This window comes from Pinus tabuliformis, chromosome 2_2, assembly GCF_031772625.1.
Source record: "Pinus tabuliformis cultivar Carrire ecotype Pingquan chromosome 2_2, CPIR1, whole genome shotgun sequence".
Taxonomy (NCBI): domain Eukaryota; kingdom Viridiplantae; phylum Streptophyta; class Pinopsida; order Pinales; family Pinaceae; genus Pinus; species Pinus tabuliformis.
In genome coordinates this window covers 365,364,728-365,436,816 of record NC_142300.1, presented here as the reverse complement: position 1 = coordinate 365,436,816, position 72,089 = coordinate 365,364,728, and the positions used below count along the sequence as shown (strand labels likewise).

The 72,089-nt window shown below is 36.4% G+C and overlaps 1 protein-coding gene across 1 annotated transcript; it reads left to right on the top strand.

Annotated features, from left to right (window-relative positions):
- Positions 1-14,583: 14,583 nt before the first annotated feature.
- On the top strand, positions 14,584-69,829 carry LOC149192746 (calcium-dependent protein kinase 13-like). Its single transcript, XM_089404697.1, has 8 exons — positions 14,584-15,845; positions 16,690-16,813; positions 17,142-17,285; positions 17,553-17,705; positions 51,549-51,664; positions 51,787-51,954; positions 68,357-68,587; positions 68,750-69,829. The coding sequence occupies exons 1-8, from the start codon at positions 15,351-15,353 to the stop codon at positions 68,906-68,908; spliced, it is 1,590 nt and encodes a 529-aa protein (XP_089260823.1). The 5' UTR covers positions 14,584-15,350; the 3' UTR covers positions 68,909-69,829.
- Positions 69,830-72,089: the final 2,260 nt, after the last annotated feature.

Genomic DNA, 72,089 nt, shown 5'->3' with positions numbered 1-72,089 from the left:
GGCCAGGAACTTCCATCTTGCCGACAGGGAGTTTAGGGAGTGAGTTATGGACTCAGCAGGGCCAAGAGTTTCTTGTAGTAGAATGATATCAGGTAATTCGACCTCAAAAAGTCGTTTGAGCGCTAGTTTCTTAGGGGAACTAGCCAGGCCCCGGCAATTAAAGGAGAGGCACTTCATGGGGGACCATTCTTCGGGGGTTTTGATGCTCTAAGGACCCCGTCAATGGTGGATTGGCGCCCAGATGCGACCTCCGCTCCTGCACGCCTAATGGCTTTGTTGAGATTGGATTTACGGCCCCGGGTAGATAGGGACCCAGGACCCAGAGGGACAATACCCAACCCGATTTGTGTATCAGGGACCTCCAAATGAGAAGACCGAGGGCGAAGGGAGTATGGGTGGGAGGGTGTCGATCTGGATGATGAATTCGTGGAAGGCGAAGATGTGAGAGACAATGAGGGCGGTGCAGTAGATGGGATCAGAGGGGGCGGAGGGATAGTGCACTGCGCCATGGTACATGCAATTGTATTCACACATACAGATGAGAGATCTAAAGAGATAGAGGGAGGGATAAGTGAAGTACCCGAAGCCTGCGCTGCCGCTGCTGCTGCCCGAGCCCTTGTCAGTGGAGGCGAGGGCGAGGCTGTCTTGTGCATATCTGCTTTCTCTGGGGAGCCTTGGGGAGCCGCGCTGCCTTGGGGAGGACGGGGGATGATTGGGGAGACACCTCTGGATGCTGAGGGCGAGATTTTTGGAGAACCTTCCGGACTTTTGTTCAATGGACAGTCCTTGAAGAGGTGTCCCACTTGGTGACATCGATTACAGCGGAAAGGGACGCCTTCGTAATCAAGTATCTGTGTTCTGCTGTATTTTCCCCATTGCAGTGTGATTTTTTCTTCCAAGCCATCCCGCGTGTCCAGGTGCACCAGAACCCTCGCTAGGGTTCTTTTCTTTGTTTCCACATACGAACGATCATGGTCCAAATACGTGCCCAATGCGTTCCTGATTCTGATAAGTGCTTCCTCACTCCAATATTGTAACGGCAGCCCTGGCAGGCGCACCCACAGTGGCCCTGCTCCTATCTGTTCGCGCTCAGGATCGAAAAGGGGACTCCACCGCTTCAATAGCACAGGTGCCATTTCTATATGCCAGTACTGTGCAAGTACTGTATCCGTGTGGCCCTCGTTCGCAAAGTGGAGTGAGAACCATCCCCTTGGGAGTACATGTACCTCTGGCAGTTCTGTGAAGAGGGCACCCCATATTTCTTTGACCCATTGCGTCAATCTGCCCGCCGAGAAGGTACGCCCCCGCACATGTCCAACCAGGACCGTCCGAGCCATTGCCATAGTTTCCCCAAAGTTTGTAGGGTCACCGAAGGCTATGGTGATGTCTTTTGCCGTCGCTCTGATGCACTTTGATTTCCGCTTCTTTGTGCGGGGCGCCGACGGGTGATCTACAAGGGGGTTTGTAACCCCAACCGGAGGAGAGGGTTTTGTGGGCTTTACATTGATGGCCGGAGTACCAAAACAACCAGATGGCCTCGTCCCAGCTTCCTGGTGGGGTTTTGCTACTGTCTCCCGAAGCTCTTCTTGTGCAGATGTGGGTTCGAATCGCGTCGATGGGATCGGGTCGAAAGCCAAGGAGTCAGGTGAGAGAGTGGAGAGGAGGAAAGCTGTCCCAGGCGAGAGAGGCGGTGCTTCCAGTCCGATCGGCGAGGAGAGAGGATCTGGCAGGGTAACCACAGGTGTGGTATCCTGTGTGGGGGCCTCTTCTGCAGTTGGTGAAATGGAACTTGGGGTCGCCGCATTAGGGTTTCCGAATATTATATACCCGTCCAGTGGATCCTCGGAATAATCCACGAGATCCGAAGCGCTGTAACCCTCCATACCGGTCAAAACCGCAGATAACCGTCTTCGAAAACTGAACTGTCGATAAACCCAAACCCCGTTGTCCGGTTCCTGAGCAGGCCGGTCTGTATGCGGCGGCCTGTGGTCCTGCGGTTCTGCTGTCCTAATTAACCTAATCCTTCGCGGTCGCGACGCGCAATCTCCATCTGAGCCTCCATATATATATATATATATATATAAAATAAAAAATAAAAAAAAAATTAAAAAAAAATTGGAAGAAGAAAAAGTGCTTTTGAGAGAAGAATTAGAGAAGACTATATATTAGCTTAATTGAAATTTGAATCTCCTTAAAGGTTTTGAATCATTAGATCATATCCTATACTGACAAAGATTTCCCCTCACGAAAAAATGGTCTTGATTATAAGGAAGAATGTGATACATCCATAAATGAAGCACCCTTAAGGACATCGTGTGGAGAATCATCTAAGAATACCTTCATAAGAGCCAATAGCAATAAAAGTGAAGCTTTCATACAAGTAAATGATCACCTTAAGAATGTTTGCTTCTTAGATGACATTAAAAAAGAAATCAGGGATCAACAAGTTACAACTAGCTTAAGCAAAGGAAGAAACCTAGATATAAGGACCAGTATGACAAAATATCTTCTCAAGGGATCTACAAGTAGCAGTCGAATTGAAGTCAAATATAAGCATAGAGATGAATCTCTTCCAATAAACAACATCAGAAGAAATGTCTCATCCAGACAACTCCATTTAGCTAGGTATCAAAGTATGTTCTTTGGTCATTGTTTCTCATGCACAAGATTTGGACATAAAACAAGGAATTGTAGAACCTATGATTATATCCGAAATAGAAGATATTATCAAGCTTACAGGAACAAATATATAAAATGAAATCAAATCAGAAGTTATAACAACAAGTCATATGGGATATTCCCTCCAATATTCAAGCCCAATATAGAATGTTACAAGTGTCACAATGAAGTATATATAGTACATGATTTATGGATAAATTTGAGATGGCTCAAGGGAGAAGGTCTCTTTGTTGACCCAATAATAAACACCAAGGCATGGAGAATGAATCAGGAAGAACCAGGGATAGATTTGACTACTCAGATATAATCCATTGGTGAAATCTTCTTAAAGGGTATGGATGGTTGAAATGAAACTTGAAGAAGCAAGAAGATGCAGAGTGGATGCATAAAGGAGGCCACGTAAAGGAGGAGAATGTATCTAAAGGAGAAATTGAGTGGTCCTGGAAATTTGTGCAACATATTAGATATTGAGACACCTATTTTTTTATCAAATTTATTGATCTTAGATAAAGAGGATAAGGTTTCCCTCCATCCTTTGACAGAAGGAGTAATTTCATAGCAAGAAGAGAGTTTATTCATTGGAGGATAATTCATTCACAAGAATACCAAGTCCAAGATAAATAAATAATTATGTAGCATTGATAAGTAGTCACCAGATAAGAAACCATCTTTAGTAGGTCCATTTCCCATTGATGTCAAAGGGGGGGAGAAAGAACACATTGAAAGAGAGATCAGATTTTGGACTGGCATCTTGGTAGGGGAGTTTAGTTCATTAGAAGGAAATAATCATACTTTGGACTAGTAGCTTGATAGGGGGAGATACTAGTAGCTTGAAAAGTGGAGTTCAGTCTATGGCCATCAACAACCAACAATGTTGCCATTGATGTCAAATGGTATGTCAAAGGAAGGAGACAGTTGAGTATAATGTTACCATGATCACATCAATGGTGACAAAGTAGCTTAAATATTATTGATTTTTTGTTGAAGTTATGATGTTCAAATGAATCTATAGATGGTATGGTTGGATAGTCCTCTCTGATACCTTTCCAATGGTATATCACGCTTGGCCAAACTCCTCTGAAACGAGAAGATATGTCAGTTTGAAAGTCCACATGGGAGAAAAAGGGTAAAAAGGGGACAAACCCCAAAATCATTAAAGTTAAAGAAATTTCTAGAGAGAATCTTTATTTTCCTAGGAAATCGATGGTGGATGGTGCCCAACTTACATGAAGTTTTATAGGTTAACATCCTCACAATTTTGGGCAGATTTGACGGTTAAGAATGAACTATGGCTTGACAAGCGGTGGATTGTGTGTAGACTTGCATGAACTTTATCAGAGGTCAATCCCTTCCTACCACGTGGGCGTGACACATACACATACAAGTGGACTAATCATGAAGTGATATGTGGTAAGTATAAGTGGACCCCCTTAGCATAGGTAATCAATGATGTGGCACTCTGACGTGGAATCACAAGTGTTGGGATCAGATTGGCCAAGTGTAAGCATAGCGACAAGTGGTAGCACAAGATTGGCTCAAGGATGATGATGTGGCAACATGACGAGGTGCTATGTTGCCTGTTGATTTAACAATTTTGTTTCGCTAATAGGGGAAAATTTGGTTGATATGTGACACCATTCAGAGGTGCCACTATTGAGATGTTTTCATTGATGTCAAAGTAAGGGCTAGACATGGTTAAAGCTAAACATGAAGAATTTAAGGTAAAAAAGAAAGAAAATCCCTAAGGAAGAAAGGCTTGCAAGTGAGAGATCAACATAATTGGATTGGCCCTTCGGTGGAAAACAAGTGGTATAGAGGATTAAAGTGTCTGTAGCCAAGACTCCTAAATTGTGCTTGAAAAAGTTAAGGCTAAGAATGAGCATGGTATTACTATTGACTTTTCTTTTTGCAAGTGTTATTGTATTATATTTGATGCACCCGTTGAAATATGTTGTCATTGATGGTAGCATGATGTTAATAGGGTGTCCATTGATGCAACAAGTGGCACATGTGTCAAAGAAGGTATTAGGAAGCAGCCTTAAGGAGCATTATGGATCAACATGGTAGTAGTATGTGTTAAGTTTTGGATCCATTTTTGGTGTGGAATATCACCTCAAACATAGGTCAAACCCATTTAGATGGAAAGAGCTATGAAAGAGATTTCTAGTGATATGTGGAAGTCTGAAAATGGCCTCCTGGTTCAAAATATAGAGCCAATCAAAGTTTGGTAACCTTAAGTCAAAGATAACAGAGTTAAAAGGTGGTTGGATGAGTTTTTGGCACATAGCCAAAGATGACACAAGTGCCAAACCCAATATAAAGGCATAGCGGAGCTGATAAACAAAGGATAGAGTTGACAACACAACAACGAGAGGAATTTATATTGGTGTTGGTGGATCCCACCCGACAAACATGCCCCGACGATATGGTTATGGTGCACAAGTCTTAGCGTTGGGATGAATGCAACATAATGATGCCATCCTAGTGGAGGTAGCCCGAAAATATAGCCCCGATGAAGCCTTAAGGATTACAAAGCGAAAAGCGTAGGGAGCTAGGGTCTCAGGCCACGACAAGAGAGCATTGACTGATGAGGATTCCAGGAGGGCCCCACTACAACAACTCAACCAACTGAGGGCGAGCCCAAAAAGGTATGAGCCCAAAAGATTGTTTGGGGAGCATAAGGTTAAGCGTCAGGAGATAGGCACTAGGCCACGTGGCGACATTATGATGGGCCTTTAGACGATAGTCTTATCAAGCTTGGAGGCCACGGGAGGTGGTTTCCCATACTGCCAATTGCGTAGATCAACGGTGGAGAACCACCTCGAGACCACTCCTCCTAACACTAAAAACCGTAATGGAGTGGTGTCGAGTTCTTGAACCTAATGGTTTTTGATAAAAGACTAACAAAGAAATTACTCGCAAAACCAAGGTCTTGAGGACCCTTTCTCTCTCCTCTCTGATAGCACACTTGGTAGTATATCATTAGACCTCAGGAGATGACATGGGATGATGACATTAGCATGACATGGTGGACACATGGCATACATTTTTTGCATTTTCGAGCACCCAAAAGGCCCATTTTTGGGTGACATGTGTCACCAATCATTGGTCAACACATGGCACATATGACATCAGAGTGAAGTCATCCCACTGGTTGGATCCTGACAGGTTATAAAGAGGGTCCAAGGGAACGTTTCAGGATGCAATGCACCAAGATAGAAAGGGCTATAGGCTAAGCCCTAACCCTTGGTATTTTCACATAAAAATAGACTAGGGGCACAATAGATTAACAAAGGGAATTTGGCTCGCAAAGGGCTTAAATAGGCTAAGCGCCTAAAATCCTTGGCCAACGGTAGCGGAGACCTGGTCCTATGGAAGAAAATAGGTAAAGGAGTACAAAAAAAAGGGGATTCAGCTGAAAAAGGAGGAACTGTTAGTTTTGGCAGTTAATTTAGCAATAAAGCCAAAGTTACCTACAAATAAAAACAGAAGAGGCACTGCTAAAACTTGTAAAAGGTTAGAATGCTAAAATAGGAAAATAAACTCAGTTCAACCTGCAGAAAAGGGTGGTTAAGGTCAGAGAACTTGTAGAGGACATCCAAAAGACTGAGATGAGCAAGTCAAAGGAAAAAATAAGGATGCATGCAACAATCAAAGAAAAGAAAGAGAAGCAAAAAATATCAAGCCAAATTCTTTATATGGAGGCTTGAGCAAGCAGGATAAACAAGTTTTTCAGAGAAGAGATATGAGATATGGTGTGATAGAGTTGGATTGTTGCTGGTATTTCTCAGTGATCAGAGATTGCTCAAGGTGTTGGTGATTAAGGAATTTAATTGTTTTTTAAAGCAGAGAAGGCATTCATGCCTCTAGTATGAAAATGGATGAAAGATGAAATAGTGAGTGTCGAGTAGGTGGTAGCTTGCAAAATCAGGGGTTGTTGCTTGAATTTGCTTTAACCTTCTCCAAAAATCCATAGAGATACCACATCCCTAAACTTCACATCCATATAAGATAATAGGAGTGATGAGAGCATAAAAAAGGAGTTTTTTCTTATCTCACAACCGAAGGTCTACTATTTTACACTTATTATCAAGCCTCAATAAGCTTTCCACCCTTAATTCACCCTTTTTCAACATTATAGTTCTAATTGAGCTTATGATGAATATCATTTCCAAGATATTTGTATGAAGCATCTCATCCAAACTATAATTTCATATACAAAAGTGTCATAAGTAATTTTATGGGATTTGATTATCATACTAGAGCATAAGTCATTTAGGGTTCTTAGATGGTTATTGAGATTATAGAAAATTTGTGTCATAAAGAACAATATCATCAGTATAAGGAAGAAGGATGATGAGTATACCAACAATATTTGGGTCAACATAACCAACTTCTTCTAAGATATTAAACTATGTTAAATATTGTCTAACTATTCTACATTTAGGAGTTTTTGGTTAGAATTTGTCAAAACAATTTATGGCCAGATCCTGTTTTTTGTTTATTGTATAAAATCCATTTTTGAATGCATAAATGGATTCAAAGCCCTAAAAAACCCCTAGAACACTCATATTGTGCAGAATTCACAAAACGCACTAATGATTCCAACAAGTTCCTGTCAGATCGTGGGCAAATTTCACCCAAAAATATACTTGGAGAACTTTCAAAACATATAACAATTACACTATCACATACATAATGAGTTGCATATTGAACTCAATTTCTTTTGATGTAATTATATGTGTGTGCATGAGCATGTACATGTGCATAATGATTATGAACATACATTTCCTCCTTCAAAGCCAAAAGTTTGAATACTAGCAAATGAAGAAATTTTTCACTTCAATAAGTAATTAAATAACTTTCCTTTTATCAATCTTATAATGCACCTAACTTCTTTTGATGCAATTATATTTATATGTGTGCATATAATATTTAAAAACATGGGTGACTAAGTTAAACGGAGGGGGATGATCACTGCATTAAAGATAAGGTTGACTTTAAAAAAATACCACGTGGAAGATCTCTACAACATCAACCTACAAATTTCTACAGAGTTACCTCATAAAACTTCACAATAAAAACGCCTTCAACATAATTATACCCATTAAAAATATATTTATAATTTTTAAAACTCAATGGTTGAAAACGCGTCAGCAATATAAATATTTAGATGTGATTTTCGCTAAAAACTCTTCTCATAAAACTGATATTTATGTTTTATTATAAAATAGAAATCACTTCTCTTTATTTAATAATTACCCCCAAAATTCAAATATTAAAATGTATCATCATACATTAATTGGGAGTTGGTCTCACGTATTTCAAAAATCATCGAAAAGAAAGATTCTCCACCCGAGTGCTTGAGAGGAGACTGAAATTATTATATAACCTTCTCCTATGTCCACATATCACGGAGAATATTTGTTGACCCACTTTATGTTTCTCTTTATTTTAAAACTTTCTCACACTCCTAAACAAGTGTGACTAAAGCAGTGCCATCACTGCTCTGGTACTCATGAGCATGTCCTACTTAATTATCAAGCATAGAAGCACTCAAATGTGATTAATTAAATTGGAATTACATATTATTTTATTTAATATAATGTTAAAAATACAAAATTTATTAAATATTTTAATAGTCAAATATCCAAATCCATTCATATCTATCAATGTTAATATAATTATTTATACATATAAGAAAAAGAAAAAGACATTCAACCAGACAATGATACATACCAACTATTTATTAATGAAATACCTAATTTTAACTAAACTTGTGCACAAAGATATTTATATTCCATACCAAACTGTGCACATAATTAAATGTACATGCAATGTTGTATAATGTAAAGAGGTTCTGGAACCAAAGTGCCAACTGTGTGAAAGGTGTGGATGTCAAATTCAAAGAAGGTGGACCATGGTGCCACACAGGGCATGGCATAACATTCCATAACGTAGATGGTATGCAAGAGTTGAAAAACTTGCACATTCTAGAACATCTTATACCTAGTAATGGATTAGGATTCTAGAAGTTTACCAACTCACCAAAGGCTTCTAGAACAATTGGACATATAAGTCTTATGTAAAAAAAAAAATAATATAATAAATATCTTATCATAATTTATGGGGATATTTTTTAAATATAAGTATGTTAAAAAGTCAATTTGTATGGCAATTAATGATAATTATTTTAATTGTCGCTTAACGATTAAATTTTGAATATTTTTATCATCTTCGAATTAAGAAAGAACTAATATAAATTCATTAAAATAATTTAAAATAAAACATCATTACTCGAAGGGGCGTAGAAACAAACTCGAGGATAGACGCAAATCTTTAAAAAAAAGTCAATTTAGAAATTGACTAAACTACTAGAGTCAATTTATATCTGACGTCATTGGATCACAAATTTACCGTACGTAAAACATTTTATTACGCTACTTATTTCTAGCTCGTTGTAATTAATTTTTTATTTTTACATTCAAAGGAACCTATTTTTCTCTCACTTGAGTTTATGTAATTTAATTTTATCTCTTTGTGTTAATAATTTTTTTGGAGTGATAATATTATTGAAAATTAGGTAGTTAGTTAGTTAGTTTGTAATTTTTTTGGAGTGATAATATTATTGACAATTAGGTAGTTAGTTAGTTTTTTTTTTGGTAAATGAGGAGATTAATTTAATGGTTAGTTTTGTTGGTTGAGTTTTTTATTGTTAAATCATTTCTGTTATTGAGAGGTTACAAGTTCAATTCTCTATATCTTTGAGTTGGCAGAACATGATCATTTTGGGTAGATTTGTCTGGTACAATTATTCCGTGGATGTAGTAGTCATCGATTTATCCTAGTTATGCTCTTTTAATTAAATTACATCAAATTAATTAATTGAAGAAAATGTCATATCAACCCATATCATATTTGGCATGTGGTATTGATAAGCATGACACTGTAAAAAAAAATATTCTCAGTGACAATGTGGATGAATCTCTATAGTTGGAATATTTTCACATGTTATATATATATATATAGACGATAATAATTTAAAATAAAATAATCATTTAGTTAATTTTTATGATTTTTATTTTTATTTGGTCATTGTGAGATGTATTATAGGGTAAGTTTTTGATGATTATCATAGATTGATGCCTATCAACATTTACAACCATTTATTTTATATAGTTGAGCTAGTTGATTAGTAATGATGACAATAATTGCTACTTCTCATAAACTTATCATAATTATTCTAGAAAAAACAAGCCACCTAAAATAACTACTTAATAACCAATAAAAAATAAAATTTCATTTATCCATAAATCTATAGTACATTCTCTCTCATATATATATATATATAAATAACTTAATAAAATAAGTTTTTTTTACTAATTAAATAAAATATTTATTTTACTAAATATATCTAAAATGAATTATTTTTTAATATAAATTTTATGTTCAAAATTTATATCAATCACATTACATTATAACTTCTATTTTTTTTTTATTAAATTTTAAATTTATATTTATTTATTTATTAGAGAAAGGTTAAATTTCTCTAAAACTTTTTATAGAGAGCTTTCACAATTATGTTTTGTTGGTCCTTAATGATGGGCGAAATGTCCACCCAAAAATTAGACAAATTATAAATCATTTACATTTTTTTAAAAAGTTCTCTACAATACAAACAACTAAAAAAACCTATACTCACAAATTCTTATCTATATAAATAAGGGTTTCATCAAAATATAATATGAAATTTTAATAATTTTATTTTTAAAACCATTTCTAAAAATTTTAAGTTATAAATAAATCAAATTATATCTTTGTTTATTAAAATAAAATAAATTTATAGAAAAATTGAATTTGTTTTATTAATATAAAATTTCAAAATCATTTATAAAATATTTAAATTAAACAAAATATAAATTTAACACAATCTCAAATAAAAAGAAATCAATCATACTATGAAATAAAAAATATAACAAATATATGAATCAGCCCACAAACAATTATACCAACTTACAATTCAATTCTATAATAATATTTAAAAATGCATTTATTTTCATTGACAATTTATATATTTATAGAGAGATTAAATATTGTCACACACTGCAAAATGTAGATAGCAAAAACAAACCTAAATTTATGAACAATGAATAATATTTAAAAACACATTTATTTTTATTCACAATTTATATATTTATAGGGAGATTAAATATTGTCACACATTGCAAAAAGTTGAGAGCAATATAACCCTAAATTTCCTATGGCAATGACAAATACAACATGATCAATATTGGATTATAATAAAATATTGTCATACATTACAATATGTTGAGAGCAAGATACCCTAAATTCATGAGTGATTATGACAAATACAACATGATCAATATTGTGATATAACAAAATATCGTCATGCACTGCAAAATGTTGAGAACAATATAACCTTAACTATATGAGTAATAAAGAAAAACACAACATGATCAATATTGCAACATAGCAAAATATGATCACACATTACAAAATGCCAATGACAAATACAACATGATCAATAGGATATAGTAAAATATTGTATCACATGGCAAAATGCTAAGAGCAAGATAAACCTAAATATATGATTCACAATGAAAAATACAATGCCATTAATACTACAATAATATCAAGACTTTATATGAATGACCTCCGTATATCATTTTGATGTTATGGCACATGGTGATTAATACTGCAATAATATAAGACTTTATATGAATGAACTTTGTATGTCATTTTGATGTTATGGCACATGGTACACACAACATAGTTTTACCTATCAACGTCTGTAGCGCTCTTAATCATCATCAAATATAATGAAAAATTGTGGAGAGTTTTAAGAGTGCTATATACCTTGATAGGTAAAACTATGTTTTGTGTACCATGTGCCATAACATCAAAATGATATACTAAATTCATTCATAAAAAGTCTTAATATTTTGCAATATTAATCACATAATATGTCCATACATACCATAATCTAAATCTAACATCATCAAACTATTATGCACATGCTTAAGTTAAAATAAAACTCAAAATAACTCATAACTTCCAAATACTTAAATTTTAAAATAAACACTCCATCTATAATAATTTTTTTTTTAAAATAATAAAATAATTTACTTTAAAATTTACCTTATATAAAACATAAATTAAATAAGTAATATAAAATATTATTATTTCAACATATTTAATCAAATATATTAAAACTATTACAAAAATATGACTAATAAAACTTATTACTAATAAAATTATAATATCTATTCACTTATACCAAATCAAACATGAATATGACTAATAAAACTTATTACTAATAAAATTATAATGTCTATTCACTTATACCAAATCAAACATGCCATACTTTCACCATTGAAACAATCCAATAATAAAGAAAATAATCATTTAGTTAATTTTTATTTTTATTTGGTCATTGTGAGATGTATTATAGGGTAAGTTTTTGATGATTATCATAGATTGATGCCTATCAACATTTACAACCATTTATTTTATATAGTTGAGCTAGTTAATTAGTAATGATGACAACAATTGCTATTGCTCATAAACTTATCATAATTATTGGAGAAAAAGCAACCCACCTAAACCAACTACTTAATAACCAATAAAAAAATAAAATTTCATTTATCCATAAATCTATAGTACATTCTCATTCATATATATATATAACTTAATAAAATATTTTTTTTTGCTAATTAAATAAAATATTTATTTTACTAAATATATTTAAAATGAATTATTGTTTAATATAAATTTTATGTTCAAAATTTATATCAATCACATTACATTATAACTTCTAAGAATTTTTTATTAAATTTTGAATTTTTATTTATTTATTTATTAGAGAAAGGTTAAATTTCTCTAAAACATTTTATAGAGAGCTTTCACAGTTATGTTTTGTTGGGCCTTAATGATGAGTGAAATGTCCACCCAAAAATTAGACAGATTATAAATCATTTACACTTTTTTTTAGAAAGTTCTCTACAACTCAAACAACTAAAAAAACTAAAAAAACTTATACTCACAAATTCTTATCTATATTAATAAGGGCTTTATCAAAATATAATATGAAATTTTAATAATTTTATTTTTAAAACCATTTCTAAAAATTTCAAGCTATAAATAAATCAAATTATATCTTTGTTTAATAAAATAAAATAAATTTATAGAAAAATTAAATTTGCCTTATTAATATAAAATTTCAAAACCATTTATAAAATATTTAAATTAAACAAAATATAAATTTAACACAATCTCAAATAAAAAGAAATCAATCATACTATGAAATAAAAAATATAAGAAATATATGAATCACCCACAAACAATTATACCAACTTACAATTCAATTCTATAATAATATTTAAAAATACATTTATTTTCATTGACAATTTATATATTTATAGGGAGATTAAATATTGTCACACATTGTAAAAAGTTGAAAGTAATATAACTCTAAATTTCCTATGGCAATGACAAATACAACATGATCAATATTGGGTTATAGTAAAATACTGTCATACATTACAATATAAATATGTTGAGAGAAAGATAACCCTAAATGCATGAGTGATTATGACAAATACAACATGATCAATATTGTGATATAACAAAATATTGTCGTGCACTGCAAAATGTTGAGAACAATATAACCCTAACTATATGAGTAATAAAGAAAAACACAACATGATCAATAGGATATAGTAAAATATTGTATCACATGGCAAAATACTAAGAGCAAGATAAACCTAAATATATGATTCACAATGAAAAATACTATGCCATTAATACTGTAATAATATCAAGACTTTATAGGAATGAACTCCCTATATCATTTTGATGTTATGGCACATGGTGATGCCATTAATACTGCAATAATATCAAGACTTTATAGGAATGAACTTCATATATCATTTTGATGTTATGGCACATGGTGATTAATACTGCAATAATATAAGACTTTATATGAATGAACTTTGTATATCATTTTGATGTTATGGCACATGGTACACACAACATAGTTTTACCTATCAACGTCTGTAGCACTCTTAATCATCATCAAATATAATGAAAAGTTGTGAAGAGTTTTAAGAGTGCTACAGACATTAATAGATAAAACTATGTTTTGTGTACCATGTGCCATAACATCAAAATGATATACTAAGTTCATTCATAAAAAGTCTTAATATTTTTCAATATTAATCACATAATATGTCCATACATACCATAATCTAAATCTAACATTATCAAACTATTATGCACATGCTTAAATGGAATAAAACTCAAAATAACTCATAATTTCCAAATACTTAACTTTTAAAATAAACACTCCATTTATAATAATAAAAAAATTTAAAAAATAATAAAACAAATTAATTTAAAATTAACATTATATAAAACATAAAATAAATAAATAAATAAAATAAGTAATATAGAATATTATTATTTCAATTTTATATTGGATAAATAAAATATTTAGTCAAATATATTAAAACTATTAAAAAAATATGACTAATAAAACTTATTGCTAATAAAATTATAATGTCTATTCACTTATACCAAATCAAACATGCCATACTTTGATCATTGAGACAATCTAGTAATATTTTTACCATACTTTGACCGTTGACACAATCCTGAGTTTTTTTCCCAAATTCGTTATAAAATGTCTTTTCAAAATTATAATAATTAAATATGTAATTTTTTTAACCAATTTACCTTTTGTATATGTTAACCATCTACCTATCAAATTCGACAATATATACAACACACGAGCTACCAATCATATCCATAAACCTATTGCACTATCACAATAAATTTAAAATAATTAGGTGGGTGCCTGCCACTTCAGACATAATGCACCTCGGGGATGGAAATAAAGCTCTAGGGACTGACTTTTGTAATTGGGAAAACACTAAGGCAAGGTCACATGCAGCCGCCCTAAGCACAGAAGTCATGGCCACACAGGCCAGCGCGTTGAATTCGAGGCCCGCCCTTCAAATTTTTGTACTGTTCAACTAATTAATACATACAGACTTGTTCCTTCTATCGCCTTTGCATCAATAGTATATGTTCGCTTTGTCTTTGGCAGCGACGAAGAAATTTTCAGCTCTGTTGTCTTGATGTTGATGACAGCTTCTGCCACGCCGTTGGCTCTGGCCCTAGTTGTGTGCTCGGCGAGTTTCGATTTTGCATCTGCCATGCCCACCCGCGACCTCCTCTCTCTCTTTTTCTCACGCCAACTGGAACTTCCGGGGCACTGAAATTGTAATGCTTGCCAACGCCCGAGGTTCGAACCCTTGACCTGAGAGACATTCATAGGCTCTAGGGTTTACAGGCGAATTCTCGAAATCCGCAACAGGCTGCTGTTGGCCGTGTGAAATTTTTGATTTCTGCTGTGTGCGCATTTATTTCATACTGACTGCGAGGGGCGGCACGCACGATCTCACCGAAAATCTTCTGAACAAATCTCGTGGCAGGTTTCGATCCCATGGCGTGTGCGTGGAGAGTGAAAACTAAAACTGGAACAGACCGCCGTGATCGGGCCTCGTGAATGACACAGACGTGAACTTGTGAACTTCGACCTTCGTGACCTGCATCGGGCGAAAGAAGAGCAGAATCGCGTCTCTGCATCTATGGGGAACTGCTGTGGATCTGCTGGGGGGCCAAAGAAAAGGGTTAAAGCGCCCCCCGCACGTCCCAATGGCCGCAAGAGGGATAATGTAGGAGGAGATGTCGCCAAGGTTCCTGTCCTCAAGGGGTGCCTTGAGCAGAGCGTCGAGGAGAGGTATTTGTTGGATAGAGAACTCGGAAGAGGGGAGTTTGGAATCACTTATTTGTGTACTGATAGAGAATCTCGGGAGATGCTGGCTTGTAAGTCTATTTCCAAAAGAAAGCTCAAGACTGCGATCGACATCGAAGATGTGCGGCGGGAAGTAGCTATTATGAAACATTTGCCCAAGAATAATAACATCGTGAGCCTGAAGGCTACCTGTGAAGACGACAATGCTGTTCATTTGTTGATGGAACTGTGCGAGGGTGGGGAGCTTTTCGATCGAATCGTTGCCCGGGGCCATTATACGGAACGCGCGGCCGCTGCTGTTACACGGACAATCGTGGAAGTCGTTCAGGTGAGTACGCTCCACCTGTAATCACGTACAAGATTTTATAGCTGTAGAAGCGTGTGTCAACACACCACGTCTCACAAAGGGAAAGCCCTATTGCTCATCTGACAGCGGATTATTCAATTATCCATTATGTTGGTGTACCCTGCAACCAATCACCCAACCATTATGTTAATACATTATCTTTATTCATGAACTCTCTATTTTATTTATCTCTCGACGTCTCATTAGTAAAGATGAAGGCCAAGATCTGTGTTTGTCCAATTCACCACATTGCAAAGATAGTGCGCAAGCTCATGTCCAAGAAGTAATCCTGTGAAGATCCGTCCGTCATTTTTAATAGCCGTGAGCATTTTTTAAGTTTCTACTGTGATGAAATGCAGTGTCATTCACGCTTCTCACCAAAAGTGTTTATCAAATTGGTTGAATTTATGTTTTCTCAAGGTGCACGATAAAGCAAATATAACAGTTTCTAACACGAGTGAAATTACAGAGATCCACATGTCTCTGCAGATTAGAATAATGCAGTGTTGCAAATATCTCCTATTTCTCCCAATATTTCATTTATTTTTATTTTTATAGGTTCAAATAAAAGTTTATTCTTGCAAATATTTACTTTGATATTTCTGATAAGTTTCTTTTTCTACCCTTGCTGATATATTCCTCGAAACAATATTTGCAACATTGATAAAGAGTTCTCATATGCGTCCTCAAGTTCTGGGACAGTAATGGCAATTTGATTATGTTTATTGCCTGTCCTTGTTGATATTGCTTCAGAAGTCATTTACAGAGATCATGTCTGTGTATGTTATTGTTATCATATGGTGGTAATTCTGTTCCTCTGGTGCAGCTCTGCCACAAACATGGGGTGATCCATAGGGACCTTAAGCCAGAGAATTTCCTCTTTGCGAACAAAAAGGAGAATTCACCTCTTAAGGCCATTGATTTTGGATTATCTGTATTCTTCAAACCTGGTTAGTCGATACTCCATTATTGTATACGGCATTTCTGGTAAATTTTTTTAGCAGATACCTACTGTAGCTCGCTCCGGCTGCGGGGCATAACTTTGCAGAGACTTTTATAAATTCTTCCTGCTGAAGGTTCTGGTTTTAAATGATTTTTTATTTAGTTAAATTGTAAAAGCTTCTGGTCCATCAATTTTTCATGTTTTATTTTGGACATTGACAATATTTACCGTTTCTGCTAATACAAGGAAAGAAATCAATCATTTTCTATCTTTAAACTATCGGTGCTTCTCAGTTCTAATAATATAATTTGATACTCTTTTTCTCTCTATTGTAGGGGATCGCTTTTCTGAAATAGTTGGTAGTCCATACTATATGGCACCAGAGGTTCTGAAGCGTAATTATGGACCTGAGATCGACGTGTGGAGTGCTGGTGTTATCCTGTATATTTTATTGTGTGGCGTGCCACCATTTTGGGCTGGTAAGTACCCGTAGACACGATGTCACAGGTAGCTTGTGGTGGAATGCTCTGGATTCCGTTTGCGGAAGCATGAGGATTCTTTCCTTTCCACATTCTATCATTTCAATTTAGGCATATGCGAAGGATCAAAATATGCCTCTATTCTTGATTGTACTGCCTAAGCATGTATACAGCTCAATAGTACACAATTTGTTTACGTTTTGTCTTTCAAAGATTTATTGGTAGTGGGAAATTGAAGTGGAGGGTTTCTGTAATGGTCATATGCAGAATCAGAGCAAGGAGTTGCTCAGGCGATTCTTCGTGGTTTTGTAGACTTCAAAAGAGAGCCATGGCCAAAAATTTCTGAAGCTGCAAAAAGTCTTGTCCGCCAGATGCTGGAGCCTGATCCCAAGCTACGATTAACAGCTCAGCAAGTACTTGGTATGTTGTATTTCACTGTATGAAAATTTTAAGCAGGTTTTGTACATGACCTAAATGTACTGCAAAGGCTTCCAAACTTACTTTATGCCAGGATTTTTGTTCCCGTTGAGGGCAGTTTTTGATTCTATAGAAGCATTGATTAGGACTGAATATTAAAATAGGAAAACAAGAGGAAGAACAAAAGAAGGAAAAGTGAAAATGTTCCACTTTTATACTGATTCTTAGAGTAAGGAACAGCAACGTGCTTGACTTTGTTTAGGCAAGATTGAATGTATGATCTCAAGTTGATTTTAATTAGTATTTTCAAGACTTCGTCTTATAATGAGGACACCAACGTGGACTAATGGAAATATAGTAGCATGACAGGCTCAGCCATTATGGAGTGACAAAGTGGAATACAAGCAAGTTTTCTTTGCAAGAGATATTATCAAATATTTGAAAACTCTTCAGTATATTTCAAGTTTTTACATTTTCTGGTTTTTCTGATACCATGGCATACCGAGTCTTCTATTTTCATTTTCTATTTTGAACAATGTAGGACATGATACATAGAAACATTAAGGTTGCAATAAGTGATAAAAAAGGTTGTATTTTGGCTGTTAAAGCTAATATGAGGTTTTATTTTTATGTTTTTCCCTTCTTCAGGTCTTAGTCTGAAATTTCCCTCAATTAATCGGAGTCTAAAGTAACCAAGATATCCCTACCAGTTGCCCTTTACCTGGAAGGAAATGACCCATATCACCATCAAAGTTGGAGGGATTTAGGCTCTGGTTGTTGAGGTCTGGATTTAGACTTCTGTATCGAGCTGACTGATAGAAAGATTATAACCTGAAGTTTCAAACTGATATTTCGAAGGATTTGAAAGGCAGAGATGTCTCCATCCAACCTTTTTCCCAACATCCAATTTTACTTCCAATGGTCTCAACTTCCCCAAACATTTTGTTTTAGAATTACTGACCATTTAGATTTCTGTCAGTCTCTTTTTATTTTTTGTTTTGTTTGACAAAACATCATTAATGTGAACAAAATTACAAATAGTTCATAGCTATGAAATAGGGTCCCGCATATTCAAATCTGAGGAACAATTTTAACAAAACTAAGGTGAAAGTCTTACTAAAGTCGATGAAGATAGTAGATACAATCTTCTGAGTGTAAAAGTTAACCTAGAAAGATACGAGAATGGAAGCTCATCATTCTTCCTTGATATTTTCCTTGTTTTTGTCATTTGAGTCTTCATCTTCATTTATGGTTATGGGGAAAGAAGTAACCAAGGGGGGCGTCTGTCTAAAAATTGCTTTCCCATGTTCTTCCTCATGCAGTTGTGCATGTTCACCCTTTCTACTACAAAACCCATCATAAAAAACCCAATTTTTGGGCTGCAACTTGTACAGGTTCAGTATATTATGAAAACCGAGATGGGAAAAATATTCATATTGTCCAATCATCAATATCTATAGTTAAAACTGAAGATACATGCCCAAAATATCCTCGAAATCTGTCCAGAATGTTCCTGAATTCTGTTGGAATATCTTGGGATAGAAAGCAAGTCCTTCAGTCCCTTATGAAGTCCTTGACAATTTGGGGACATTTTCTAGGGCCCTACAAGTCCCTGAAACGATGAAATGGTGGGTATGGTTTTTTTTGTTTTTTTTGTCATCTCAGTTGTCATTGGGTGGATTGAGGGAGGATGGGTACCTGTGCAACACAGACAACGCAGAATTGCCTAGAGCAGAATGTAATTATACGCAAACAATGACGAGCAAAGAGGAGTGCCATTATTATTATGAGTTGGATATGTGTGGACAGGATGGGCTTTTGATCAATTAACAGTAAGTTGTTGATGTGGGGCATCCACAACATCTGGTTTTGACAGAGTCAAGCAAGAGAGCAGACAAAGTCAAAGGTGGATCACCAATTAGAGTGCACCAATCTGAAAAAGTTACCTACAACTGCGCTAATTACAACTTTGGGAGCCTTAAATTTTAGAGTAAGCATTTGAGTAAGCTCTAGGCTATAAACTAATTTTAAGCGTAGATCCATACAGTTTCTTTTGGAGGCTTTGAGCTGTACCTTTATTTTTCCATTCTTTCATATGTACTTGTATTGCAGTTTTTGGAGCAAATAGAAACTAATATTTTTGTACAATATTTCGAGCAAAACAATTGTAGGAATGTACAATCTGAGTGTCTTGGGTTGGTCTCATTTATATTATGTGTGGAATAAACTTACATAATTTCAATGTCAATTTATTTTCCATAAAACATTGATTGAAGTTGCTGAACATTTGTGATAAGGGTGTTTCTCTAGTGAAGTGTAAATCGGTTCTCTCCAGCGCAGTATGGTAGAGATGTTGTAATGTAATGTCTTGTTTAACATTTTGACTCGGTCAAAATGGATTAAAGTAAACTAAAGTAACATAAAATTAATATTAATATTAATATTAATATTTATAATTATAATTAATAATTAATAATTAAACCAACCTAGATCCATCTTAATTACGGATCTACCAGTTAAAGAGGTTGAGATGCAAACCTCTTTTAGAGTGAAAAGAGATTTGATCCCTTTCAGTGCTTGGTAGATCTAGAGTTAAAATGGATCTAGGATGGTTGTCGGTAACACAAGTTGCAATGAAGTGGTGGATTTTTTAATTTTATTTTTAAATACCACATTAAGAGACCGAAGTCAAAACAAGTTTGTTAATTTTAAGCAAGAAGGTTAAATTTTTGTGTAATATTGTTGCGTACTTGACTCCTATTCCTTTGGAGACGCTCAACAAATTCACTCTTGCGAGTTTGTTTGAGCTCAGATTCCTAGCACATCATGGAAATGTATATCAAATGTTTTATTTTGAAAGGAATGATTACTGATTTATATTAAGGAAAAAATGGGCTTTGGGCCAGTTCCCTTACATATTCATAGCTTATCTGCTGTGCAATAGATTCCAGAGTCCAAAATTGACATATTCTTGCTCTATCGCTATATCTATCGATTATACTGAAAACATGCTGGCTAAAGTCATGACAGAACGTACCTAATAACTTTATATATTTACAAAACATTTAAAAACAATAAAATTTGCAGCAGTAACAGGATTCATATGATCCAAGTGCACCTGATTCTTTCTTTGACTGAAACTCTGCATGTCCAAAGGTTGCATATGTTCAGAGGTTCCAACTTCTTGAAAGCCTTTAAATTTCTTCGTCGATGGCTCCTCGCTGAAGATCAGTGCACCCTCACATTGCAGAAATTCATTGTCCTCTTTGTCTTCAAGTCCTTTGACCTCTAGAGTAGCCAGACCTGCACATATCTCTGCCTGAAAATATTCCATGAGAGCCTTCTGAATCAACAGTTTGGAGTTGGCCAATAATTGATAGGTGGTTCACTCACTCTCCTCTGCTGAAGCTCGCCTCTGCCAGGCAACCAGAAGGCCTTCAAAGGACTCTGTCAACTTTGCCAACAACCAAACGATCTGTGCCCTTTCTTCAGCTGTTGATGGATCTTTCATACTCACAGTTGAGCTTGGAGTATGATTGATGATTTTGCGAAGGAGGTAGCACTTTAAATCATAGGAACGAGAGCTCAGCGACAATAGGAAGTTGAGCTTCTCGGCGCCAAAGACCAATATATAACCATAACTCCATTCTTGCTTCTTTGCAGCTTTGAAATGCGAGGATTTGACATCCATGCTGAGACCTTCCATTGATCCATGGAGTGTCAGGTAATAATTGCGAAGGTGTGATAAGTTATCTAGAGCTGAGTGCAGGAAGAGAGTTGAACCAATTCTCACATGTTTAACCATCTCGTCTCATACTAAAATGCCACCTATGATCCTTGCTTATCTCCGAGTCACGCCAGATGTTAATGTCGACAAGACGCTTGAGGGGAATGTAAATGAAGATAATGCTATGAGCATAGTCCTTCTTGAAAGACGAGGGCTGCGAGGATTTAATGGTGTAGGCGCTCGACTGGATCCCACTTCTGTTCATTAAAATGCCACTTTCGTTTGTCCCCTATTTTTGGCTTTAAGTTAAAAACCTTAAATTTTGTATTCATGGAATTGGGGAGAAGATAGGTCTTCCATGATCTAATTCCAATTGCCCTTGCTCCAATAGAGCTCCTTTATTTTTCTTTGAGTCTGCCATTGCATTTTGAGATTGAAGCACGTGGAAGAATTCTATTTGCTCAAAGTTCATCATTTGGAGAGTAATCCTTTGCAAAAGAGGGGGATAGTCTTTTTGTTGCAATCCTTTCCTTTTCCTCATCTGATGAATTACCAGAAGAGAGTCTCCATATACTGACAATTTAGATATCTTCTTTGCAATTGCAATTTCCAGTCCTTGCCATAGTGCAAGGTCCTCTGCTTGGTTATTTGATGCCTTAACCAATCCTCAAGCGTATTTAGACTCTATTTGTTCTGTAGGGTCGAAGATGACCCCCCCCGGAATTGTTTATCAAATGTTACAAATCCTCTTATTTGGCATTTATCCTATAAATTTCAAGTTAACAAGGTCCACATGAAATTTGTTCACCGAACAATGGGACATTCATATTTAATGATGGAGTAGGCGCTAATTGGAGCATCTTTCAATAATTGGGATACATTCGTTGGTCGCCCATTCCATTTAACAACAATATGAAAATCCATAATGCATAAAGCATATGCATTATCTCTAGTATAACAAACTATGGAAATGGTTTTCGTTGGATAAAACCCCCAAACCCCCATTGTGGACGAGTTTTGGGTAAGTTGGGCGAAAAAGCCCAAATCTGGGGCTTTGAGTAAGACACACAACCACTTGAGAAAGTGAAACCCCTCAAGGAAGTCTATAAATAAAGGAGACTTGGATTCATTTTGGAGCATCAAGTGTGGATCATTTTATTGTTTCTTTGAGCATTAGCTCTCCTTGTCAATTTCGGTGGTGAAAGATTCAACCCTAGTTGACATCCTCCAATTTCTTCTCTTTGTTTTGGGCACAGGAAAAATATCTTTGAAGAAGCATGTTTCTATTGATTCGGTTCTGTTCTAGGCACAAGAAATATTTCTTTATTTTTGAAGACGGAGGGGTCTCTACTTGTTTTTTTATATTGGTTCTGGCACAAGTTTTTGTGAGGGCAATGTTGGGCAAGATCCTCTAGAAAATAGTATCTAACACATTATTCCTGAAGTAGTGGAGTTTGTTGAAGACAAAGAAGGAGCAAAGGCTGTGGTACAACCCTAGTGTGAGGGCCTCCAAATTATTTAGACAGGCATGTTCTAATCTCCGATTTCTGAAGCCGAATCTAACATGGACGATCACGAATAAGGAATCTTAAAACGTAATAATAAAAAAAAAACGCAGTGGTATTGCGATTGCTTTCTGGGTGACACGAGGTCCTTGTGACTAAATTTGTCCCTGATTGTAGCCCTGAAGAGTCAAGTGTTGAAGTTGACGTTGCCTTTGTGTGGTGAACAAGAGAGTTAAGTAGAATCGGAGCTCCGAAAGACCGATTGTAACACAACATCCCGGTCAATTTACCTATTCAATGAAGAACGCGTAATCTTGTTGCAGAACAAATTGTGTTGCAGTGATATTTCTGACAGGTTTTTGTGTACGCAAAGGTCTTTGCCTTGTAAGCGAGTAGAAATAGTGGTTTAATTCGAAGTCTAGAACAGGACAATCGTAACTGTGGCACGGAGTCTGCAATCCTGTGGAGGACTGAAGCTGCATGCAACTGGGATCAATTCTGTCCCACAATCGTGTCCCATAACTAACGTGTCGCAAGATAGGAAGAAAGCGGACAAGTCGAATTAGATGATTTTCGTAGTTGGTGCAAGGATAAATTTAAATTTGTGAATTTTATATGGTTTTGGTGAAAATCAGATTCGTATGGTTAGAAGTGCTTGAAGTGTATATATATATATTAAAGCATTCAAGATCCTCAGTTGTTTTTTAATTTGGTTGAATTTTTTATTGATTGAACCATTGTATACGGGAATTGAATGATTGAGAAATTTAAATTTAGTTGTTGTAAATTAAAGGAAAGAACTAATTACTACAAGAAACCCCAAGGTAAAATTACCCTAGAAGATTACAGGAACATTTTGCCATTCAAGCGTAAACATTCATGTTGGAATATTATCCCATGGTTGGGATTGTTACCTATCCAATGAGCAAAGTTTCTAAGGTCCTCGCAACCTATTGGGGTTGGCACACACAAGGCAAGGACCGATTGTCACCTCCGCTCAAGTCCCTGCTATTTAGGCCCAACTTCCTCCTAAAAGGTCAAGGGAGGAGGCCCGCTTGATACAATTAACTCCAAATAAGACTAATGCCTTAAATGGGGTTAAGGAGAGGTGGAGGAGTTAATTCTTGGGGTTGTCCCATTGTTTATGTGTATGATTATGTAGCAGAAAACTAAAACAACAAATAAAATTACACCAAATGATTTTAATATAACATGTAACCACTTAAATTTGATGCAGAGGAAAAATCCTAACCAAATTTGGTCTTATCTCTATTTTGGCTATTGTTTAAGGATTTATGGATCGAATTAGACAAGTGTCCTGTTCTATTAGACTGCAAAGTCTACATAAAATACAGGGACAACTTAATTTATCTAATATGGTCACCCAATGAGTACCATGGTTGGATGGTGGATGTTAAATGAGTCCTTTAAAGTTTAAACCCACTTGTCAACCTATAACAACAGGAAGAGGTAATTTCTAGCATGCTGGAAATTGCTTTTTTTGATAAATGAGATTGAATCCTTACAGAAAAAGTGTGCAAAAATTTCGAAGAAAAGTGGTGGGGGAGCTTGAGGTCGTTGTAGCAGTTTTGTGCTCCAGCAGCTAGCATCAAAGTGTCAACTTGGCTTATAGCAAGTGGCCCTAGGTAACCTGCTCCTCCACTTTTGTATGTACTATGTACTAGGTTCTTCATCCATTGTGGTGGTCAAGTTGTTATTTTTGCATTCATTTCCCATTATTCTCTATTTTTTGTCTTGGTGTGGTGCTATCCCTCGTGTTGTGGTCATTAAGTTTGCCTCGCCTCCCTATCTTATGTCACAACCACCCTCTCAGGCCACCCTGCTCTACTGTCATTTTGCCTCGCTTTAAGGTCAAGTGACTCCATCTCCCCCCTTCTCTCCTTGTCCTTACGTTTGTGCTCAACTCTTCTAGGTGACACTCATTAGTTTATTTCACTCACATTTTTCCTCTTGCCTTGGACACCATGCCTCGTCAACGAGCTAGAAGTCACAGAGGCTCTTCTAGTTGGGTTGAGGGCATTTCTCGTGGATGCCAGTGTGCCCACTCTATGTTCTGTTGCCATCGACTTCACATGTAGGCTCATGGCCTCATTCAATTGGAATTAGACTATGCAACAACAAAAGCCATTACTCACAGAGACAAATTCTCAGATGTTGAAATTTTGGCCTACATTGTTGAGTGGATTCCTGATGTTGGTCATACTTGCTGCTGATAGAACCAATATCTTTGTACTATCAGATATTGGCATATTAAGGCTCTCCTCGGCAAAGTATTACTAGAAAGAAATGAAGCTAAGAGAGAGATTTCTCTCCAACTTGATGCTATACAGGCTAAACATCAAGATATGTCTCTTGAGCACTGGGACATGGCTCTTCCGCTAGCCTGAATTGAGGCCATGCTTTCTTTTCGAAAGGGCCACACCAACGGCTCTAATTGGCGTCCACTTCCTATTAATTTATTGTATGTTCTATGCTTAGTGCAATTTACTTCAATTTCTTCCTATTAGCCACTGTTTAGCAATCACATTAACATAAAGTAAAATGCTGATAGAACATTAATAGATCGACAGAAAACAAGGCAAGACAAGAGACACTAGATGTGGCGGCTAGCCAGGGACAAACCCTAATGTGGGGAAACCCTTTGATCAATTCTTCTATAATGTTCAATAGTTCAACAGAGAGAGAAATAGTACAAATAGTACAAATCTGTAATTTTATGACAGCAACAACGAACCCTAACCAACAAAGTCGAAGCTGGTCAAACAAGATAGAATTGACCTCTAATCAGCTTGGTCAATATCCCAGTTAACTCGGCCTGCAACAACAAGAAGAGGTAGCCCAAAAACAGTCCGAAAAACCTAGTCAAATGAAGTTAACCTGCTGCCAGCAATTAGGGCAGTCAACGATGGTCAAACCTGAGGTCAAAATGCCTTGGTTTGCATGCCAAAATCTACGGCCTGCTTAGGAGAGACAACCACACCAAAACTGCACTTCAAGAAAGACCACGTTGGTCAACGCTGGTCAAAGATACCATCTTCAGCCCTGGTCAACGCTGGTCAAAGATACCATATTCAGCCCTGGTCAACGCTGGTCAAAGATACCATCTTCAGCCCTGGTCAACGCAGTCAAATAGTTCTACATACTCAAATTTGTGTCCTCCTACTTTGTCCTTTTGCATCCTCCTACTTCGTCCTCTTTCTTCCCACGTGAGAGCTGCTCCTTTGTGTGTAAACCCAATCAACTAAGGAGAGAGAGAATGTGAGAGATGAGAGAGTGAATAATGCCTCAACATCACTTGTATTTATATGAAACGTTGAGGATGCGTGCCACACATTTAGCTGCTGGCCGACCTTGATAATTTATCAAGTAAATACAAATAAATTCATATCTCCATAAATATTTGTCGGATTCAGATGATCGTTAGATCAATCCTACACTTCTTGACAAGAGGAATCCAAGAAAAATATCAACTGCCATAAATAAGATGATCCACATGGAGTTTGGCCCTAGTTGCCAATTTTAACACTTCCCCATGATCAACTCCATGGCTCACAGTTTTGTTAGTGACAATTCTCTTTTGGACACTTCTACATTTCTTGTCTACATGGTTTACAAGCATCATTGCTACAATTTTGATTAGATTAGATATTTGTATTATGTTAGTAAATTTGATGCTAGCAACATGCTTAGGGTTTGGCTTGACCATTGTTGTTTATATGTTAATTTTTGGACAAAACCCATACTTCTCTAGTGCTAGTTTGGTTTCCCAAGTGGCAGACCGTGACGAATTAAAGCTAGCTATGGTTGTATGTGATGTATCTTTTTCATTGACCAATAGAATTATGAAATTTACATAAAAAATGCCCACAATTTTTTCAAATCTAAGTTATACTTTATTTATGACTAGAAATGCAATATTTTGACTCAAAACAGAAATTCAACAAGCAAAAAGATGATATAGCCACTAAACAAAACTTCGGAAAGTTTCTAGGATTTTGATGGTATAGCCAACAAAAAGGTTATATTTGCATTCAACTCATTAGATACAGTGTAAGATATGCCCAATAAAATAATGTATCTGTTCTTGGTTTAGATATAGCATTATTTTTAATTTCTCAAAGACAAAACTTGCTATTAAAATGCAATAAATAAAAGCCAACAAGTATTTATTCCTAATTTAATGTTGAAAATTTAAAATTTTGAGTTTTTTTGTTTAAGTGGTTCTTGGAATTATATCTTGTACCAAACATTGCCTACCTCACTTTGGATGAATGTGTGAAACGTGTGCCTTCTTTAATCGGTCTTGCAATTGGTTAGGGAAGAGAGTCTTGTTCACTCAGAGAAGTGGGCGCCTCCTTGTGACTTAATAAGCTATCTAACTTTCAGATCCAACTATAAGCATCCCCTCGATGTGGTGTTTTTTGGCCTTCAAATTGAGTGAGAGATGGAATACAAACATGCTCCTGGATGAAGCTCCCATTAAGAATGGTCCAAGTGTCTGAAGCAACTCACCTGCAAAATGAAAAGAACAAAGTCTGGTTTGTTAGTTTTTGTACCATCGAATGTGTTCTAGCCACGAAATTTGGTGGAGAGGCTGGAATATATGAGATATTTAAAACCTTAGAACCATTTTATCATTTTGTAACTTCTTAATTGGTGCAATCAAATTTTGATTATGGTTTTGTGAAGAATAATTTTCTTCATCTCCTTGAGGTCACAATCTTCTCATATTTTTTTTCTTTCAAATCTTGATTTTTTCGTTGAAATTTTTAACTTAATTATTTCTCATTTTTTAATTACTCAATTTAAGTAAGCAATTCTTAATGATTTGTATGTTGTTGTGGATATTCCACTAGAATAATTCATCACAACATATATAATAAAACACTAAAATCTTTACCACAAAGGTTAATTTCCTTTAGATCTCATATTGTGAAGACCCTAGGGGCTCTAGAAAGTTACTAGGTGCTTTTGGCTCACTGTGACCTCTTGGGTGTGCGACACCAACATGTTTCACAATTTCTTGGTGTAGCACAATTTTATTCTGCCTAGACTACACCTCACAATATATTACTCATTAATTATATTCTATATCAACTATTTAGGGAAATCATAACTTTATGAATATAGAACTAGCAGCATTATTGTTATAATCTCCATACAACAATATAAATGTAGTATGAACAATAATACACAAATTATCCAATCACATGTACACAAGAAATGAAGAGAATGGATCTCTATTTTAGGTCAAAGTCCCCATTGAGGATTTCTAGGATTTATTCTGAGTTAATGATTTGCTAATCACCCTATGAGTGACCTCAGTTGAAGATTTATTAAACAAAAGGTATTACAGAGTCCAGACCCATGTGCTGGTGTGTGTGTTCTGTGTTATTGAAACAATGGATCGATCATATTGCCAATACACAGAAAATAAATGGAAAGACAGCAGAGAAATGCAGTAAGCAACACAAAGACACAAGCAATTTTTAACAAGGAGTTCACCCTATTCTCCAGGGCTACGTCTCCGGTCCAGCTTCAGTGGTGGCCTTGCTTTATTCTATCTTTCAGCAGAGAAATCACAATGCAGGGACTTAATATGAGTTCTCTTGAAGCAGATTTTGCTTGGCAGGGTGGTTCTTGGACTCCCCAAGCCACTCAGAGTTCACAGACTCTTGTTCTTCCTACCAGCTATGTGACCCTCGGTCTACAGTGGAAAGAGCCAACTGTGGTGCTCAATCCGGACAGATTCCTCTATGGGAAGGCTTGAATCTTCAAGCTCTCTGGTGCTCGATGCTGCCTGTGGTCAGCTTGGCCCTCTGTCTCCTCTGCTTGGCTTTACTGCTCTTTGTGCTCAGTCCTCCTCTCAGGGTTCACTGTTCACTGTCTCTCTTGGTCGCTCGGACTCTTCTCTTCTGAATCTCTCTCTGTCTCTATTCAACTGTCTCTGTTCATGGCTTTAGCCATTTGATCTCCATGCCTGTTCGGTTCCTCTCTTGCCTGCGTCGATTCGCCTATTGCCTGCTTGCTTGGAGTTCCTTGTTCGGCGTCAGCATGAACGCTCGGGAAGTAGCCACGCGTCCCCATCGGAACAGCGCCAGCCTGCTCGTCGATTCGTTTCTTTTCTTTCTCCACCGTGGCGGTCAACGGATTCCAAATCCCTTTAAATCGCAGCTTAATTCCCTGTCGATTCCGCTTCTATCTATCGAGTGCAATCTCAGCCGTCTGATCTGGGCTCCTCCAGATCCAACGTCATACGCACGTTGAGTGCGGTTGACTTGCTCGACCGATAACGCGCGATCACGACGGTTTTTCTCTCACCTCCACTACCACGCGTCGATCGTTGAGTGGGATCGCTCCGCTCTCCTCCAAAACCTCTTACCGTTCAAGGGTGCCCCGATCAAACCGCCGGTTTCCAGGTCGTGGGTCCCACCGTCGTACGTTGGTGCTTTTCGTTTCTCTGCCCACGGTCCTCTGGCTCCCAACGTGACAGAGTGCTAAGGCTCTTCCATTTCGGCCCTGTTTGTCCAGCTAATCGTGCATCGAAAATTAGCTCCTTTTCCCATTTCGGGGTTCCCAGGGGCTACATCGACCTCCTGCGCAGTCTCCATGGGCCTCGGTCAACGCGCTTTGACCAAGGTCCTCGTCGTTCCGCACCGGCTGCCATGGCCACTGGTTCAGGGTGTTTCCGATTGCTGTTTTGGATTCTTCAAGGATTTGTTTCGTCCCGATACAGTCAGGGTTCTTTGACAGTCGTTTATGGATCCGATTTGGATTAGTTAATAGAGTCATTGTACTTCTAAAGAGACCCTTTTTGGGCTTTTGAATCATGTAAAAAGGTTAAGTATTGAGCCAAATATGATTTATGTTGTCTCCACACCAAGTCGACCTTAAAATGATCAAGTTGGCCTCAAGAGGGCTATTCGACCTCACCAAAGAACTATAAATGAAGCAGTTCGAACTCCATTTGAAGCACTCACTCTTAACAAGCAAAAGGTTCGATATTTCTTGAAGTTGGAAAAAGTGCGAAATAGGACGAGGAAAAGCAAGTGCGAGTTTGGTCTAAGAGAAGGAAAAGAGGTAAATCGAAATTTTGGTGCTTCTATCTCTCTCTCTCGTGCTCGGGTTTGGAAGATCGAAGTTCTCTTGTTGATTCTGTAGCCAGTTGTCATGTGTTGCTGCTGCCAGATCAAAGTATAGGTCGAAGGCGCTGGTGCTGGGTGCTGTTGTCTCAGGAAGTTGTATTGGGCCAAGATCGAAGTTCCTATGTGAAGATCGAAGTCTCCAAAGCAAGGTTAGAGTTGCTGGGTTGAAGAAAGTTCTGCTACTGCTGTTAGGTCAAGTGGGATCATTTGCAAGAGAAGAGAAACACTGACTTGGTGTGGAGGAAAGTTTCTGTCAAGTTCAAGAGTCTTGGAATATATTCGGAAAACTATTGAAGGAAAAATCTCTGATTGGGATTTCCCCTAGAGAGGGGTTTTGCCCTTGTTGTGAGCCTACATTTGGTATCCATTGTTTTATATGCTATTTCTTTGGTAATTGCTTGATGAACTAAAAGAAAAAAGATATAAAAAAACCTAATAAGAAATCAAGAACATCACAAGTAATTATCAAGTATAAGAAAATCTTTCTTCCTTTCTGATTTTCTAACAAATAAGGAAAACGAGAAGGGCGAGTAAACCTTGCATCAATTAGCATTGTCATTTGATGTGTCAACACATCCAAATCTTTACCTGATAACTTGTAAGGAGCTCATGTTGGTGGTGGGGGGCCAAGCTCAAGCTCAATGCGATCATCAATTGCCTGCCTTGATGGGAGTACTTTCAACAACCAATTCGACATCCTATTTGCATATATCCTTAACAACTCAGAAAGCTTTGGTGGAATAGGCGTCCCCAACCCATCATCTCCTACTTCCTGGATGATTGCTGCATGTTGACCACTCTGTGTCAACTACCCTATAACAATACACTTTTTCGCAAAGCGATTCCATCATGTTCGAGGACTCAGACCATCCAGGATTCATCATCATTAGTGGTTAGTTTGTCAAAGTTGTAAACCCATTCTGCAAGTTTGTAATGTAAATGATCTTAGTAAGACCGTAAGTTTATGTAACAACCTTGGTAAGTCTATTATTTTGATGACGAATTTCACCCTAGGAGGTTTTTTGTCTCACTGATACATTTGTGTTTCTAAACATAGATGATCGACATAGTTTTTCTCTCCAACTTCACCCTAAAGCTAGGGTGGATTTTGTTGTCAAGATCTTAGGTGAGTCCTAGTGTTCTAGTCGAGTATTTTGTAAAAGTGATTTGGGAATAATTTTAGCTAATTGACTAAATTATTTTATTACAAATCACTTGGTCTACTAGATCATATTGAGTCGCAGAATTGGGTAAAATAATTGAGGGTATATAGCGAATGGTTTTCCCCCTTTGATAGTTAAAATGTAATTATCTTATGTAGATAATATTTTAGCACCATGGCTAAATTATTAGAGGGTTGGAAAAAATTATTAATTCCCTCATGTGTCAATTAATTAAAATTTCTGGCAAAAATAAATTAAAATCCTAAGTCATAAATTTAATTAATTGGAGTCAAAATTAAAATCTTAGGGAAAATAAATTCTTCAAAAGGAAAAATTCATGGGCCTTAGAGAAATTAATTTTTGGAGGTCCCCTACCAAAGGAATATTGAAAATTTCAAGAAATTTTAGACCCCTGGGCCCTTGATGGTTAAGTCAAAGTCATTTTTTTGAGGAAATTAGCTCAAAATAATTAATTTTGAGCCAATTAAAAATGAATTATAAGAGAAATTCGAAAATTCCTTAAAAAAAAAAGATTTTCGACGGTGGTGATTAAAAGATAATCAAATCTTTATCAACGGTCGAGATTACTTTGACGGGGATCAAGCCAACTAGCTGTTTGGAGAATTTGTCTATAAATTAGAAGCCATTTGCTTCTATAAAAGGATCCGATCTGTGAATCATGTACTAGCTCTCGAAATTTTCTTGTAATTTTTCTAGAATAATAATAATGCAAAAGTCTTTGGGGTTTTCATTGATGGCGGTGTTTCTCTCCTATTTCATATGGTAATACTGCTCCTAATGTTCCATTGAATAATATTTTAGAAGTTGTTGAGTATTAACCTTTATGGAATAACTTATTGCACAGGTATCTTGCATATGTTATTGGATCTAAGGTAGCTTTTTAATTTAATTGAATAAGCAAGTATTTCTAATTTTTGAGCATTATATTGTCATTTTATGTCTCTATCGATTTGACAACTTGATCTTGAGTGTGCAAAGATGTTTTTCGAAAAAATTGGGCGTGAGGGGAAGTCTTCGGTTAGACTAGCCAACTCCCAAGGCAAAATAACTGAAGAACCTTCTTGATTGAATCCCAAGATTTATCTAACGAAGATTTTCTTGCAGGGTCTCTTGGCTAGTGCCTCATTTAAACTCATTTATCTTTTATATACTGTGCTTATTAGATACATCTGGCTAGGAAGAGCTTATTTCTATTGATCTGGGAGCGGAGTTGGACTCGTACTTCTCAGATCCAGTAGATTTGTATTCTAATTGTATAGATCTGAAATAATTTTGGTAAAACAAATTTTGATTTTCTAACTTTTGGGGTTTTGGGTATTTTATTTTTCACTTGTGCAGGTGGAGATCTAAGCCTATTCAAGAGAAAGTGTTAGGGTTTGAGATAAATCTAGGCCCTGGAGGGCAAGATCTAATCTCAAATTTTGTTTGCAGGGCCAAGTAATACATGATTATTTAGAGAAAACAAAGATCTGAAGTCGATAGAATTTTTTGTGAAAATTGGGCAAGGAATTTTTAGCCTTTTAAGGCCTAATGTAGGCCCTAAAAGGCCTTTCGAAGCTCTCTGCTGCCCTTAACTTCCCTCTGCTCCTCTCGACCTTCACTGTCGTGGCCTAAATCCCCATTCATTTATCTGTGGCATCCTCTTTCCAGCCCTGATGCTGCTCCTTATCCCTCATCCACAACTCCTATCTCCCTGTCGATCCTCTCCTAACCTTGCCGCTGCCCTCATCATCCTTTTCTGTTCCCTGTAGCAGCTTTCAAACCCTAACATATACCTTCCCTCTTTTTTTCCTAACATTGTCCCTTACCTTCTTTCCTTCCTTTGTTGTGGCCTCCAGGCCCTTCAAAACCTCAAAATGCTCCCTTCAAAACCTCAAACGTTGAGTTAAGTCAAGAAATGTGGCATTCAGATCTGAGGTGGGTGATTTGGTTTGGTGATCTGAAAAGTGTCTCCAAGCCCTAGGGCTTCGTGGTGCACATTTTCTAACTCTTACCTTATTACTTCAGTCAAATAAAATTTGCATCTTACACTGAAGAATTCTTAAACACACTTGGGCATTTACTTAATTAATTTTATCATAAATTTTTGGTGACTGTGATAAGGTGATGTGATCATCAACTTGACTCTAATAGCATTGCAATTCATGGGCTTGTGCCCAATTTTCGTACCCCCATTTTGTGCATGTACCCCAACATACATCATTTCTACCAAAGGTCTTACATCTTTCAAAGAGGAGTGCCTTATATTGTATGTGTTGTCCACATGAAGCCAAGTTCTATGAGCTTGTAAAATTCATAGAGGGAGTTCAAGACCAAGGCCAAGGCCCTATTGGTGAATATATTTTACTTAGGAATAGTTTTGTTTTCCCTAAGTTTGACCATGAGGCCATGATGTAAGAATGATATGTAGCTAAAAAAGTTACTATAAAAATATGGGATCAATTGCCATTGGAGTGAGAGAGGGGCTTTGATATGACAAGTGGTAAGCTAGAGCCAAGGCAAGTGGTGAGGTGATCCGAATTTAAACAGGAACGCAACAAATTATAGATATGACCAAAAACACAGAGATTCAACAAAAATAAAGCTTCATTTCATTAATATCAAAGAACTGAAATATGCTTACATACATAATGGAAATAAACTAGCTCGGGCGATGGTAGCTTATCTCTAAGAAGAGATGTGGCGGCTACATGCCTGTGAACCCCGTTACAATGAGGCTTGAAGGCCTATTTATTATTGAGAAACAATAGAAAACCCCAAACATCCAAAAACCTAACCCTAGGAAATGAAACGCCAAACTATGGGCCCTGTTGGGGTAAATTGGTACATCAAACATCAACTTATCGGGGTCGTAACTTTGGCATACAATCTTTGTTTGATGCACACGATACCTCGTTAGAAAGATCTATCCGAGGACTACAACTGCTGACAACGAATATCAAGTTGAAAACTTATTTTCGCCACCAGTAATTTTCCAAAAAAACATCGTTTAGGGCCTCAAAACGGCTTCGGAAGTTGAGGACCCGAAAAATTGCCAAAATAGTAAATTGTGCTACAAATTAAGGAAACTGGAAAACTGAAAGAAACAATGGTGGGGGTCCAAGTGGAATAGGCAGATGGCCACCAATATCCACCTGGACCATGAGGACCCACCTAGCAACGTAGCATGTTAAATGTTTCTCACTTGACTAGTCCCTTTTTAGTTGCAAAAAGGTAGCATGAAAGAAAAAGGTAAAGAAAGAAAATGTTACACCTCACTTCATGCAGATAGCTCACAAACCCTTTTGTATATATGCTTCCTTTCAAGCCCCATGGGGTAGCTAGGTTGGTCCAACCCTTTTTGCTAAGGTGTAATGCATAGGGAGGTCTCAAAATCCATTCCCACTAAGTCCTACAATGTTACAAAATATTATTGCAACTAGTAGTTAAAACTTATTACCATCCTCCATCCAAAAAACCGAGGAAGAGGCAAGATCCACATGGCATTAGCAAGGAACTAGCATCTTCACTCTAAAATCCCAATGCACGTGAGAGTGAATGGATTTTTTTTTCTCTAGAAAACAAAATAAAATAAAATAATTTATTTTAAACAAAAACATAAAAAATATGCTTCCTTATAAATGTGAGAAGGGTTCTTTTCCTTGCTCTTTGCACTATTATGCTTGTTATCATGAGTGCATTGCTCATGCTAGTTATCGAAGATTGTGGACAAGAAGGGAATATATCCCATGCGAAGCTAATACATAATGTAGTTAAACTCCATGTTTCGAAACTCATAACTATTCAAGGGCCAAACCAAACTCAAATTGAAATTGGATCGGAACCAACAACGACCCAGTTTATGAATCGATTTACTAGAAAATACATAAAATAAGTGAAGAAGAACCAAAAAAAATGGTGAATGAGATCCCCTTGTTTGTGAGACAAGGGACCCACCTCCATTTAGCGATTTGACTACTAAAGTCTACGAAGGTGTACATATTTTACCCCCCTCTAGATTTGAACCTATGACCTCTTACAAGAAAACACATGCATTTAGCCATTAGGCCCACTATGTATATCAATGTAAATCCAAACCATTAGAAACCAAGTACAAAGAGACTTCTCATGCATAGAACATGTAAGGGTGAATATAGCAAAAATGGTATAGAATGCAATACATATACCAAACAAAATACATAAACAAAAAGGCTTTGAATGGCCAATAGAGTCTTAAAAAACATGTTATAGTCTAATAGCCTACCACATATCAATAATCAATGTGATAAATTATTAAATTATCAAACTCATCACCATCACTAGAAATGGGAACCTCAACGTGAAATATAGAACCATCCTTTGTCTCAAGCTGACGAACTCCTCAAAGGACATCTATTATAGTAGTACCAGTAGTAGCATGACTTGTGCCTACCATCCCAATACTACAACTAGATCATCATCCAAATCCACCCAAAGCCATCGGTATTGAACTCTATCAAGTGAGTCCCCTCCACCCATTCCAAGGATGGGTGAATGTCATCAAAGACAATGGGATACGTATTAAGTCTTTTGTTCAACCTTGCACCTCAGCCAAATGTACTGCATGAAGACAATAGCATGCCATTGTCGTTGTACAAGACACTCTCTTCTTCATATCCATCTTCTCAAAGATAAACTAGTTGTGCTTTACATCCGTAAGAGCTTTGACTAATGATTCCAATCACAAACTTTTGTAACTAAAGGCAATGGCTACCAAACAAGCCCCACCAATGTGTTGCAATAAATTATTAAATCATGACACTTAAAGACAAAGTTACTTAATTCAACAAATTAGCTTGTGACTTTGGCTAGAAATTCGAGTATTTAAACAATTTAACTTGGAAAACTTTGGAATTGCTTACCTTATTGGTCCCCGTCTCTTGCAATATTTACTAGTTTTTTACCCCATAGCTCTACTAAAAACATTGATCTGACAATGTATTTCCAAATATTGACTCACACCCATACAATCCATCTTTGACCTCCCTTATTTCATCTTCTCCAATGTCATCTATGTAAAGATACTGTATTTAGGAAATACACAATGGCATGTAGGTGATGCACTTGATTATTCCATCTATTATCAATAAATGCCCAAATAGACCATACTTTGCTACTACACACTTGTATGTCGTCTACATTTCTTGATCTATAGTCTCATAAATATACCAATGGCCAATTTTCCCTTATCCATTAACCACAAAACCTTAACAAGGGGCTTAGCAATTTTCACAACCTTTGATACTTGTTTTCCAAAATAAGTTCTCAAGAACTTTATTTTCGATGTCTTTCCCATCTTGTTTGTAGCTCCACTAAGATGCAATCCATTCATCACTTGAAACATCTTTCTCAAGTTCTATCCATTTGAAATAAAAATCTGAAATGTGAGAAAGTTTTTTGCAAATCTCATGATAACCAACCTAACAAGCTCCCTACCCCTTTGTGTTTTTCCTCATTAGCATCAATATCCATGGCTGATTGTAGATGTATTTTGTAATGTTCTTGCCATTATATACGATGTCCTTGACACAATCCTTTTTGCCTATATCCCAATGAATGAGGTCTATGGATTGTTGGCACATGGGGTCGAAAATATGGTTTTGTATTTATTGTCTATCATCTTACCAACAAGAACATAATTAAAAACAATCTATGATGATTTGAACAATATTGATCACCCCTACCTCTAGCACATTGTCGTTCAAATGTTAAAATAACAACATCTTTCACCCTATCAATTGCATCTACAAATATCAAAACCCTGATTCCTTGTGGTCAAAGGGAAAGGAAATTTATTAAGGTGTGTTGCTTTCAGTCACTCCATCCATCTCACATGTTGGTACATCTAGTTTTGGTCCATGACTCTTTAAAACTCTTCAAGTAGTCATTTATGGACCCGACTTCTTTTGCAAAAAAGATCCCCTCAAGTTAAGCATAGCATGTTGAAAAATGTGTAGCTAGGTTCGGTCTTCATTAGTATGAAATGTATTCTTGTAAATGTTAAATGAAAAAGAAATTATTATTACTATTGAAGCATGGGTTTCATCTTCAAGTTCTTTTATTTTATAGGTCAATCACCCATTGTGTGCTTCTAGAGTTTGTCCTAGGTATAAGAGTCATTGTCATATATGGAAGACATTATGGGCACATTGTAAATTGTAAAAGAAAAATTATTTTGTCTTGAAAGTGTCAAAATACCTCCAAGATCAAGTCGGGCTACATGAAGAGCCACGTCCACCCTTGAAGAGCCTATATATAAGAGGAACTTGTCCTCCATTTGGATCATTCATTCACTAATCTCTTATGTGAAAAAGGCATAAGAAAGAGGTCAAAGAAGGAAGTGCGAAGAAGAGAATGACGAAGAAAGTCTAAGTGTTTGGGTCTCTCTACATTCTTCTGGAAGTGCGGAGTTAGGGTTTCTGCAATGGGCTAGTCTGAGGATCGATTTTTGAAGCAAGAAAGAAGGAAGGCAAGCAAAGGTCTCTTAGGGCATTATACTAGCCCTAGGACTCAAGTAAAGGCAAGCGAGATCAAGGGGAAGGCAGTTAGAGGGAGATCAAAGCCTCTTAGAGGAGTAGCAGCAGTCGCTGGGGAGCAGAATTCGGATCTTCTAGGAGGTCGAAGATATTTCAGCAGGAGGCCAAGGAAGACTTGATCGTGGAGGATAATTGTCTGAGTCTAGGTCATGGTATTCGTCAATTGAAATATCTAAAAGATAAGAAGAGATTGTCGGGTTTTCCCCTCACGAGGAGGGGTTTTGGCCCTGGCTTGCAACCTATATATTGTGTCATTGTTCTTACTGTTTTGGTAGTTGTTTGATGTATTGCATATTGGAATAAGAAAGATCAAAGCTAATAAGTAAAAAGGTAACACAAACAGTTAGCAAGTTAAGAGAATTAACATATACATTTCCCTATTGAATTTTCAACATAGCAAGGACTTTGAAACCCTTACTACCACCAACAATAAAATCCAACATAGGCTAGTAACATGGTGAGTAGGAAGAACTAAAGGGAATGTCAACATCATACCACTGTCTAGCCATATATTCAAAACCATCCTCCTTGTATTGTGTTTTCCAATGATTATCTAAGGTGGGCTGAGAGGCACTAGTAGGGGTGGAGTAGGGTGAAAAATAAATTTATATGTTCTTCCTCTTTTGAGGAACTAAGACTGCAACTCTAGGCCGGTTTTGATGAATAAGAGAAACATAACAAAAGGGATCCCTAACAGCGACAGAAGGGTTAGAGCAAGATACTTCAACACTAGGGTTGGTTGGGAACCGAATCTATTTTAATCACCATTTCATCATCAATGTCTTTCTATCAAGCCTTGTCTTCTTGAAATTTGTCATGCAGGTTCTGCATTTCATCTCTAATGACACCAATCTCAATGGCATCACAAGGGATAATTTGGCCTCTTTGACCAGTCAAGTGTTCTTCCAGCATATAAATCTTCCCCTCTTTTATGTGTTTCTTGCAATATTTACAAAAACTCTCTTTATCCACAATAGCAGCATCGACCCATACAGGCCCATGCGCGCACACATGTATATTCCTTAATTATAGAACTTACGATATTAATTACTGAAAGGTGCATCACATAAAAACATAGCTTTAAATGAAAGGTCACCTTGATGCCTATAAATACCAAGGCCACTCATCATTGTAAATACATATCATTCATCATATTCTTCTTCATTATTTTATATATACTTGCCTTCTTGATTTCAGTTTTCTGTCTTTATGTCGGACATTTCTACAATAAATGAACTTTGTGCATTTCAATGGCATCAGCAATAAATACCAAGACACACATTTTATACCTTGTCTGATCTGGCATTTTGCCAAAATCATTATATCATAGTTTCTCTGACAAGTGATCCTTGGCCAACTACATTTCAGAAAATCAGTTGAAAAAATTTAAATTAAAAAATATGTCCGTTGCAATTGAAGATTTCATTGCCAACACCAGAAACATACATAGTCTATAGATTCAGATGTAGTACATAAAATAGGACATGTTACAGAAGCGCCATCTTTTATTTCCTAAAGAAAAATTTAGTTTGTCGAAACGGTGAAATCGCATAGCAGAAATTCCAGAAATGCTTTCCAATAAATTGTTAATGAAAACCATGAAACGCAGTAGAAGCAGGCCTGTCGGAAATCGTTGTTTATTAGACAAAACTGGTGTACCAGAAAGTTCCATATCTAAACACCTGTATAACCACCACTGCCGTCATTTTCTGGTAAAAGGCGATTCTGCCCTTTTGTACTACTGGGCATGCGTTCAGTGACATCGTACGTTGTGAGAAACTGAGTAACGGGTCGAAGGGTTTCGTTGCGAGCATCATCAAGCAGACGATTTCAGAATTTACTGCTGTCGTAGCTGCCGTGGCAAGAAAATTGAACGGGCGAGGTTATCCGTGAAAATGGTGACCCTGAGTTAATAAGACGTTGCTCTCCATAATTAAACAAGTGTTAAATCGAGGTCACAACTAAATAGTATGCGTAAAGTCATTTTCATGATAATTCGTGCAAGGTTAATCGAAAAAGTGAGAAAATAACATTGCCGTAACCTATAAAAGTTAACATGTAGCCCAAACATCAAACGACGGAGATTTGCGGCCTCCGAAGGTATATCGGCCAACTTGATCGAGAAAAGAAGGGCGCCAATTTAATAGCAGTACAATCTTCACATTCAGTGTTACCGGGGCAATTAGAAGAGCAAATTTATCGAGAGATATTCGAAGTTTTTAAAGTATTTAATTGAGGTACATTTTATAAAAAGGATTATAATGTGAATAGTCTGCTCAATAATCTTAAATAAAGTGAAATAAAAAAAAGTTATTAACCTATTTTATATTGAAATTGAAATGTGTTGGAAGTACAGTTTGTTTTTCTATTCATCAGGGTGTACAGTTTGTTTTTCAATTCATTTGGGTTCAGTAACCCAGAAGAATAGGCACACCCCACCAACGTGATGTCTCGTTTTTCAATTCATTTGGGTTCACTAACCCAGAAGAATAGGCACACCACCAACGTGATGTCTCTCAGCTCTTGCTTGATCATAAATTATGTCACCTGCTGGCTATACTAATATACTTTTGAGAATAGGCACCCCCACCAACACGATGTCTCTCGGCTCTTCCTAGATCATAAATTATGTCACCTGCTCGCTACTAATATACTTTTGATATGTCAGAGGGTCAGTTAAAATTTCATTGTGAAAGGGGCACAAATTACTCAATATATTACTGATTCACCATGATAAAAAATAAATAAGTAATATTTTACTTGGGATAATTATTTTTCCCAAAGGGCATGAAAAAATACTAGTGATGAAATTCGTATAATAACTATGATACTCAATATATTACTGATTCACAATAATAAAAAATAAATAAATAATATTTTACTCGGGATAATTATTTTTACCGAAGGGCATGAAAAAATACTAGTAATGAAATTCGTATAATAACTATGATAAGAATATGTAGAGAACAATGAGAACAATTCGACCAAATTCAAGTAAAATTTGAAAATGGATAATCATTAAACATAAAAATCGGGGGAAAAAAGCTCGACGAACATGTAGCTCGTTATTAGAAAACAACAATATTTGATTTTGCAAGTGGAACATAAAGGACCACCCTCACAAATTGTAGCAACTGAATGTAATCAAAGTTTAGAGGGGGAAATCAAAACGTTAAGATAGAATCTGACAAAATTTAATAACTCGAGAAAAGCTTATTAGATAAAATGAAAAAACTCATTATATTATATCATCATTTATCTTGATTTGATCATTATATTATTTGTCATCTATTTTGATGTTTTCAAAGAAGAAAAAAATTAGAGGAATAAGTGCACATGGTCATTTTAGTAATCTTGATTTGATCATTATAATATTTGTCATCTATTTTGATGTTTTCAAAGTGAAAAAAAATTAAAAGAATCATTGCACATGGTCATTTTAGTAGAGCGTTCCAACTAGGAAAATTGGAATTTGAAACTTTCGAGAGCCATTTTGAGATGTCAAATGGCATTTTTTTTCAATTAAATAAATTGTTCTTGAAGCAACGCTCAAGCATACATAGTCCTACCCGGGATTGGACCACAAGACCTGTGGAGACCAAACCTCCCCACCTAACCAGTGGACCACATCCTCGATACTATGTCAATTAGCATTTTCTGAGGTCAAAACTTTATGAGAATTAGCTTGGGCCCCTTGATGTTGTTTTACATTTTGAGACCTTTCCAACAACGCAAAGATTTCATCAATTAGAGCTCGTACACAAAAGTTATACCTTACGCATGTTGACCACCATTGTATAAGAGCATGCCACATCAGCACCCATTACTCACACATATGGGGCTAGCCATGTGTGGACTTTCATGAAGATTCTAGGACCAAAATTGTAACTTTGATTGAGAGTTGAGGAAGTCAAAAACCTAACCCTAGATGGCAATTGGGCAATGTTAAATACCGAGACACTAAGCGGAGAATGGGTTTCATTTTATGCCATGGTATTTTTCATAATTGAGTTGAGCATCTAGGATTGGGAAGTTAGAGAGCAAAAAAACAAAGACATAAGATTTTGTTGCAGCCTTAGAGGACACGAGTCTCAAATAACTTCATAGAGAGTACTTTTTTTGTGCTTACGTATTTCCATATTAGAGAAAAGAGAGCATAGAGTAGTCTCACCTTCTAGCTAGGTATTCCCTGGTATAGGTTTTCAAGGGTAATTCTTGTATTTATATGTGGATGGTGTGTGTGTATTTTTGTATATCTATTTATTCACATTTTAGCTATTTCTTATATTTAAGCATGAAAACAGTACTTAAAAAATGTGAGAGCCCCGCGCCCCCCCATCTCGTTTAGATGCCAAGCACGCCCAGTGGGCACCTTGGTAAGCAAAAAACCAAGTTAGTGCCGCAACTAGGCAAGGGTGTGCCCGATTCCTCAAGACAAGTGACCAAGGGTTGGGGTTTCTAGTTAGTGCAACCAACACGCGACAACACGATGAGGAGCACATATTATTTGTCGACCTAATGAAGTGAGCATCAATGGCCATATGGCACTAGCCCAACCATGTGACACAACTTCGTGCAAGAATGGAACATCTGCCTAGCCAAATTGGCAAGAGGTGGAACGATGAAGGATTGAACAACATGGAGAGGGGCGTCAACTTGAGATTGGGCGACATTGTGAGGTAGCGTATGAGTCGACTTGTGATGCAAAGGTGGAACCGTCAAGTGAGACAACCCAACAAAGCGACACAAGTATGCGCGAGAGGGCATGGAGGTGAACCAATGCAATGGTTCACCCACCCCCATTACAAACTATATATAATTAACACTGCGAACCGAGCAAGGAAAGCTAGGAGCAAAGACACAAAACTCAAGATGAAACAAGAATGAAGAGCTGCAAAGGATGAAGGCTCAGGCAAGTCTATAGTAGTGTAGATTACCAAGCGAACCAACCAAAGTCCACACAAAGGTGAACTGAGATGCACAGCCAAAGAGAGAATCAGCCCAGTGAGCCAAAATTTGGTGGCAGGACTTAGTAATGTAAAATTGGGTGTTTTGCATGGTTAAAGGAACCAAGCCGGAGGTTGTGGTTGCCTATCTTATGTAAAACTTCATTATTATAATATGAATTAAAGTTGAAGAGTCGTTTTATTCCATTTCTTGTGTACATGTGATTGGATAATTTTGTGTACTATTGTTTACACTGCATTTATATTGCTATATGGAGATTGTGACAATATTGTTACCTGTTCTATATTGATGAAGTTATGATTTCGCTAAATAACTAATATAGAATATAATCAAAGAGTAACATATTATGAGGCATAGTCTCAGTGGAATAACATTGTGTTACAGTAGGAAGTTGTGAACCATGCCAGTGTCGCACTCCCAAAAGGTCATGGAGCAACAAAAGCATTTTGTAACAATTGGGAGACCCTAGGGTTCTTGACAAGTGGTATTAAAGTAGTTCAACCGTACATCCATATGGAGACTTGCAAGCAAAGAGGTATGTCGGTTTTTTGTGGTTCTTGTTCACATGATGATTCTTGTATGAGAATTGGTGTCTTGGGGAAGAAGCAAGAGAACCAAAGGCACAAGTTGTGCTTTGTGAACATAAAGATCAACAAAAACAACAGTACTAAAACTTGTTAACACAAGTGCCTCGCACAACTTCATGGGGCAAGTTTAGCATGGCAACTTGGTTTGCAGGTAGCCACAAGCAGGACTACGGTGAAGGTAGTAAACACCAAGGCTAGAATAGTGACAAGAATAGCAAAAATGTGTCAATTCATGTGGATGGATGGAGGTGATTATTGAATTTTACAGTGATGCCTATGGATGCCTTTAAGGTGATATTGGTACAGGATTTCATGAGAGGGAATTGGGTGGATCGACTTATTATCATGGGTGATAGCAAGATGTGGGTTGTGTGCACAATCGCTTGGAAGTAGAAGGGAGGTGTGCAAATAGTCTTTGCACTAAGTATGGAGAGAGCAGCACGTAGGCCAAATGCTCGTTATATGCAACAATGATCAAGGAAGTAGGATATCGTCTCTACACTAAGTATGAAGAGAGCATAGTGTAGATGCTCCATTATATGCAATGTTGTCACTCAAAATGTACAGGCACCGCGACAACGAGTCAAGTCGGGCGCTGCCACCTTAATCCCCAACCTCTCTTTTTAAGTTGTCTTCCAGCAACAGGCTATGGGGGGTAGACTCAATGGATGTGAAATGACGGCGGACGAGTAAGGAACCAACTAGTCCGGGAGACACAGTGGAGTGGCCTAGCACTTGTTTAGATTTAGCAAGATATTAAGGATTCGATTGGATTTATATACTTTGAAACCAGTGCCTTATGGAGTCAACACTCTTGCTTTATAGATTTAAGACCAAGTAACGAATGGACAACTGCTACTTTAATGCATTATTATCCTATATGAAATGAAATTCCTAGAACCTATGTGAAATGCGGGAATCTTGGTTAATTTTACTTAAATGGCTAATCTAAGTTCGACTTTCCCTTACTATTTTGAAGTTGGGCTACAATGTAAGTTGTGGGAAGGAGGCCAACAAGAAGCAAGCAATGGCTTGATTAACGATATCTTATGTTAGGCTCCTATCACCCGATGCCTCTGGTGCTACAGAGACGGTGGCTCTGACAACTGCAATGTCATTGTGTTAACTACCGAAGAGTTGCTTGGGCCCCTCAAGCTAGATGAGAATAGCTGTCCTAGAAATCCATCAACAAGCTTATGCTTGGAGGTAAGTTTTTAATGCAATTAGATCTAAAATGCCTCTGCAAAGGATGAGTGATCTTGATGTGAGATTGCTTAATAATTTCAAGTACTTTAATGTGATTAGTCTTTGATTATGACAACAAATACTTATTAATGAGATCACAATCTTCGCCACAAGAAAATTTGTCGAGTTACCAAGTGCCAAATAGATCCCCACAATATGCAATTATTCAATGATTATTAATGCAAAATTATCAATGTTCTTCCTTTAGTTAGAAGCTTTCGAAATACTTCATGCCAATAATATTCAATTAGATTAAAGTAATTAGAAGCTCAAATGCCAAAGTAGATTTATCAATTTGCCCAATGATATGAAAGCACTTTATTCTTCAAGCGTTCGATGCCAATTAGATACCCGAAAGAGAAGCAATGTAACTTAGATGAATTGACAAGATGCTAAATCATTATGTCCAAAGAGACTTAGATGCTACCAATACTCAAGCTTATGTACTTTAAAGAGTGATTAACTCACCACGACAAATATGTTAGTGTTCTTGAAACAGTTGGAAACCAATGTTGAGCATATGCAACCATGAAACAAATAATAGTTATAGTATAGAGCAATGAAAGCACTTGTATTACTTGTATTCAATGCTAATGACAACAGTGAGCTAATTGTGAAAACAATAGTAGATTTCTTGTGAAAACAGTGAACTATATGCAAGGGGAAACCAATTTTCGATGAGCTTAAGACCCTTTGTGATGCCACTGTCAATTATGATCAAACCTTAGAAACATTATGACAATCATTAAACATTCATAAAGAGAACCAAACAGTAAATACCTTGTCAATGCAAATAACTTATAAGTTTATTAGGTGACTTGTTACTAATCCATTATTATTTTTATATAGTTTAAATTATAAACTTATAATATATAAAAACCCATATATTAAAACAAATATAAAGTTAGTCAATAAAGATTATACATTGAAAATTAATATCTAAGTTCTGTTATGACATAAAGTTAATAAACTAAAGTTGAGAAAATAAACTATAAATTAAATCGCTAGTGAACAAACTCCCGACCACATCGTGATCTCTGAAATTTCTTCACTTTAGCGTCCTCTTCTTAATCCCGACAACAAGGCGATGTTTGTGATTTCTCTTCGTTCGCATTGTCTTCCCCGTTTGGACAACAATGCACTGTCAACTTCAAGTGGCAGGTGAATAGTCGTACAGTATAACAACATGTTTAGCTATTCGATAAGTTTCATTTATAGCAATATGTTTTTGAGTGGATCTTAGATGGATCTAGGGTTATCTGGATCTGATTCGGGGATCCGCCGATTCACCCTCCTAGCTTGACGGATCCGGTAACATAGCTCTGTCTAAGGTCATCAGTATCTTATGTCAAGATTCAAAAGTTAAAATTGAAAATGAACAATGGACAAAGAACTAGACTAGTCATTGAATTGGTAGGCCCCAAAACTGAGAGACAAAAAAACTAGACCAAAAAATTGGTCAACCAAAATATACATACATAAATATTCAAATTTTGAAAAAAATACATAAATAATCATATGCATCCATATGAATCCAAACCATTATAGACAAATATGCATTGTTTCTCATATATATAGCAAGGGTGCATATAACAAAAATAACACAGAGTGCAATCCATCTTTGAATAAAAAATACATCAAGAAATAGGCTCTGGATGATCTCTAAGTCCAAAAAAATCATGCTACAACAATTACCTACATATCATCAAAATCATTGTCTGTATTGAGATTGTCATCATCAATATCACCCTTTAAAGCATGAAAATAAGATAAATGGTTAACATGTGAAATCGATTTTGTTTGAGTGATGGGTACATTTTTACTAGGGTCATGACATCAAAATCATTGCCTATATTGAGGTTCTCATCATCAATATCACCTTTTAAGCATTAAAATAAGATAAATAAATGGTTAACATGTCAAATCGAGATTTTGTTTGAGTGATGGGTACGTTTTTACTAGGGTCATGATAGAGGAGTTCGACAATTAATCCCACCAACATCGAGATACATAGATGGCTTGGTGCCTTTGATTAAATGATCATTCCATACCCTCATACAGGATAGGATCTAGAAACATTGCAATCCCTCCAATCTTGAAATCTTGGAAACTGTTAAGTCTGCTAGATTTTGAGTGGGACCTAAAATTCTTCTTACTCTCACATCCTGAAACAATTAATGGTAAGAATTTACCATTACCATTAATTAAATAGCATCAGTAGGGCCCTAGGTATGAATATCAGGCTTCCCCACTTATAAATTATTGTTTTAGGCAAAATTAAGGAGGGCGCCTCCACATGGATGTGTAGCCCTTTTTGCACCTCCAGATACTGAAACGCTGAGCCAAGAAGCCAACCCATTAGCTTGATTGCGGTAACATCCACAATTGAATTGCTTTTAGGGAGGCTTCTACTTGACTTGAGTATGCTTGGTTGAGGAAGTGGTCGTGTAGGTGTGGTGGGCTTAGAGCACATTGCTTTTCGGGGAGTATTGGAGCCTTTGGAGGCTTGTTGAGGAGGAGCATTATACACATCTTTTGGAGTTCTCATGCTTTGGAAGCTTGCTTATTGATAACATCACTTTGGAGGTTGACATGTGCACTTTTGTTGTGTGTATCACTTCACATGTGTTGGCCTACTTGTGTGGAGTAGGCTGCTTTGTGGAGGTTTAGGTCCACTTTATATTGTTGGTCTCCCTCACCTCTAATATAAATAGAGGAAGAAGAGTCATTTTACTCATACTTTTCATTCATCATCCTGTATTAGAGATGTGAGGAGAGTAGCATACAGTTCTCGGAGCAGTTCATGGCTTATCTAGGGTAGGGTTTTGCCATAAGGAGTCAAAGAAGCTCAAGTTTACCCTAGAGGAGATTGATTGAGGAGGAGGAGAAAAGTTATCTTGCCAAGGAGAGCTAGCTTGTTGGAGATCTTTGGTGGTGGCTAAAGTTTTCATGGTTTTCCCAAGCTAGGGTTTTGGAGAGCTCGAAGAATTGCATCAGTTTTTCGATAAAGTTGCAGTATGCAGGTGTGTATTTCTCTGTCTCTCTGTCACCCACCTCCCCCCCCGCACCCACCCACACACACACCCACACATACATATAGTTTCCAGGTCCAATACTTGTTCAATTGCAGATCTGATTTTCAGCTTTTGTTGTCTTTTTGGTTGGCTAATTTTCAACACTGATTGCTCATGCTGATTTGACATATTTAAGTGATTTAACATATAATTGGAAGACAAGATAGGAAGTTCTCTGCTGTAAGATAGACTGCAATGAATTGATTTTCAGATCTTGTATATGCTTGGAAAAGTGTGCCACAAGTGTGGAAACGTGTTGGCATATGTTTGGTATCTTTTCTCTTGGATGCCTAGTGGGATGGGTCGAAGTGATGAAATATTTTCTATTTTTTGCTGCTGTTAACTATTATTTCATATCAGCCCTAAGGCTGAAGTTCACAGGGACTAGATCTAAGAATTTAGAAATTGCCAGTGTGAGGTGGAATTTTTGAATTTGCAATAAAAGTCATAAAAGGCAGAAGTTTGAGCACAAGCCAGCCCAAATGGCTTTGAAACGAGGAAGATGTCTTAGTATTGAAAGTATTATATGAAACCAGGGAATAAAGGATTAATGTTGCTCATCAAGGCATGATAAATTGACTCATTCTTATAAAGCACTTCTATTTAATTCACATACATGTCTTCTATGCCTCTCTCTTAGATTCTCCTTATATGTAGGATTTCTGAATATAAGCTAAGTATAAATTCAAGATTTAACATGTTAGGTTGACAATTATAACTTGCAAGTCTCCCGTCCTATGACTGTATCACTGATGACAACACTACAAAATGATGGTATGAAAGAATAGGGAATTTGTCTTAGATTAAGATTGAAAACTAATTTGAATGCCTATATGTAGCTACTTCATTTTTTTCAAAAAATTCTCCATATATTGCTTAGAGGACAAATAAGTACATCAATATTCAAGGTCTTTACAACATGTGGACAATAGGGGTGCCAATAAAGTCTTGATCTACAAAAGCTGAAGAGGCTAGCATTTGAGCCCAATCCCCATAGAGAATGAATGAACATTTCAAAGGCATGCACACATGTGAACTCTCAGGAGCAAAGCCAACTCTTGCCTAAACCTCCTCGAATTCTCTAAGGTTAGGTGCTAAGGATCCTAATTGAATGTAACTTTATGATGATATTTATACAAGAACCCAATTGTCACTAAATGAACTGAATGCCCCTACAATTTGCAGCTATTGGTGGCCATCCAAGTGCCCCTTAGTCAAAGCGCCTTTCAATGAGAGTGTGGCTACAAAAAGGGAATGGAATTGGGGCTGAACCCATGCCCAGAAAACTTTGGCAAGATGACATTTCCAAAAAATATATGGCATTGTCTCATCCTTACCACAAAACGCACATGTTGAATCAATAATGCCTAGGTTGTGCAACCTACTCTTGATTCCCTGATGAGGCAGTAAGCCACCTCAAAACTTTATGTTTGAAAGAAGCATAAGTCGTCCAAATGGTCGAACACCTCCTCAACCATTGTACAACTGGGTTTTCAAAGAAGCATCATTTATATAATGAGTAACAAGGTCCAATGAATGCCTAATCAAGTTTCAAAAATCCCTTATCTTAAATATAAATAAGCTGCCCACTCCTCCATTTCTAATCCCTCCATGTCGGTCCTTCCCCATGCATCTATAGTTTAAATAAGAACTTTCTGAAATGATATGGTAAATACCCTCTAAAATAGCCTTGTTGGCACTAGATAGCTTTTCAGCATAATTTAGAGTTCATGTGTGGCATTACTGGGTGCCATGTTCCTACAAGTCCTTCAAGAGACACACGCCTTTCCTAGTGAACATTTTACTTGCATAATTTCATGAGAGTCCAATCTGGCCCTCTCGAGATTGGAACACCTAGATTGGTTGGGATGCTAGATCTTAGGTATCACAAGGTTCCTTGATCTACCAATGAAGAAATGCATATACTGTTTGCGACTCCACCAACACCCTTTTGAGCAAAACAAAACCTAAGATCAGAAATGTCTTCACATTATCAATGATGTCATAGATTTGAAAGGGACCTTTAATCCCTGCAATATGCTGAGCCTGCTTGATTCGGTGCCTCAGAAAGAGTTGCCAAAGGCCATCCCCTTCGATTGCCTATTTCAGGGTCACCCTTGGGCTTTCAAGTCAGGGGCACCCAAACTCCCATGATCTTAGAGTAAGGTACATATGTCCCAAGCCACCGAAGGAAGCCTTGTAGCAACAATAATGACTTGATTTTCAAAGATGGTTTTGGTACATGTGATATGGCTTGTTTTTTGCTTTTATTATTGAAAACTTTAAAGCCAAGATAACATTTTATTCTATGAAGTCTTTTGCTTGAAAACTTGTCTTTATGGAATTTTACACTTGATTAAATAATGCAAAATCTTAGAAGGTTGGTAATTTGAAATTGGAAGTTCGAAATGATTTTGATAAGAAATTATTGGAAGCTGGATTTATGTATCATCTTCCATAAGGTGTGAACGTTACTTTTCTTTATTTTTTGTGCTCACCTTTCTTTTGTAAGTTTGGCCTCTTCTTATCTTGGATACATATAAGATGGATATATCTGATTTTAGTTGTCCTGCTGGTAGCATTTTTATAATTTTGCCTTACAAGTTCCATCTAAACAAAGTCTAGAAGAGTTTGTTTAGATGGAACTTGTTAGGCTTAGCATTATAATTTATGCATTTGGCTAGAATGAATGCCTCTTGGTTTGGAATCTTTCCTGATTTTGATTGTGCTCTTCAGCAAGTAATTTTCTGATGCCATTTGTATTTGTGGGGAACTTCTAGTAATGTGACAGTCTGTCTTGCATGTTTGGCTGTTCTAAGCCTTTTTTATGTACCATAAAGTTGTCCCAGAGACTTCAAATTGTGAAGGCAAATAGATTTGCTGAGGGAAGTCATAGAAGAACTGCCTTGTTATTTGCAGCGAACTATTGAAGCAGCATCTTCACTAGATAATACTTTAACAGTTTTTTGGGATAGAATCTATAATGGGCAGGTCTGTTGTTCGCTGATAGTTCTCTAGTGCTTAGTGATTTTAACTGTGTGCAGGACTGACATGCTCAGAACTTCATTACATCTTACTTGTTATTTTATTTGTTGTTCTTGGACTTTTAGATTTTGTTGTTTTCAGTTGCATTGACCAGTTTACCATCTTTGGACATTGTTTTTGATTTATTGTGTCACACTTTTTGTGATCCATTGCTGCTGTCCTTAGCTGCAGAGAGTGCTTTCCCTCTCTCCTATCATCTTCTCTTTCTTCCCATAGGTTCAGATGTTTTCTACCTCGTTCTTCTTTAGTTATGGATCCATCCCGTGTTCTAAGGTTTGCAACCAATCTTGTAAAATGTAATTCTTAACATTTTACCAAATGAGGTGGACTGGCATTCATGGATAATAGAGAACTTTTTTAGCATTAAAAGAAAGAAGATAGTCATCTAATTCCAAATATGAAACATTGGAAGGAACAACTCAAATATTTGGGGAAATAAATTGAACAGTTGTTAACATTCTTATTCCTGCTGTCTCAAAAAATTTCCATTCTAGCATTTAAAGGTTCTATACTTGTTGGGGTGGGTATAGTGTGGTTGGTTAGGCTTTTGTGTTTCTATAAGATATAATTTGATTTTGTTGTAATTTCATTTTTTTCTTCTAAATTTCTACTAGAGGATTTGGAAGCATGGTATTTTACTAAAAAATGTTGTTTTTAGGCAGATATAACTTGTAGTTATATGTATTTTAGCATCGAGCCATCTCTGATTAACCACTTTGTTTTTAGAGTGGCTATCAAATAAAATTCAGTCACAAATATTAAGTCTTTTACTTGTATGTTATTATATGCAGAGCATCCTTGGTTACAGAATGCCAAAAAGGCTCCAAATGTTCCCCTCGGTGATGTTGTGAAGACTAGGCTTAAACAATTTTCTATGACGAATAAGTTCAAAAAGAAAGCTTTAAGGGTTAGTGCTAAAGCTTTGGCTAAGATTTCATGCTGATACTACCATTTTGATTCTATAAATGTCACTGTTGTTTCTTTACTTATTTATATCTGAGTGAAATATTGAATTGGCACTGTCGGTAGGTTATTGCTGACCATTTATCTGTGGAAGAAACCAAAGGCATTAAAGATATGTTTAAGATGATGGACACTGATAACAGTGGTACAATATCATATGAAAAGCTGAAAGCAGGTCTTCATAAGCTCGGTTCCCATATGGATGAATCAGAAGTGCAGACATTAATGGATGCTGTGAGTATTTTCTGATTCACTCGTTAATATCATATTTTTTTTCCTTAAAGAACAATCTTTGATATATGGGCGAGCTTAGTAAGTGATCTACTTTTTCCAAAACTGCTCTTCTTTTGGTAGAAATATGGTGAGCCAGTAAGAGGTTTCCCATCAGCACTGAGAGTTTTTTGTATTCAAATGTAAATCAGGCTATAATAATGTTTGATGAAAAAACTTCACATTTCTGTAATGTTCACTGCAGTTAAGTTGTGCACTCTAGTTATTTATTGAAACATGAATAACTCCCCAAATACATTTTGGAGTAAATCAGGCTATAGTAATGTTTGATGAAAAAACTTTACATTTCTGTAGTGTTTACTGCAGTTCAGTTGTGCACTCTAGTTATTTATTGAAACATGAATAACTCCATGAATACATTTTGGAGTAGATGCAAACCATGGTCAAAATTTAGGTTTTCGAGAAGAATGAAACCAGATTTACAGTGGTTACTGAACTTTTGCCAAGCGGCCAGTTCTATCCACCACAGGGGATGACCAGTATTCTTCTAAGCACACAGTTACTTATCGGCCTAATGGGCTACCATATAATATGTCTACATGTGCACAATGCAGATCTCAAAGATGAATTAGGTAGCCAAATAATTTATCAAGGAAGCTGTAGCCACTAACAGTTTGACATCCTTTTCTTTGTTAGGGCAGTTGGAATTTTTCTGACTTAGATAACTATGAATGGCGTGCACAATTAGAACTATCAAGGAAACTCTATATACTCAACAAAGAATTAGTCCAACAACATTCTTTTTGATGTGTTGCAATGAATATGTATGCACTAATTGATTTAAGTTAACTATAGATATGGTTGCAGCTAGGAGGTTTTGTTTGACCTATTGCCTGTCCTTCTAGTTATTGGTAGCCTAGACACTTTTATTTTTGTTCTCCAAGGAAAATCCTGCGGGGAAGCCCAAGGGATGCTTCCCCACTTTCATGGATGGCATCCTGACTAAACCTCTAGTTGTAGAATAGGGCAGCTCACCCAGGGCACAATTGATTGAGCTAACCTCTTGGGAGTCTAGGATTCCTAGACTTTTGAAGTCTGCAGAGACAGTTTTGGATTGTATTAATTTTCTAGGATTATTGAGATGTATCTCAATTGTTTGTTTTGTAGTTATCCCAATGCCCTAAGCTACCTGTTGGGAGTCTAGGATTCCTAGACTTTCGAAGTGTGCAGAGACAGTTTTGGATTGTATTAATTTTCTAGGATTGTTGAGATGTATCTCAATTGTTTGTTTTGTAGTTATCCCAATGCCCTAAGCTATGTTTACATGGAATTTGAATGTTCTTAGATAATTAATTGGGCTTTTTATAGGAAAGATACAATTTCTCAATTCCATCCTTAGGAAGTGCAATAATGAGATATACAAATTAAACTAAGCTTGATAATAAATGATCCAACACTTGTGATAAGTGTGGACTATGTTTTATCCTTGAATCTCTTCCTATCAAAATTAAAATTAAACCATAAGACTCAATGGTCTCGGGTTTTAGGTTAGATTGGTTTGCTGAAACTATTTTTGACATTTTCCTATTTGTTTAAGGGTTTGAATTGGTATGGGATTAGTGCTTAACTAATCAATGAGTTTACACCGTGACCCAACGAGTGTGACAACCAACATGACTTATTGGAATTTGGTGCAAACATAAAATCACAAAAAATGAAAAAAATTCTAAAAGTGCAACTTCTCAAAACCCTAATTGTAGCCTATCTAAAGATGAACCCCCTTTCTATTTGTCTCACACTCTTCTCATAGAAATTCTGAGCACTAGTGCTGCGTTTGGTGGATTGAGTCAAGACATTGACCATGCCCATACATAGGATGTTGACGAGGATATTGTTTCAGGGAATGTTTTTCATGATACATATCAATTTGTTTATGCCATATAGTGTAATAAGTTTTGGACTTTGGAGATGAGTTCAAGTTTTGGTGTTTATGCATTTTCATTCTGAAGTTAAATTTTATGCATTGTAGATCTTATAACTTGATGTCATTTTACCCTATTCATCCTATTTACTAGATACCCTCAACCAAGATTAATGGGAGCGAGAGCGGAAGCGAGAGTGGGGAGCGACAATTTCAAAAGCTTCCGGTTCGAGAGCGAGTCAGGAGCAAATTTTTATATAAAATATATTTTTATATATTTTGATGCATATATGTCAATAAAAGCATGTAGAATGATGAATTAGATATAAAATGCATAAAACATGGATTGAACCATTTAACATCAATTATCTAGAAGTTATAATCTTCATCAACCACGTCCACAAGTTAGTAACATACAACATATCGAGTCTCACGATTCATCAATCTTAAAGTTTCAAGCTTTTGAAATTCGATATATAACATTTATCATCATTGATCACAAAAGTTGTAACTTGTACTTGTAACCATTACCATTACCGAGTAACCAAACGATAACAAAGAATATCTAACATGAAATGAAATGTTTCAACTTTCAACTTTCACGAAGCATCATATTCATAATTCATTATGAATGAGTTATAAATGGCAACTTCAAACTTAAATTGTCATATATTGTTTACAAAAAATACCATAATAAATATGAAAGAGTCAATAGTTATAAAAAGTACTAGAAACTAGAAAAGACAAGTAAATCTATTATCTACGGCCGGACCCTATTTTCACGAGAAATTTCTAATTTCTTGTCTCATGCTTTATTGGGAGTCTCCTCTCTTGCATAGTTGAACGACTCTAGTGCCCCTGATTAAACACAAGTTCCATACCCTAGTACCCTAAGTGCTTTTGATTATTGGGAGTCTCCCTTGTATAGAGAGCTAGGTGCTCTTGATTAAATACAAGTTCCATACCCTAGTACATGACAAAATCCAATGGAAACATTGCAATCCCCCCATTCTTGAAAACCTGAAAAATGATAAGTCTGTTGGATTTTGAGTGAGATCTAAAATTCTACTTTTTCTATATGAAATCCAATGAGGTGGGAACCACTCTCAAACATCCTGAGTCATTTCATGTTAATGTTAACAATTTAAGTAACAGTTTCATTTTTATCCTTTTACTTTAAGAATTTAACATTACCATGAATAGCATATCAACACTAGGGCCAAATTCTTGTTTCCAAAATTCAATAGCTCCCGCTATCACTCTTGAATTGGCAGGGAGCATAATTTTGTACAGGGAGCGCACTGTGGGAGCAATTTTTTTTATAGGGAGCGCGCTCCCAGGGTCGCTGCCAATGCGCTCATGCCTAGAGCGTGCTTCGAGGGTGAGAGGGGCGGGGGGGGGGGGGTGTGCTCCCCCACAACCCTGCCTTCAACTGTGTACTTTTTAGTCAACTAGTTCTTGATCTTGGTTTTCCTTTGTGTTTTGGTACAATTTTTGGTTTGGTGAGTGATTTTGGGAATTCTGGTTCCTGTTTCAATTATGATTGGTTCCTGTTTCAATTATGACTACTATGGTTATATCTCATATATGCTTTTGTAGACATTAATTAAGAATGTGCAGTATTTGATGGAGCTTCTTATTAATGCAATTTAATGAAATGCTTATGCAATATCATTTTATGTAAATGTAGGCAAGTGATGAATGTTAGATTTCTTATTGCAACTCATTGGTCATCATAAATGTTTTAGATTTCTTGAAGAAAGATCAATGCATTAGTAACTAATTAAATAGTTAAGTAGTGTTCTAGCAATAAAAGCAACCTCATGTATGTATGTTAGTTTAGTGCTGCTAACATTCGCTCCATGTCATTTCTTTCATTTGTGATCATCTCCTATGTTTTAGTGATTTCTTAAATTTCAAGAGTCTCTGTTTTTAGACATTGACCAAACTCATGATTAGTCATCGTTGTTGTGTTTGCATTAATAAGTGTGATGACCCCTGTTGATAAAATGTGTAACTAGGTTCAGTCTTCATAAATATGAAATGTACTTTTGATTCTTGTATTTATTAAAATGAAAGAAAAATTATTATTGTTATTTTGGAGCATGGGTTTCATGCTCAAGGTATTTTATTTTAGAGGTCAAGCACCCATTGAGTGCTTCTAGGGTTTGTCCTAGGTCAAGAAGTCAAGAGAGTCATTGACATATGTTGAAGACCCCTTCGGGCACATTGTAACTTGTAAAAGGAATTATTTTTGGATTTTAAAGTGTCAAGAAACCCTCCAAGGCCGACTCCAAGGCTAAGTCGGCCTGCCAGCAAAGAAGTCCTCCTAATTTGAGGAACTTCATCCACCTTGAAAGCTTATATATTGGTGGGAACTCAACCTCCTAGGGACACAATTTATTCTCTCATCAAGTGAGCGAAGAAGAAGAAAGAGGCTAGCAAAGGAAGAAGAAAGACGAAGATCAAGTGTTTGGGTTATTTTCTCTGTTTCTCTCTCTCTCTCTCTTCACACATGCGAAAGTTAGGGTTTCTGTTGCTGGGTTAGGGTTTTGCTGTTGCATGATCGAACTTGGAAGAAGTGCAGAAAGAAGGTCGAAGGAATGCTAATTAGGTCATCCGCAAGCTCTAGAAGAGAGCGAAAGTCAAGCGAAGGTATGAAGAAGCCTTGGAAGGCCGAAATAAGCTCACACGTGTGGAAGCAACTATCGCTGGGTCGGCCGAAAATTTCAGACCTGCAATAGGGGTTGAAATTCTGTTGTTGGAGGTCGAAGTTGTGCTGTTGGAAGAGATTTGACTGGGTTTGACTTGAATAAGGGAAGCACATCATCAAGGAGGCTGGACTTGGTCTTGTAAGGGTGTTGGTCTTGGTCTAAGGGTCTTGGAACTCGTCAATTGAAGAATGTATAAGAAGAGGAGATTTATGGGTTTTCCTATCAAGTGAAGAGGTTTTGGCCCTGGCTTGCAACTTATATCTTGTTGTGTACTATTGTTCTTGTTTTGGTAGCTGTTTGATGATAAGAACAAACATAATAATAAGAGAAGAAGCTAATAAGTAAGAAAAAGTAGAAAGGTATCACAAGCAGTTATCACAGAAAGAGAAATCATTTTAACTACTGCCCTCTAGATTTATCAACATGGTATCAGAGGTAAGGTTGGCTAAGGGCACAATGAAGATCTCTACTACATTGAAGAAGTTCCAAAAGAAGTGTACAAAGGTGGCAAGTCATCTCAAGAAGGGCATCAAAGAGGTATGGGATCTCTTATTTTATCCTAAGAAGGAAGTGACCAAGACATCTACAAAGGATTAAGGACTATTCTCAACACTCACTAGCACATTTAAAGATGAGAATATCTGGGTAATCGACGGTGGAGCATCAAGGCATATGATTGGTCAACACAAGCAACCAAAGACATTATCAAAAGGAAAGTCCTCTTACTCTGTAGAGCTTGGTGACAATAAAAGCTACCATGTGAGAGGAAGTGGATCAACTTTGCTAGAGCTGGAGAATGGAGAAAATATTCATCTCAATAATATTCTATTTGTTCTGGGTTTGCACAAGAATTTACTTTCCATTTCATGCTTAGAAGATAAGGGAGATATAATTGCTTTCATAGATGGAAAGGTTGTAGTATGGGGTATAAAATCAAGCATAGAAGATGCAAGGATGATTGGGATCCGTGAAGGAAGACTTTACAGATTGTTAACTCTGCTCGCTCAAGCTTTAGTTCACATTGAAGTTAGCCCATGTGAACTTTGGCATAGAAGATTTGGTCATCTTCACTACAAAATCCTTCCAATCCTAAATTCAATAGTTAATGGCATCCCTGAACTAAAAGAAGATCATGAAGGAGTATGCAAGGGATGCGCATTGGGTAAAAACACCAAGAGACCATTTGGAAGTAGTGCTTCAAGGTCAAAATAAATCTTGGATCTTATTCATTCCGATGTTTGTGGTCCCGTGGCTCCAAAGTCACTTGGAGGTCATCTATATTATCTCACCTTCATAGATGATCATTCAAGAAAAACTTGGGTTTATTTAATGAAATCCAAGGATGAAGTATTCATCAAATTTCAAGAATTCAAAGTTGAAGTAGAGAATCTTACAGAAAGGAGAATCAATATTTTACGGTCTGATAATGGAGGAGAATACACATAAAAGGAAATCATATTCTTTTGTAAGGAGTCTGGGATTAAGAGGGCGCTGATAATCCCATATAATCCCGAGAAAAATGGAGTTGCAGAACATAAGAATCGGTCCATTGAAGAAAGTGTAAAAGCTATGCTACATGATCAAGATTTGCCGAAATTTATGTGGGGTGAAGCTACGAAGACAACTGTATACATACAAAATCGAAGTTTCCATTGGTCTCTAAATAATATGACTCTCGAAGAAGCACTCATTCGGAAGAAACCAAGCGTGGATCATCTCTGAATTTTTGGTTGTTCTGTGTACCGAAGGACAAGAGAAAGAAGTTGGATCCATTAGGCATGAAGGGAACATTTGTTGGCTACAATAATTCTTCTAAGGCCTATAGGATCTACATAAAGGAAGGACATCGTATAGAAGTTAGTCGAAATGTGATATTTGACGAAAGTATTGCATTCAAGAAATCAAAGGATCTCCCTATGGACTTTGATGGTGAAGAACTTCTGGTATTTGAAGAGGCAGTTACTAGTGAGGAAGAAGAATCAAATCATGAAAATGAAGGTCCTAGTGGACCTATACAATCTATGGTAATCCTTGAGACTAGAAAGAGACCTAACTGATTGAAATCTACTCTATTAGATGCAGAGGGACATGGAGCAGCTAGGGGCACATTTAGAGAAAGTAAGAAGCCCAAGAGATATTTCGGGTATGTAGCATATATGACAAAACTAATAGAAGCAGAGCCATCCACCTTTGAAGAAGCTGTCAATCATCAAGAATGGAAAGATGCCATGAATGAAGAATATCAATCGATAATGAAGAATGGGGTATGGGAGATCATACCTAGGCCTAAAGACAAGTCTGTGGTGACTTCCAAATGGCTTTACAAGATTAAACATGTGACAGATGGAAGTATTGATAAGTATAAGGCAAGATTTGTGGCTAGGGGCTTCTCTCAACAAGAAGGCATCGATTATGAAGAGACATTTGCTCCAACAACAAGGTATACAACTATATGCTCACTGGTCTCTTTGGCAACATCGATGGGATGGAATATACATCAAATGGATGTTAAGATTGCATTCCTGAATGGCACAATTGATGAAGAAGTCTATATAGAGAAACCCTTGGGATTTGAAGTCAAAGATAGAGAGGCTTATGTTTGTAGGTTGAAGAAGGCATTATATGGCCTTAAGCAAGCACCAAGGGCATGGTATGCAAGGATGGATGCATACCTACAAATATTGGGCTTCACAAAGAGTTCTATTGATCCGAATCTCTATATCAAGGTCGTGAAGGATGAACCCGTAATCATTCTTCTATATGTGGATGATCTTCTCTTGACAGGTGTAGAAGGTCGAATCTAAGAATGCAAGAAGCAACTAGCAACAAAATTCGATATGAAGGATCTTGGGCTAATGCACCACTGTTTGGGACTGGAAGTCTTGCAATGACCTGATGAGATCTATCTAGGTCAAGGCAAGTATGTGATCAAGATGTTGAAGAGGTTTGATATGATGGATTGCAAACCAATGACAACCCCGATGATCATAAACTTGAAAAGGCTAAGGAGTTTCAAATTGAGCCCAGTGGATTCGACTAGGTATAGACAATTGATTGGCTCACTGATGTACCTGGTGAATACTCGACCAAACATATGTTTTGCAATGAATGTTCTCAATTAGTTCCAAGTTGAGCCAAAGCATGATCATTGGATAACAACCAAGCACATTCTGAGATATCCGCAAGGAACAATCCACTACTTGCTTGAAATATGATAGGAGGAATGACGTCCACTTGATTGGATATACAAATTACGATTGGGGAGGCAATGAGGAGGATGGAAGGAGCACTACAGGAGGATGCTTTAGTTTGGGATCCTCCATGGTCTCATGGATGAGCAAAAAGCAAGAATCGGTTGCTTTGAGTAGTGCTAAGGATGAATCTATTGCAGCCTGTGAAGTAAGCAGAGAAGCTGATTGGTTAAGGAAGTTGCTGTCTGACTTGTTTGAAGGACCAATGGACCCTATAGTGATACATTGTGATAACACTAGTTATATAAGATTGTCCGAAGACCCAATGTTTCATGGAACAACAAAGCATATAAACAACAAGTATCACTACATTTGGAAGCTAGTATAGGATGGTGTGTTGCAGCTACGGTATATCTTCACTGACGAGCAGGTAGCTGACATATTGACAAAATCTCTTCCTAACAAGAAGCTTGTGTATTTGAACCTGAAGGAAGGAAAAAGGCAACTTGAAGATCTATTGAAAGAAGAATAATGAGTTTCAAGGTTAGAAATAGAAGATTTCAACATGACAAACTCAATGAAGGCAGAGAACAAATTAGAAGGATCCTCCAACTACAGGGTCTAGAAAAAGAGAATAAATCTCATTGTTGAAAAGGATAAAATTTTAGATCTTGTTCAAGGAAAAGTCAAGAAGCCTACTGATGAATCAAGTAATGCAGATAAAGTGAAGTTTAGAGAACTTGAAATCGTGGCTATGAATCTAATAGTGGATGGAGTTAAGGATAACTTAATTCCATACATATCAAACATAAATTCTGCTCAAGAAATGTATGAGGCTCTCTCCAAGTTATTCACAATCAAGAACATTGGTCAAATAGCAAGCCTCAAGAATGAACTAAGAATTGTTAAGATGACAAATGATGATACTGTTTCATCATACTTTATAAGGATATCTAGAATCAGGGATGAACTCCAAGCAATAGATGAAGTTGTCCTAGAAAAGGAGCTCATAATTACTGCCCTTCTAGGACTACCTAAATCTTGGAGTGCCTTTGCATCAGGACTCAACAGTTGGAAGGATATGCCAACATTTGAACAAATGTGGAATGCATGTAGCCAAGAAGAAGCCAGAATATCGATGGTAAACAACAAAAAGGAGAATGAAGAAGAAAACACCTCGAATGCTTACTTTGCTCATCACAAAAAGAAGGGAACCTTCAAGGAGGTCAAAGGACCAAAGAAGAAAATGGACCTATCCAAGGTTGAATGTTACAATTGCCACAAGATAAGACATTACCAGAGTCATTGTCCTGAGAATCCAAGAAATAATAAAAGAAATAGGGATCAAGCAAATGTCGCTGATGAATCTCCACCAAAGAAGAAGAAGATGGAAGAATCCGAAGTGAAAGACTTATTTGCTAGGGACTCTTAAGGCCTCTATCCCTTGCATATCCTTCTATTCTAAGTTTTGCATTGTTTTCGTTTATGTTTTGATCTTTAGAATTTGTAGGTCTAACAAGTCTTGTTAGAAAACCCTTTATTTTGATAAAGTTGTAGGTATCCCTCAAGATTGGATTAAGAGGAAGCCCTCACCATTTTACCAAAGATAAGTATCTTACTCCTTGTCTTATCTTTTATGTTTGGTTTCCCTTTCTATTATATGCTAATAACCTTATCTCTTTATATTTTTCCTTGGCTAGGAAAGCTTGCTAATTGCTCAAGGATCATGGAGAAGACTTCAAAGGATAGACTTGAAGTATGAAAGAAGTTCTATTGAAACCCTTCAAGCATTGATGTCCTACAAGGTTTGTTAAGAAACAACCCAAGGTATGTCTTAGCCTATAAGCTTTGTTACAAAGATCTCTTTATATAAAGTTACGATCATTCTTCTTTTAAATTTTGCTCTACATTACTAACATCATTATGTCTAGGGTTTTGAATCGTAAGAGATTCTTGTTTGGGTGATTAATCATTAGATTGAATCTACCCTCATTATATTTTTGATCATTTGTATGGAACCCTAAAAGGTTCTCTATAAAACCCTAACCTAAGGGCATGTCTATAGTTACGAAACCCTAGTCTACTTAGGATTAATGATGAAGCCTAGAAATCCTATTCTCTTGTTTAGAGTCTTGGTATTGTTATAATAAAAGCCCTAGATTTTTAGGGTTTGGTAAATTAGGGTTTATGACCAAAACCTTTGTAATGTCTTTAGTAAGATTCTAGGGATAAAACCCTAGTTGTATATTCATTTGTATAACCAAAAGCCCTAGTTTGAATAAATTGTTGTATATCTAACTTTGATGTATTGATGTTTGTGTCATAGGTTTACCTAGTAAATATTGATAAGAAATGCATCCTAGATATGTATATTCGAGTATGCTAACCTAATTGTTGTTTCTCATGTAAATTCTAGGGTTTATAACAAAGCCTTAGTAGAGATTGATATTCTAGGATATGATGATATTGTTTTTGATATGATTTAGTCTAGGGTTTGCATCAAACCTTAGTAAAGTCTAACATTGTTGAAACATTAGATGCATGGTAGGATTATTATTAATTACTGATATCTAAGGCTTTGTGTCTCTAAGATGGAATCTAGGGTTTGTAATGGATCATAGTAGAATCTGTCATATATCTTTGAAAATAATATTGAGGCCCTAGATAGAATGAGACTGATCTAAGTTGCTTTATGTTGTAGTCTAGGGTTTGTAACAAAACCCTAGCAAAGAAGTTGAAGTTTAGAAGTATATGTCTCTTACTGATTATGAACCTAACTAGGTTTAGGTATTTGATGTCTAAAGTATTTGATTGTTTTGATGGTTCCATTATATTAATATAACTTTGATACTGCTAACTTCATGCGTTATGTCTCTTACTGATTATGAACCTAACTAGGTTTAGGTATTTGATGTCTAAAGTATTTGATTGTTTTGATGGTTCCATTATATTAACATAACTTTGATACTGTTAACTTCATGCTTCTATATATATTTGGTTGTACTTGCTATTAAAGTTTTGCAGGTACACATGATGTTCATATGAGCATGATCAAGATGACCTTGATGAAGTTATGAAAGATTGAAGCTTCTCTGATGTTATAGAAGAAGAAAGTAGTTGATCTCCCTAAGTTAAGAGGGAGCCTGGATAGAAGAAAGGGCACATCTCCCCAAGGGCATATTATGACAATGAATACCTTGAAGGAAGCAAAAGTACTATTGATGAATATGAAGTTGCAAACAAAAGACTTGAGAAGATCTGAGGATGTATTTGGTGCTCCTGAAGAAATGAAAGAAGAAGAAAGCTTCCGACAAATTATATGAATAACTTGATGATGAAAGGAGGATCATGATTATTGAGGAACCCGGAGGTTTGTGTTTAGTTATATATGTATTTGTAAGTTTATTGCTAATTGGGGTTTGTACAGGTAAATCTCTCCATAAAGAAGGATGAAAGCATGCTTGGACAAATGGATATATCTAGTTTATTAAGGAGAGTTGAAGCATATAATGGCAGAGGCTTAGGAGGACATCTGATTGACCTGTGTTGATGTCTTGATCCTGAAGAGGGAGGGTGGCATTGGTCTTGGAGCTTTGACCTTGGATACACACCTAGATCCCTAGGTTGATGCCATATGGTTAGTTATTAAGCCTGATGGTACCTAGATTGGTTGAAAGTTTTAGTCCATCTTAGTCCCACCTAGATAGATAACCCTAGTCAAGTATCTAGTCCGTGGCATTGAGTGTGCTTGAACTCTTCGTAGTTCATATTGGAGATCTTCCATGTACCTCTATATGGTTGTAATTATGAATACCTCCCTAGTTAAGAGGGAGTGTTGAAGAATGTAACTAGGTTCGGTCTTCATAAATGTATTTAAGTCACAATATATTGTATTTGTCAAAAGAAAGAAAATGAAATTTTATTATTATTAAAATTGACTTATTAAAGCATGGGTTTCATGCTTGGGTCAATTATTTTTAGGTCAAAGCCTCCATTGCAGGCTTCTAGGGTTTGTGTCAAGTGTCCTTGTCCATGTCATAATGTAAAGAACCCTTCTTGGGAATTATTTGTCAAGAAAGAAATTTATTTTATATTAAAATTAGTCTTCTAGGCCTCCTCCACCAAGTCGGCCTCAAAACTGGACAAGTCAACCTAAAGGCTAAAACTGGGCAGCAGAATCACTATATAAAGGCAACAACTCAATCTCATTTGTCTCACTCACAACAAGTTCAATCTGCAACTTATGGGGCTAGAAAAAGTGCGAATTTCAAGGAAGAAGAGAACGAAGGATAGCTAAGGAGAAGGAGGTCTCTCACAAGCATAAGAAGTCGAAATTTTCTCTCTTTTTTCCACACGTGTGAAACTATGCAGTTGTTGGAAGGGGGCCAAAATTTTGCAGTAACTGGGAGGCCGAAATTCTACTGTTGGGGGTTGAAATTCTGCAACTGGGAAGTTGAATTTTTGGATTGTTGTTGCGCTGGAGCTGCTGGATAAGAAGGGACTACTATATCATTTTGGAAGGCTGACTTGGTGGAGGAGGAAAGTCTATTGGTCTAGGTTCTTGGCCCATCTCAATCTGAATTACTGAAAGAAGAGTTCTTGACTGTGTTTTCCCCTATATAGGGGTTTTAGCCCTTGCTGTCCACCAACATGTGGTGTCCCTGATCTTCATGTTTTGCTTTTGATAATTGCTTGATGATGCAAAGATAAGAGAAGAACATAAGAAAGTTAATAAGAACATAAGAATATCACAAATAATTATCAACATAAGAAAATCCTTCTGCCTTTCTGATTTTCTAACATCTTGGAGATTCCGGGACTTTCTAGACTTGAAAATAATTCTTCTTACAATTACAAGTTTCCGGGAAGGGTCTTATGAACATGATGTTGACTCCATTGGACTCATGACAATAAATCTTAAGACCTAACAAACCCTAGAAGCACTAAGAACATGCTTTTACCTAGAAGACCATCAATAATGAACATGAAACCCATGCTTTAATAATAATAATTTTTCTTTTTCTTTACTTGTTTGTTACATAGGATACATATTGAAATGAATACAACAATTATGAAGACTGAATCTAGTTGCATTTCTCAACAACCTTGGACAAATTCTGGCTGAGCTTCGCTCCATCACAACTCCAATTGTCATGGACTTGGTTGATGTTTTAATCCCTTGGACATCAAACCTCCCTACTTAGGAGCTGTTGGTCCCCAACAACAGTCCTATCAGTTGAGGAGCTTCTAGATTTTCTCTATGGTGTACCGCTTTCTAGTTTTGGGCGATTGTCCTTTTAGCGTATTTGATAAAGTTTTAGGGTTATGTGAATGGTTGCCAATGCTTTAAACTGTAGAACAATGTCTCCTTCCAGCGATGTGGTACCATTAGGGACAAATTCTTTAGGAACTGGCATGATAGATTCTTCATTTCCATCAAACATTGGTTGCTTGTAGAGATTTGGCCGATCTACATTGAAATCTAAATGAATTCCCATAAGGGTAGTAAATCCAGTTTGTACACGTTCTCTCCAATCTGCTTGATGATTTGTATGGGAAGTATTTGAGAAATATGAGCTCTCTGTACTCATCTCTGAAGCATTCCTTCTGAAGATAAACCCAAACTTTCTCTCTTGTGTGAAGGGCAATGCTCATCATGCTTGGCCTTGTGCTTTTGCTGACTCTTCTGCAAAGATGCTAGAACTTGACCATAGAATTTTTGGATGTGATTGATGAATCATATGACTTGCCCACTTGTAATGACTTACTTTGCCATTGTTGCCTTGGGAGTGGAACTCAAAACAGCTAGTGGATCCTCATGCAGCAATCAATGGCACAATCAAAAAGTGAAGTGCCTGTCATGTTGTGCACTGTGTGATCATATCTAATATCTATGTTACACACGAGGGATATTAGTAATATTTCCTGGGATGAAGTCCATTCCAAGGATGGACAGTGTTTTTGGGAAGACATTCTAGGATGTCTCTAAATCAGCACGTGCTTCAGGACAAAAATAAAAATCTGGGAACATAAAGTTAATGGATTTGTTTTTAGCACTCATATAGGATAAAAGGCATGCCATATTCAGACCAAAGCCCGCTGATTTACAACTGAGGTTCAACTATAAGAAGAGGAGCAAGCAATCTGTTCAATCTATCGGTGCATCTTCAGTGTTTCTTCCTGCAACTATTTACTCCTCTTATTCCTTTCATCTATGAGTTTCTAGGCAGCATTCAGTTGTTTTCATAGACCAAACCTCTTGCATAATTCTGCTGCAAATTGTATCTCCATGTGTTTAGTGAAGATGAGGATTCTCAGTCACGATTGAATTCTATTATGTCCTTTGGCTAGGCATGCTTATGTTTTGAAATAATTCATACCTTGTCGTTAACAACTCTTATTATTGAAGAAAATATGTGATCCTCTCTCTTTGGTCAATGTTGAATACTTGATTTGAGTGAGAATTCTTTTTATCAATGATGAATACTTGATTGAGTGAGAATTCTCTCTGCCAATGATGAATACTTGATTGAGATTTCTATTCTTTGATTGCTCTCACATGTTAAGCTTATATATATTTGTCTTTTATCAGCAAGGTTTAGTGTTATAACTCCCTTGGTGGTATTATTTTCAACTTTCTCTCTTTTGTTTTTACATTCCAAAAGTGGAGTAAAGCCCTGGTAATATATAAATCAGACGCCCTGGTAATATACAAATCAGAATTAATCATCATTGGATTTTTCAGTGTTGGAGTTGTTTTTGAACAATTTATCCACAGATTTTGAGAATTTAATTTCAGAACTGCAAATTTTAAGTGCAGATCTGAATTTATTTCATGCTGATTAGAAATACAGACACACGAATTTAGCAGTGTTCAATAAGGATCAACAAGCTTTATATGCAGATCTGAGGTCTTATTGTTATGAAATTTGAAGATTTAAAGGCAGGTCTGATATAGTGATATTTACCTAGAATTAAACATATTGAATTTAATGTGAAAGGTTCACTGTTGGTGAAGGGACAGTGTGTCTAAACTGTCTATTTGGAACCTCTTGACGCTGATTAAAGGGCAATTTCAAGTGATAAAAAATCCAAACTCAAATGATGTTTTAGGCAATAATTTATTTTCTATCCTGGATATGCTTTGATTTTGAGGGGTGCAAAGTGACGTAGGAAAAGTTGAAGTCATGTTGGAGTGGCCTAATCCCATTAATGTTTTGGATTTAAAGGGTTATCTAGGGGTATAAACATTTTGAGGAAGCTAAGTTATTGCCCTTTTAATCAGCTTAGTGCACACTGTAGAGGAAGGGTAGCCAAGTGGTTGACAGAAAACCAGGCCTTTTCTAATCAAGAAATTAAGAGACTAATCATAACAAGCACCTCTCTAGTCTCTACACATTCCATCTTAAAGATAAAATCAGGAGTTCCATGGAGCACATCTCTCATGAAAATTTAAGCAAGCATCTGCTTCATTGCATTTTAGCAACTCCATGTATCCATTGTTAATTGACTCGGCTTGTGGTCATGGAATTCTCAAATCATTTTATGAAAACATTACTATGACAAATACTGTTTTAAATATTTGTTGGAGTGGCGTACTGTTACTAATGCTTTGGATTTGAAGAGTTATAGAGGGGTATAAACATTTTGAGAGAGCTGGGTCATTGTCCTCTTTATCAGCTTACTGCATTCTGTAGAGGAGGGGTAGTCAAGTGGCTGACACAAGACCAAGCCTACTATAATCTGGAAATTGAGAGACTCATCACAACATTCACCTCTCTACATAATTCCATCTTGGAGATAAAAGTGGGAGTTACATGGAGTTGTTAAAATCTTTCATGGATATTTAAAGTTAGCATCTGCTTCAATTGCATTTTAGCAACTTCATGTATGTCTGCTCATACTTTTCCATTGTTATTTGACCCTGCTTGAGGTCATCAAATTCACATATTATTTTTTGAAAACATTGCTATGAAAATTACTACTGTTTTCAATATATGTTGTATAGTTTGGACCTCATCTCTCTCCCCTCTTATCTTTTTTATTCCATGACAGTGTTCCTAAAATATGGAGTCTCTTTTTCATAGGTTGTAAATAGCAATTGTTTCTTTAAGTCATGGGAGCTTAAAGTATGTCTTCACGCACAACAATCACATTTCAACCTCTTGGCTTGTATTCCCACCAAAAATTGAGGTCTCGGCCTTGAGGAATTCCCTTGACAAATCTTTTGGTGTGGTCTTTTTCTCCTATTTTTGCTGTTGGAAGAAGAGGATCTCTCTGGGAAGAATTGAAAGAGATATTCTCAATATCCACTAACAAATTTGATGCTCAAACCAACGATTTATGAGACTATTTGATATCATATTATCAAGTAAGATTGTTATTTGTGGTTCTTGACCAGTTTGGATTTCTATTTGGAAATTTTATTGCATTTTTCATAGGATGTATACTAATCACAAAGTTGAATTTGTATGAGCAGATTACATGTAATATGTTTGCTTACACTGGTTCCCTGGTACTGTATATGCATGCAAAATTTGTCAAAGATAGAATCTGACTATTTAATGGGCTTCTTGCAGGCGGATGCTGATGGAAATGGCACGCTCGATTATCGAGAATTTGTTGCGGCTTCGCTTCATATGCAGAGCATAGACAACGATGAATACTTGCGTAAGGCATTTCTGTACTTTGACAAAGATGGCAGTGGTTACATTGAAATCGAGGAGTTTAGAGAAGCCTTAGCTGATGACTTTGGTCCAGATGACATAGATGTGGTGAACAACATTTTTAATGAGGTGGATGCAGATAAGGTAATTCCTTTTTAGTTTGCATGTCTTTAAAGCAATCTTATAGAATTTTGGAGTGATGTGTGTTTAGCGAGTTTTTCATGCTTATAAACGTTTAAGATATATTTCTTTTTTGGAATTAGTAGACATATTTTCTAGTTTTTAACAGACATTTTACTTATGCAGGATGGACGTATTAGTTACGAAGAGTTTGCATCCATGATGAAAACTGGTACAGACTGGAGAAAAGCCTCTCGGCATTATTCACGAGGGAGGTTTAACAGTCTCAGCATAAAATTGGTCAGGGATGGCTCTTTGCAGATGGAAAATAATGAAAGGAGATAATCAAGTCTCCAAGGGAATTTCTTCCATTGTTAAAGAGTCTAAATGAGACATTTTATGAAGGCCTTTCAAGGTGAATGATCGTTTTGTGCCATATTATTCTCTCTGTATGCATTTTCTGGGTGCTGGTGTTGGTGGCTCCTAGCTTGTGGAATGAGGCTAGCCTCATATGGAGAGTATTACAATGATTTGTGCTCCATGTATACAATTCAAGCAGGTGTATGCATCAAGATTGTAGAGTTTTGGTTATTGATATTCATGCCTTAAGTCGTTAAGGTAAGCTTACTGTTTGATGCTAAAGTTCATTCATATCTGGCAAGCTGTTGAAAGGTGCACCGATGCAAGATGTTCTTTTGACTGTGTTTAGATATCCTAGTCCTTTTGGGGACATGGATCACACAAAAATTCTCTAATCTGGCTGGCTTGATTTCTTATAAAATTCTTTCTGACTAGGGTGATCAAGTCATGTTGTAATACCCGCGTTTACGTGGCTGAATGTTTGCACACAGTCAAGAAACTTCGAATGCATGGTTTCAGCGCACATGACAACCTGCGGTAAGTTATTTAATGCTTTTATGTAGAGCCAACAAAGGAGATAATGGTATGTTAAAAGGTGGCCCTTGCTTGGGCTTTGACACCTGGAGATGTCTTTCCCATGGTAAAGACTTTTTTCGATTTTTAGAATATTCATTTATGCAGTGAAGATGATAGTTATCATGCAACTAGGCGTAGTAAGGGTTGTCTATTTGGGTGGACAATCACATAAAAAGGATAGCTTGTTGTATAAAACAAAAAAATTCAATGATACAAAACTGAGTAGACCAAGGTTGTTTAGCCAGAAAGAATGCTATTTCTGATCTTTGCATGTACTTTATTTTTATGATTACAATTTGAAAAATTTGCTTGTCTTTTGTCCCAATTCAAGTGGGTTTATAGTGTCCTGATCGTAGTGTGAAGCAAAGGTGCAGTTTACATGATCATAATTGCATAGATCTTGTAGTACACCTTATCCATATTTCATTTCATCTAAGGTCTGTTCTTTTTACATATTGGGAAACCATGGACCTTAGTTTATGCTGCCTCTGAAATTTAATATGAGGCAGTCCTAATTATAACTAGGCCTACATTATCCTGTCAATCTCTTGTAAAAACGGATCATGCAGGTCTGAGGAGGCTGGGGTTGTGTTGCCGGTTTTGGCTTTGCAAGTTTAGGCTCTCTTTCTCTGAAAGCAAACTTTTGATGAAGGAAAAAAATATAAACGTAAAGGAAAATATGAACAAAAGCGTGGTTTCTTTCTAATGTGTTCACTGTTTATTGTATACGTATACCAGTTGCTTTAGGTTGTATCCTGAGCTTGCTCCTTGACAGCCATATGGGTGAACATTCTTGCCCATCCAGGTTCTGGAGTTCTCAGTGTCTCCAAAGAAGGATTGAAACTTCCTCTCGAGCCAGCATAATACCAGTGCAGGTTTTCTCATGAAACTCACAGTATTAAAGGCAACGTCGTGCACTCCTTCAGTAGTCATTAAAGAACTGAACTCTTATTCTTTCTGCCTGATTACCTCGCAATCTATATAGAGTAACGCTTTCCTGCCAAGCCTTTCCTGCCAAGCCTTTCTGACAGTCCATGAAATCCTCTTGGCTTTCTTAAAGATTTTGTGCTCTCTTTCGAGTAGTCGTCTCTCCTTTCTGACAGTCCATGAAATCCTCTTGGCTTTCTTGAAGATTTTGTGCTCTCTTTCGAGTAGTCGTCTCTCTTGAATTTTTGTTGTCATACTTCCCCGTGGACCATATTTCCAATAACTTGTGTCCCCAGTTTGGACAAAAAACACCTTTCAACCTTTATATCATGTTATTCTACATGCTCTATTTTTGTTGTCATACTTCCCCGTGGACCATATTTCCAATAACTTGTGTCCCCAGTTTGGACAAAAAACACCTTTCAACCTTTATATCATGTTATTCTACATGCTCTAGGTCTAGAGTACTCTTGTGCCATCCTTGCAACTTCCATCTGCTTTTCTTCTATCAAGCTCATGCCCCTCATATTTGTCTGTAATAAGCAGATTCTAAAGTAGTCTTGTGCCCACCCTTGTTATTCTGAACCTTACGAGTCGTCTTTATCAAATTATTATTTAAAAATCAATATGTTCCAATTATGCGAGAGAAAACTAACAAATCTAAAAAATGATTGTATTTGATTTTACTTCAGTTTTCACTTAGATAAACTCATTTCGTTATGGTGTGTGCGCATCATTTTCATAATTAGTAGGATATATTTTAGTTGACATTTGTTGTTGCAGACTTCATAGGTTGCTATTGACCATGGAATCACGTAGACAGATGGGGTATATTAGTAAAATATATAAATGCATAATGAATATTCATTGAGAAGGTTGGCTTATATACACACGTCATATCATGTTTATAATCAATAGGTTATATTTTAGTTGACATTTTTTGTTGCAAACTTTATAGGTCGCTTTTGAATATAAAAAGCTTAGATCCCAGACTGATTGATTGGTGGGGTGTATTAGCAAAATATATAAATGCATAATGATTAACAATTGTCCCAAAAAGTGCAAAGAAAGGCCTATAGGATTGTTAAATTGGAATTGTTGAATTTGAAAAGTTGTACTTTGGTTTGAAATAATAATTGTTGTATTATATTTAGGTTGTTTAGTATATTTGTGTTAAGTTGGTAATACACAATAGATGATGAAGGTTCACCAAGATATAATATGCCACTTATTTTACCAATGAAAGATTTAGAACTATTGTGAAGAAATATTGATTTTATTTCCATTTGTATTCCCTACCATTAATGATTACATATTTGTTATAAAGCAAAACAATGATTTTTTAAAAATAGTAATAAAAATTTATATGATAATTATATATTTGATTTATTTCAACCATATTAATAAAATTTACATTTCAAAATTTTGAAAATTTTCATTTTTTACATAATTATGATTCCAAAAATATAAATAATGATTATACATCAAAAAAAAACATACCATTTAAAACAATATTTTATAATATTTCTTAAATTCTCAAATGCATATGTGATATATTTTATTTAAAGCAATGATAATATGTGATATATTTTATTTAAAACAATGATAATCCATTCATAAAGAAAAAAGACAGCATATTCATATGAAATTTTAAGATTTAACC

What these genes read in the sequence shown, in the direction of transcription:
- LOC149192746 (XM_089404697.1), top strand. Translation starts at nt 15,351, where the DNA reads ATGGGGAACTGCTGTGGATCTGCTGGGGGGCCAAAGAAAAGGGTTAAA. An exon ending in AACAGCTCAGCAAGTACTTG is followed by an intron (nt 17,706 to 51,548) that starts GTATGTTGTATT and finishes TATTATATGCAG; the next exon opens with AGCATCCTTGGTTACAGAAT. An exon ending in TCAAAAAGAAAGCTTTAAGG is followed by an intron (nt 51,665 to 51,786) that starts GTTAGTGCTAAA and finishes CACTGTCGGTAG; the next exon opens with GTTATTGCTGACCATTTATC.